Source organism: Pyrus communis, chromosome 11, assembly GCF_041283825.1.
Source record: "Pyrus communis isolate YQ-2024b chromosome 11, ASM4128382v1, whole genome shotgun sequence".
Classification (NCBI taxonomy): domain Eukaryota; kingdom Viridiplantae; phylum Streptophyta; class Magnoliopsida; order Rosales; family Rosaceae; genus Pyrus; species Pyrus communis.
Window position 1 is genome coordinate 9,322,896 of NC_142575.1, and position 72,089 is coordinate 9,394,984.

The 72,089-nt window shown below is 37.0% G+C and overlaps 2 protein-coding genes and 4 pseudogenes across 5 annotated transcripts in view; 4 read left to right on the forward strand and 2 right to left on the reverse strand.

Moving 5' to 3' along the window:
- The first annotated feature begins 4,720 nt into the window (after positions 1 to 4,720).
- Positions 4,721 to 6,896, forward strand: LOC137742103 (uncharacterized; annotated as a pseudogene).
- A 7,441-nt stretch (positions 6,897 to 14,337) lies between these two features.
- On the forward strand, positions 14,338 to 16,649 carry LOC137742102 (uncharacterized; annotated as a pseudogene).
- LOC148692866 (uncharacterized) lies at positions 15,602 to 16,649 on the forward strand (annotated as a pseudogene).
- A 12,275-nt stretch (positions 16,650 to 28,924) lies between these two features.
- Positions 28,925 to 30,799, forward strand: LOC137743071 (uncharacterized; annotated as a pseudogene).
- Positions 30,800 to 32,086: 1,287 nt separating this feature from the next.
- On the reverse strand, positions 32,087 to 37,607 carry LOC137741793 (auxin response factor 4). Of its 2 annotated transcripts, none has more exons than XM_068481511.2 (12): positions 36,613 to 37,607; positions 36,440 to 36,496; positions 36,084 to 36,266; positions 35,912 to 35,996; positions 35,746 to 35,836; positions 35,082 to 35,246; positions 34,316 to 34,435; positions 34,151 to 34,226; positions 33,784 to 33,946; positions 32,963 to 33,708; positions 32,686 to 32,876; positions 32,087 to 32,515 (listed from the first exon to the last, which is right to left on the reverse strand). In XM_068481511.2, the coding sequence occupies exons 1-12, from the start codon at positions 36,949 to 36,951 to the stop codon at positions 32,332 to 32,334; spliced, it is 2,400 nt and encodes a 799-aa protein (XP_068337612.2). In that variant the 5' UTR covers positions 36,952 to 37,607; the 3' UTR covers positions 32,087 to 32,331. The 2 variants fall into 2 exon arrangements, with proteins under 2 accessions (XP_068337612.2, XP_068337613.2); XM_068481512.2 differs by having other exon boundaries at positions 35,912 to 35,984; positions 36,613 to 37,587.
- Positions 37,608 to 69,751: 32,144 nt separating this feature from the next.
- LOC137742666 (MLO-like protein 3) overlaps positions 69,752 to 72,089 on the reverse strand; it is a 6,033-nt gene continuing 3,695 nt past the window's right edge. For all 3 annotated transcript variants that reach the window (XM_088680178.1, XM_088680179.1, XM_088680177.1), the window contains exons 9-16: positions 71,867 to 71,958; positions 71,685 to 71,734; positions 71,543 to 71,583; positions 71,272 to 71,445; positions 71,131 to 71,166; positions 70,717 to 70,784; positions 70,505 to 70,565; positions 69,752 to 70,288 (exon numbers count right to left, since the gene is read on the reverse strand). In XM_088680178.1, coding sequence (XP_088536304.1) covers positions 69,959 to 70,288; positions 70,505 to 70,565; positions 70,717 to 70,784; positions 71,131 to 71,166; positions 71,272 to 71,445; positions 71,543 to 71,583; positions 71,685 to 71,734; positions 71,867 to 71,958 — 852 coding nt within the window. In that variant the 3' untranslated portion in view covers positions 69,752 to 69,958. The remainder of the gene's footprint in view (positions 70,289 to 70,504; positions 70,566 to 70,716; positions 70,785 to 71,130; positions 71,167 to 71,271; positions 71,446 to 71,542; positions 71,584 to 71,684; positions 71,735 to 71,866; positions 71,959 to 72,089) is intronic.

A 72,089-nucleotide genomic window follows, 5' to 3' on the forward strand; every position in this document is an offset into this window, starting at 1 on the left:
AGAGATGTTGTTGGTGTGTTGAATGGATTGGGGAGTTATGGAAATGGATGAGGAGTGGTGTTTGGATTATAAGGGAATGGTAGCTCAAGGCAATGAGGGAAGATTGGATGTGTTTGTGATGTGTTGTGTATGAAAATGAGATGTTATTTTTGTGTATGAATGCATGAGTTTTTATAGGGGGAATGGGATAATATGTGGGTGATTGTTTAAGAGTGAATGTGGTTGTTATGATTGAGAGTGCATGTGGATGAAATGATGAAGTAGGAAGGTGGAAATGCATGTGTTGAATTGGTGGTGCAATGATGAAAGAGTAAGTGCATGTGTGTGTGAATGGTGGTGCAATGATGAAAGAGTAAGTGCATGTGTGTGTGAATGGTGGTAGCTAGGGTGAATTATGATGAATGCATGTGGAATAAAGATGGAGAAGGTGGTGTAATGATGAAGGATTAAGTGCATGTGTGTGTGAATGGTGTTTCTTGATGGTTTTGGGGTTGTGATGCATGTGAATGCATGTGGCTAAGGGTTGTTGATTGGGCTAGAGGTTTTGCATGGCTCAAAGGATTGTTTGATTGGGCTAGGCCCTTTGTTTTATGTCCAAAGTGCATACAAGACTTTCAAATTCGTCCAACACTTTGGCTCCAAGCATATGTTATCCATTCCAAGCCCAATTTTGCTCCAAAATGCTCCAAAATGCATCTTTTTGCTTCCTTAGCCATATGAACCTAAAAACACACGAAAACGGCTTAAACTACTAAAACAATTATGAATTAACAACATAGATGCACGAAAACAAGTTAAGTAAGTCGCCTAAATATGCTCCTATCAGAGAGCGAAAAGATTCTTTGCATGGAAAACAGATTTCACTTCGTTTTCTTTACTCAAAGTGCTCTTATTTAATGTGGTTCTGTTTTGGTTGCGTAGTTCGTGGTTTGCAGCGACTAAGAATCGTTTCCTAAGAAATCTATTGAGCTAAGTTCTTTTTGGTAGGAAATTAGGGTTGTTGATGTTAGCAATGGATTGAGTCTTTCTGTTTGGTATGATTATATCTCTGAACAAGCATTAATAAATAGAACGATTTCGATCTATAATTTTATTCGGTCAAGATTCAAACTTCCATTGTAGATCAAACTATAATTCAAACTCCCATTGCAGATCAAACTATAAGTCAAACTCCCATTCCAGAGCAAACTATGAGTCAAACCCCCATTTCAGAGCAAACTGGGAACGAGGAGAAGCAATAGGGCATGGCTATTTCCGGGGCGTCGGTCATTTTGAGATTCTGGTGTAATAAGGTTTGAACATTATGCTCCTCTGCTTTTTGATTTGTACATATCTTGAATTTCTCTCAATTGCTAATGGATTTATTTTCTTTGGAGATTTCAGAAAGCCAGGTCGTGGAAGGAAGAAGTTGGTTTGTTGCCATTTTTAGGTATATAATCATGTGCCCTGATAGCATATTCAAAGCCTATTTAGTTAGGCAAGTGTTATTGGCACTCCAAAAATCTTATTTTACACTCCTCACAAGTGTATTTTTCTTTCCTAATATACGAAGTTTGGAGTGTAGAATGTGATTTTTGGAGTGCTAATAACAATTCCTTTTAGTTATATCGATTTTTTATTTATCTTTCTAAAGCTTTTGTGCCTAGATTTTAAATATGTGATTGGTAATTACTTAGCACGATAATTGTCGAGCTTATGATTGTTATTCATGAATAAAAAACCTTCATTCACAAATCACAAATATATGATGAGCTATTTAGAAATTCTGCATTTTCGTCATCCAATTCAATAGCATTTGGGATACTATGCTAGAATTCTATTACAGCTCCAGTTAAGAGATGTGAAGCATGAAGAATATCTCTTTAGGAAGTGTTAGCTAATCCGGTTAATTGGTCAACGAAATTAGCCATTTTTGTCATTTAGATTGGATAACCTAGGAAGAATGTTAGAATGATTGATCATATTCGTTAGCCCTATGTTTTTTTTATTGCATAATGATGAAATTGACGCGTCATTTAGTCGTAGTAATTGATGTAATAAGTACGTATCAACTGCCGCATTCACTCATATATCCCTCTCTTCATTCAGGTAAAATGTATCTTATTCATGCAGTTCAAGGTGATGCATTCAAGTCCCACAGCAACGCTCGGACATATTTTCTAATTTAACCTAATCTCACTCCATGAACTGTTCAAACTACATTTAACGTGAACACTATACTGCATAAAATCAGCATTAGGCAAATCTAATCAAGGGTTTGGAGCTAGAAGCTTAGCTAAAAAAATTTCATCATACAATCAACAACCAAGGGGGTTTTTTATTGTTTTATTTTTTATGGCTTGTTATTTTAATATTTCAGATATTGTTGAATACACCTTATATTTGTGTTTTAGGAAAACTAATGAAAATGGTTTAAAAAGTTTTAATTTTAATAAAAAAATCATGTTATAAGATTTGTTTAATGATTAGTTCAAGGTCCATATTAAAGTAGTCCAACTAAAAATGGTCCAACTATAATAAATTATGATTTGTAGATTTTATCCCTAACTTTTTTAGGTTGAGTTCTAAATTTTCGTTGTTAATGGAGTTCATTATTGTTTTGTAAACCTTCTTTTTCTTTAATACAAAAATATTGACCATCATGCTGTTTAATTTATATTTTGTATTATTTCGTTGAAATATGATCGTCGTTATTATTCATAGTGCATTTGAGGTATTGTTTTTCAAATTTTTTTCGTCAGTGGAGTTTATCGTTTGTTTCTCTAGAAAATAAATTTAAGATCTGCATGCTATTCAATAATAACGACGGGTCACTGTTTCTGGACTGTAAAAATAAACTGTTTCTGGAAACGAAGTCATTGTTTCTGGAATCTAAGTTAATGGTTATGGAATCTAAGCCACTGAGTCTAGATTCAAATGAAATAGACACACTATTTCTTAAATGTAAGCTAGAAAATAAATAGTGAAATTCACTGTATTTGGATTCAAAGCAAAATAAGCACCCTGTTTCTTAAATATAATCAACTGATGCAAGAAAGAAAAGAAATAGTCAAAGGTTAAAACATAGACTGTTTCTGGAATCTAAGTCACTATTTCTGAAATTTAAGTCACTGTTTCTGGAATTTAAGTCATTGTTTCTAGATTTTGGTTCTTTTCTTTCCTGATACAGTGTTTGTTTATGCACAGACAAAACAAACACTATATCTGATTTTTTTTTTCTTCTAAAAACAGTGTTATGTTTTGGATTCTCTAGAAACAGTTTTATGTTTTGGTTCTTTTTTTTTTCCAGACACTTTTTCGTCGGCTTCTGCCATTAACTTCTTTGAACTTGTTTTGATGGCTTTGTTCAGATGAATGTTTCCTTTTTCAACTCTAATTTAACTTTGATTTGGTTGTTTTTGAAATGGGGGAAGTCGATTTGATAGGAAGACAGGGAGTTATTATGGTCGTTTCGTGCTGGGTTGAGGTTGGTGAAGAGTCAGGACAATATCGAATCATTTAGGGGTATTTACAGAAGTGTAAATTTGTAACAGATTGGGCTTGTAAGTTTGACCCGTGGACAATAGTTTTGGATGGTTTTTTATTGAACTTTGAGCCTTTTGGTTAAATAATATTTTATGATGGTTTTTGGTTAAATATTTGTTGGCCCAAGCTCTTTTCATTAAAACTCCCTTATTTTTTTTATTAAAATTTATTTACACTCGTATATTTCCATATTACACTTTCATCCCACACTTGCAACATACATTGCACATTTTTTATATACACCATACATTTTCTACACTCTTCACGAATACATAATGTCAAGCAAAGATCTTACTTATTTCTTCGAATTATGAGGTGGTTTCCATGTTGTTTCTCTTCTCTTTCAAATAATGAAGATTTAGATTTGAGAATCCATCATTAAAGCAAAAACAATTTGAGAGCCCATCACGTTGTAGCAAAAAGAGATCTATAAATGCATTGCATAATTGGTTATGCATTAGCTTCATAAATACAATTTTTGGGTTGCTTCATACTAAGTTAGCCTACTCTTTGATAATAGTTTGAAAATTTAAACAAATTAATTTAATGGTATTTCTCTTCATTTGTAAATGACAAGTTTTAGACTCGATTATAGCTAAAGGTAAATTTGAATTATATTATTGGTAGCCCAAATGATGTTATCTACACTAAAGGGAGGAGGGAGTAAACTTAACCTCACAATAGAATAATTAACCTCACAATAGAATAACAATAATGTGATTCAAATTCGCCTTTGACGAAAATCGAACTTAAAATCTCTAATTTACAAGAGGAGATGAATATTATTAGGCTATGTATTAAGTGCCAAGAATTTTCCACTGTACTAAGTCCCAATTTCTTGAGATTAACAATGGGTAATTAGTTACCAAACAACATTTCAACAAAAACTTTCAGATTTTGAAAAAGTCAAAAAAAAAAAAAAAAAAAAAAAAAAACTCAAAACGAAATGGTTAATATACGGTTCCAGTATGAATTTTTTTTTAAAATTCAATTTAGAATATCAATCTTATACAAATAAAATAAAATGGGATGATAAATGATAATATTTGAAATCCCTATGTTCGTTGAAATTATATGCGAGTTTTGTCAATATATGTTCAAGGGTTCTAAATTTGGCTCTCTCCTTTTCATTTGTAATTGATTCCAATATGTTGGGATTTTGGAGCGAGCCAAGTTAATCCTGCTAACAGGTTGAAGCAGATTCATTCCTCAGTATATCTTCCTCAGCAAAAGTTTTCCGAAAAGTGGATTTACGCACGGCCTCGCTGACTCACTAAAGATGATGCGGGCAACAACAGCTGCTGCTGCTTCTTTTTGGAAGGTTGGTTATGGCAGCAGCCGCACCAGAGGTATGCCTCCATGTCTTCTTCAAGCTTCTTCTGTTGTTGTTTTCTTCAACAATTACTTGGCTTTGTTTCACTCTCGACCTTTTAAATCGACCGAATCTAGAAACACCCAACACCACCAGCTTGTGAAAATCACTAATGCTGAGGATGCTCTCAATGTGTTCGATGAAATGCTTCACAGGCGTCCTCTGCCTTCCGTTGTCCTTTTCACTCGAATGTTGGGTCAACTTGCCAAGTTGAAGCATTACTCGACAGTCATCTCCTTGAATAACCAAATGGTTGTGTCAGGAATTCGTCCGAATGTTTATACCTTAAACATTATCATTAATTGCTTTTGCCATATGCACCAAATGGGGTTTAGCTTGTCTATCTTGGGAAAATTCTTCAGATTTGGTTTTGAACCGGATGTCACAACCTTCAACACTCTAATCAACGGCTTTCTTCTTGAGGATAGAGAGGCCGAGGCTGTAGAACTTTTCAATAAAATGTTGGAGAGTGGTAATTGCAAGCCGGATGTGGTTTCTTTCGGCACGTTAGTTAAGGGTCTTTGCATGATAGGTAACAATAGTGCAGCAATCCAATTGCTTAAGAAGATGGAAGAAGGAGATTGCAAGCCTGACTTAGCTGCCTATAGCATGGTCATTGACAGTCTTTGCAAGGATACTCTAGTTGTTGATGCACTGAAGCTCTTCTCAGAAATGACGAGTAAGGGTATTGCCCCAGATGTCATGACCTATACCTCTTTGATTCATGGAGTTTGCAAATTACAGGATTGGAAAGAAGCTACAAGATTGTTGAATGAAATGGTGAGTAAACATATCTTTCCAAATGTGCACACCTTCAATGTCTTGGTTGACACATTCTGCAAAGAGGGGATGGTCCAGGAAGCAAGGAGCGTGGTCGAAATGATGACGCAAGGGGATATAGCACCCAATACAATTACATACAATTCGCTTATAGATGGTTACTGTTTGCGAGGAGAAATGGACGAGGCTAAAAAGGTTTTTGAAATAATGCTTAGCAAAGGCTGTATGGTTAATGCTTGTACTTACAACATATTGATAAATGGCTATTCTAAGCATAAAAGGATAGATGATGCTCGGATGATTTTTCTAGAAATGTCTCATAAGGGAGTTGTTCCAAATACGGTTACTTATAGCACTCTTATTGATGGGTTTTGCAAGATGGGGAGAACACAAGATGCACAAAACTTGTTCTCTCAAATGCAAGCTTGTGGCCAACTTCCAAACATTCAAACGTATAATTCTTTACTGGATGGCCTTTGTAAAAACCAACAATTTCCCAAAGCAGTTGAATTGTTGGAAGAGATGGAGGGAAAGAAGTTGGATTTTGATATTGTAACTTATAATATTCTCATTGCAGGTTTGTGTAGAGCTGAAAAGGTTGAATGTGCATGGGATCTCTTTCGTAGTTTGTCATCAAAAGGAATTCAACCTAATGTCTGGACATATAATATAATGATCAGTGGATTTTGTAATCGGGGACTTACATGTGAAGCAGCAAACTTGCTTAGAGAAATGGAAAAGAGAGAATGTCCTCCAGATGGTTGCACGTACAACACAATTATCCGTGGGTTATTCTATAACAACGAGACATCAAAGTCTGTGAGGCTTATTCAAGAAATGGTGGAGAGGGGTTTTTCTGCAGATGCATCAACTACGGAATTGGTCGTTAATTTATTGTCTAAAGATAAAGTAGATCCCACATTGTTGACATTTATAGAAAGACCATGTTGAAATTTATCTGCATCTTTGTAGTTTTGACAAGTTTCAGTGCATCCTTCCCTTGAATGCTGCATTGGATGGAGTTGTTCCTGTGCTGAGTCCAGTTCAAGGAGCCATTCATGCATCGCCTGGTGACGTATGGTATCTGTTATTAATTTTATCTGTCGAGTGATAGAGCAACATTTATGTTGCTATTTTAAGATTATGAAATTTGTTGGAGAAGCAAAGTTGCTGGACTGATATGAAATTCTTAGACATATTTATGGCTTGTTTTAACTTCTCCTTTATTTTTTTTTGGTAATAATTCTTTTAAGGACATTATTTATAAATAATTTTAATGGAATTCCATCACGAAAGGAACAGTCTAATCCGATCAAACGATGTCAGACGTGGTTAAATGAAAATTTTACGAATTCCATCTTTGTTTAAATATTTTTTCTATGTGCACTAGAAATATTGAAAGAAGAGAAGGCCATCTCTCAGTATACAGAAGCCAACTTACACATTTTCAAGCATTCAGGCAGAGAACGCCATCTCTCAGTATACAGAAGCCAACTTACACATTTTCAAGCATTCAGGCAGAGAAGGCCATCTCTCAGTATACAGAAGCCAACTTACACATTTTCAGACACATAATTCTGGAATCTCCAGTGCTAGATCATATCAGCTACCAGCTGCCTTGCCACACCATCGCAATTTTTCTTTCACTCCTTTCCAAACCAGCCGAACTCAATGGAAGAAATTGAACTTGCCTCATCTCAATGCTGCACGAGATTTGCAGAAAACTTCTCAGTTGCAAACAACGTCCGAAACCTTTATGCTTACCATACTCGGAGGACCAGCTCAAAATCGAAGCCAAAAAGGTATTATGTATATGAACTGAAATGGTTGGTTATTTGAATTTTGAAGGATCAGTCTCATTTCCAACCTTTCGGCTACCTAATTAAATTAGTGTTTATGTCAAATTCTTATCGAGTTCCTGTTATGTACTAAGCATAAGCATGTAACTTATAGACAGTAATCTACACTAAATTCATCCAAACTGCGGGAAGGGAGAGAGTTTGCACGCACAGTGACATAAATGAGGAATACCCTATCTACTATGAGAATCTACCCCTAGACAGTAATGTACACTAAATTCATCCAGACTGCTGGAAGGGATATAGTTTGCACGCACAGTGACGTAAAAGAGGAATACCCTATCTACTATGACAATCCACCCCTCGCGGCATTCATGTTGGCTTCACAGAAACGAAACACAAGAATGATCATAAACATGTCCTAATTTTGAAACACCTTCAACTGATATTCCATGGTATTTGAATCACCGTCAACTTCCAATCTTGAGAGTTTTAGTCCTAGTGCCAATTTGATTTCTTGACACAGAGCCAAAGCTGAAGCAAATCCAATAGAAAAAACTTTACCAAAAAACCAGTAGGTGAAGTATCCCAAACAAATTCATCTTCTGTATTAGGCAAGTCGGGATTGACGATAAAGAGTTAGCAAGATGACTAACAAAATGAGAGTTTTTGCGATGTTTTGGAGATGGGGGTTGGTTTATATGATTGGTCACTTGGGACCAAGTGGTATAACCACAAAATGTAATGTCCGAGGTTTGTTTTCAATATAGATCATCTAAGGGTAATGCTGAGAGATTAACAAGCAGTAGCTTAACATGTCAATTTTAAAGATGAATATTTGAACTTAGGTCCAAAAAAAAAGTGTAAATACGATATTTAAGCCCGTAAAAAAATGCACATTAATCCCGATTGATGTGAATAAGCAATCAGAAAAATGATTAACTGGGAAGGAAACAAAAAAAGGAAACGCCCATCGTGGGACCCACAACCATAAGGTTAAGAGCCTTGCGCTCTACCAACTAAGCAAGACGGGCTGCTTGTGAGGGTTGGGACCCACAAGTAATGAGGCTTTGGTCCAAGGGCTCTTCAATCTAGGCCTTACAATTTTTTTTCTCCTTGTCGGAATGATACCTAGGGTTCTTCTCGTCAGATTTCTGTGAAGCAAGACTAAGATCAACTCAAACCGAAAGGGTCAAATATAGTCTGGTTTAAAATTATAGCCATATAAGAAATTATTTTTAAAATGAATGAAGTGTTGGTTAACGTGCTTGTTTCTTATTGGTTTGCACATCTAATTTAAAATTTTAGTCTCCCTAACATTACCCTTCATACATCATCTTCAACTAAAAGATCTAAACATAACCTTCTCAATAATTTATCAATTTATTCATTAAATTTATTGATATAAACGCCCCTATATGCTAAACAATTGTCTAGCTCCTAGTTTATAATGTAACCAAGTGTTACTTAGATCACCTAGTGATACAAACGATGCCTCTCAACTATCAGTTGTCTTCTAATCTTTGAATTTGAATCAATTTATGCAATAGAAAGGTTAGGCCCCAGAAAACGGGCTGGAAGGGGGGCTCCACTTAGCCAGGGAAAAAAAAAAAAAAATCTGGCGGGCTCAATAAAATTATTGCCTAGCCATCTATTGGAGATGGATGTTTGATCAAATTTGGCCAATTTTGTTTGCTTTTGGACCTTTAGCCCTTTTTATTGGAGATAACCTAAACTCACGAGTTTTTTTTATCCTCAGTCGGAACATTTTCCTGGTTATAAACTTATAACAAAACAAATTGATGTTGGTTGGAATCTAAGTGCAAGTTTTTAAATTCGTGGAGATGTAGAAAAACATAAAAAGTTATCATGCTTGCACATCACCATTCGAGTCTCCAAAAATTATTTCAATAATTGCTAATGTGTGATTTTTCATTGAAACTCTACCTACAAATGATTTTAACATATATCTAATATTGAAAAATATAAAACAAAAAGCAAAAAGGTCTTCTTTTTGTTCCTTTTTTTTGGAACAAATGATATTATTTATGATGGAGTTTTGAGCTCCCCATTGTCCCACATCGGGAAACAACAATTTGTCAAAGGCCTTTATATAGGTCAAGCCCTTTTTATTAGTGATTAGGTGTTGGACCATTTGGAATGAGGATTGAGGTTTGGGTCACTAATTGTGTGGATTAGGCTTGATGATTATACTATAATATTAATATAAATTAATATTAATTAATCAAGACAAGGGCCAAGGAATTAAAATTAATTTGATCAATTAGTTTTAATTTCAAATTAAGTTTTTAATTAAATTAATTAAAAACATTTTGATTAATAGATACAACTCTTTGGAAAGAGTTTTATAGCTTCAGATACATCCAAAATGTGTTTGAAGAGGTATGAAAGAGCCTATATAACTGGAGTCTTCAGTTCCATCAAATATCATCTTTTCTTCCTCCTTGTCTTCCGTACAAAATTTCTAGAGAGTAAAAGAAAGCAATTCGTTAGAGTTCTATAATCCAGTGCGGGTTGTAGAATTAGGTAGTTGTATCCTGGTCGAGCAGACGTTGTAGAACCACAAGCATAAGAGTGAGACGAAAATATTGTTCGAAGGACATAGCTTTTGCGCTAGCCTTTACGTTCAATTTATTCAAGTTAGTATCATTTTAATTTTTTATAATTATTGTGTAATTGCATTCTGTATTGCAAGTATTGTTTTTTTTTTTTTGAATAATAAAGTATAAGTATTTTGGTTCTGTATTTATGTTATTTTGTTGTTTCTAAATTGTTTGCCAACAATTTACACTAAAGGGGTGGAGAGAGTGGGCTAGCACTAATATGGTTCAAATTCGTCTTTGGCGAGAATCGAACCTAAACCTTCTCACTTATTTGTGAAGCGAAATATCACTCTTCACACTTCCACTTTCACTCCCACGTTCTCTCTCCCTCTCTCATTCCCATTTCTAAAATAAAAATAAAAAATGTTCACATATACAAAATTTTGTACTGTAGGCATATGCTAGTTGATTTTTAGTAGAGATAACAGAATAGAGCAGTGGTGAATGTACCATGGAGGTTCAACAATAGGCATATGAAGGAGTTCATAGCAAAAAAAATAATTGGGAAGAAGAGAGTTTTATTCTAAATAATAACTCTTTGATTTGGGAGAGAGTCTCAACTCGTTGACTTGGAGCTGCTAAAGATGATGCGGGCTGCAATTACTTCTTCTTCTTTGAAGGTTGGTTATGGCATCAACATTAAGTGGTGCAAAGAACTTGCGTCCCGTCATTGAAGATGAGACGGATAACCCAGTTGGCGAAGTTGAGAAAGCCAATGCTATGATCTTCATTTGATGATGCCCTGCAAACTGAGTACCTTGCTGAGGAGGATCCACGTGCACTATGGGTCGCTTTGGCATTAGACAAATCTAATCAAGGGTAGGGGTGGGCAAACGGGTATAGGAACCGCGGGTTGGGGTGGGTAATGCGTGTACGGGGCGGGTACAAGTCGGTTCCTAATTTTTAAAAAGAGAAACTGGCTGGGCCGGGCCGAGCCTTTGAAACTTTAGGTTCGGGCCAGTTTCATAAGTGTAGAAAAACGGGTACCCGGACCGACCCGTTTCTAATTATAATGAATGGCCCATATTGGATGATAAGTTATCATCCAATCTCAACCATTAGTTTCAAGATCAACCCTAGCTTCCTCGAGGTTCCAGAATCACTCCCTCCACTTCATCGCATCTCCCTGGACTCCTTGGACTCCAACTCTCAATCGTCTTCCCCTCACCTCACAGTGCTCACACCAGCCTCACTATCTGGGTTTTAATTTCCTAGCTCCAAGGTGTGGGGGTTGTAGGTTTGATGGATGTGTGTTCTAGGTTTCCAAGCTCGCAGAGTGACGGATGTGTAGAGAAATAGGGGCCAAGTGTGACATCCCACATCGCCCAGGGGAGTGATCCTTAAATGTATATTCCCATCCCTACCTAACACGAGGCCTTTTGAGAGCTCACTGGCTTCGGGTTCCGTAGGAACTCCGAAGTTAAGCAAGAAGGGGGCGAGAGTAATCCCATGATGGGTGACCCACTGGGAAGTTGCTTGTGAGTTCCCAAAAAACAAAACGTGAGGGAATGGTAAGCCCAAAGCGGACAATATTGTGCTACGGTGGTGGAGCGGGCCCGGGAAGTGATCCGTCCCGGGCCGGGATGTGACAATTTGGTATCAGAGTCTAACCATGGCCGTGGTGTGCCGACGAGGACGTCCGGCCCCTAAGGGGGGTGGATTGTGACATCCCACATCGCCCAGGGGAGTGATCCTTATATGTATATTCTTATCCCTACCTAGCACGAGGCCTTTTGGGAGCTCATTGGCTTCGGGTTCCGTAAGAACTCCGAAGTTAAGCGAGAAAGGGACTAGATCAATCCCATGATGGGTGACCCACTGAGAAGTTGCTCGTGAGTTCCCAAAAACAAAACCGTGAGGGAATGGTAAGCCAAAGCGGACAATATCGTGCTACGGTGGTGAAACGGGCCCGGGAAGTGGTCCCCCCGGGCCGGGATGTGACAATTTGGTATTAGAGCCTAACCTTGGCCGCGTGTGTGCCGACGAGGACGTTGGGCCCTTAAGGGGGGTGGATGGTGACATCCCACATCGCCCAGGAGAGTGATCCTTAAATGTATATTCCCATCCTTACCTAGCACGAGGCCTTTTGGGAGCTCACTGGCTTCGGGTTCCGTAGGAACTCCGAAGTTAAGCGAGAAGGGGGCTAGAGTAATCCCATGATGGGTGACCCACTGGGAAGTTGCTTGTGAGTTCCCAAAAAACAAAACCGTGAGGGAATGGTAAGCCCAAAGCGGACAATATCGTGCTACGGTGGTGGAGTGGGCCCGGGAAGTGATCCGTCCCGAGCCGGGATGTGACAATTTGGTATCAGAGTCTAACCCTGGCCGTGGTGTGCCGACGAGGACGTCGGGCCCCTAAGGGGGGTGGATTGTGACATCCCACATCACCTAGGGGAATGATCCTTATATGTATATTCTTATCCCTACCTAGCACGAGACCTTTTGGGAGCTCACTGGCTTCGAGTTCCGTAGGAACTCCGAAGTTAAGCAAGAAGGGGGCTAGAGCAATCCCATGATGGGTGACCCACTGGGAAGTTGCTCGTGAGTTCCCAAAAACAAAACCGTGAGGGAATGGTAAGCCAAAGCGGACAATATTGTGTTACGGTGGTGAAGCGGGCTCGGGAAGTGATCCCCCCGGGCCGGGACGTGACAATTTGGTATCAGAGCCTAACCTTGGACGCGTGTGTGCCGACGAGGACGTCGGGCCCTTAAGGGGGGTGGATTGTGACATCCCACATCGCCCAGGGCGATGATCCTTAAATGTATATTCTCATCCTTACCTAGCACGAGGCCTTTTGGGAGCTCACTGGCTTCGGGTTCCGTAGGAACTCCGAAGTTAAGCGAGAAGGGGGCTTGAGCAATCCCATGATGGGTGATCCACTGAGAAGTTGCTCGTGAGTTTCCAAAAACAAAACCGTGAGGGAATGGTAAGCCCAAAGCGGACAATATCGTGCTACAGTGATGGAGCGGGTCCGGGAAGTGATCTGCCCCGGGTCGGGATGTGACACGTGCCCACCCCTAATCAAGGGTTTGGAGCTAGAAGCTTAGCTAAAAAATTTCATCATACAATCAACAAGAACCAAGGCTAATCAAGTTTTTCGGATTTAGACACAATTTTTTTTAAACCTGAAATTTGGCCTTTCAATTTAACTCTGCGCTGCTTGTGGAAAAACCGCAAAAGCCAAAGGTAAGATTTTGATCGAGAATCAAAGAACCCAGGAGGGAAGCTAACTCGGGAATACAATGTGGAGAGTTCCGACTTCCTACATGCATTGATTTGTGTTGGAACCGCTCTCATACTTTGTATGGTTTTATTTATTTATTATTATTATTTTATTTATTTTATTTCAATTTTTATGACTTGTTATATTAATATTTCAGATATTGCTGAAAATACCTTATATTTGCTTTTTTTAATTAAAATTTATTTTATTACACTCATATATTTTCATATTACCCTTTCATCCCATGCTTGCAACATACATTGCAGATTTTTTATATACCCCTATACATTTTCCACACTCTTCACGAATACATAATGTCGACCAAAAATCTTATTTGTTTCTTCGAATTATGAGGTGGTTTCCATGTTGTTTCTCTTCTCTTTCAAATAATAAAAATCTAGATTTGAGAATCCATCATTAAGGCAAAAAGAACACCCATCACATTGTAGCAAAAAGAGATCTATAAATGCATTGCATAATTGGTTCTGCATTAACTTCGTAAATACAATTTTTGGGTTGCTTCATACTTTCCCAGAAGTTAGCTTACTCTTTCATAATAATTTTATTGCTAAAAATTTAAACAAATATGATCTAGTGGTATTCTTTTTTACTTGTAAGTGAGAAGTCTTAGATTCGATTTTAGTCAAAAGCAAATTTGAACTATATTATTGGTAGCTCAAACAATCTTATTTACACTAAAGGAAGGGGTGGGCGTAGCTTCACAATAGAATAGCAATAATGTGGTTCAAATTCGTTTTTGACAAAAATCGAATTTAAAATCTCTCATTTACAAGTGAAGATGAATATCATTAAACCGTAATATTAAGTGACAAGAGGTTTCCACTGTACTTAAGTCCCACATTTCAAAAAAAGTTTTTAGATTTTGGAAAAGTTAAAAAAAAAAAAAAAAAAACACGAAATGGTTATCAAACAATTTAAGTATAATTTTTTTTTTAATTCAAATTAGAATACCAATTTTATGCAAATAAAATAAAAGGGGATGATAATATTTGAAATCCCTATGTTCCTTGAAATTATATTTGAGTTTTGTCAAATATTTGTTCTTCTCTTCATTTGTAAACTGATTCCAATAGATTGGGATTTTGGAGCGAGCCAAGTTAATCCCGCAAAAGTTTTCCGAAGAGTGGTAGAAGCAGATTCGTTCCTCCGTATATCATCCTCAGCAAAAGTTTTCCGAAAAGAGGATTTACGCACGGACTCGCTGACTCGCTAAAGATGATGCGGGCAACAACAGTTGCTGCTGCTTCTTTTTTGAAGGTTGGTTATGGCGGCAGCAGCAGCAGCACCAGCAAAAGTCTTCTTCAAGCTTCTTCTGTTGTTGTTTTCTTCAACAATTACTTGGCTTTGTTTCACTCTCGACCTTCTAAATCGACCGAATCTAGAAACACCCAACATCACCAGCTTGTGAAAATCACTAATATTGAGGATGCCCTCAATGTGTTCGACGAAATGCTTCAAAGGCGTCCTCTGCCTTCTGTTGTCCTATTCACTCAATTGTTGGGTCAACTTGCCAAGTTGAAGACTCGACAGTCATCTCCTTGAATAACCAAATGGTTGTGTCAGGAATTCGTCCTAATGTTTATACCTTAAACATTATCAGTAATTGCTTTTGCCATATGCACCAAATGGGGTTTAGCTTGTCTATCTTGGGAAAATTCTTCAGATTTGGTTTTGAACCGGCTGTCACAACCGTCAACACTCTAATCAACGGCATTCTTCTTGCGGATAGAGAGGCCTAGGCTGCAGCACTTTTCAATAAAATGTTGGAGAGTGGTAATTGCAAGCCGAATGTGGTTTCTTTTGGCACGTTAGTTAAGGGTCTTTGCATGAAAGGTAACAATAGTGCAGCAATCCAATTGGTTAAGAAAATGGAAGAAGGAGATTGCAAGCCTGACTTAGCTGCCTATAGCACGGCCATTGACAGTCTTTGCAAGGATACTCTTTTTGTTGATGCACTGAAGCTCTTCTCAGAAATGACGAGTAAGGGTATTGCCCTAGATGTCATGACCTATACCTCTTTGATTCATGGAGTTTGCAAATTACAGGATTGAAAGAAGCTACAAGATTGTTGAATGAAATGGTGAGTAAACATATCTTTCCAAATGTGTACACCTTTAGTGTTTTGGTTGATGCATTTTGTAAAGAGGGAATGGTACAAGAAGCAAGGAGCGTGGTCGAAATGATGATTCAAAGAGGTATCGAACCTAATACGATTACTTACAATTCGTTTATGGACGGGTATTATTTGTGAGGAGAAATGGACGAGGCGAAAAAGGTTTTTGACGTAATGCTTAGCAAAGGGTGCATGGTTGATGCTCATAGTTATAACATATTGATAAACGGCTATTGTAAGCTTAAAAGGATAGATGATGTGTGGATGGTTTTTCGAGAAATGTCTCATAGGGGAGTGGTTCCAAATATAGTGACTTACGACACTCTTATCGATGGGTTTTGCAAGATGGGAAGAATACAAGATGCATATAACTTGTTCTCTCAAATGCAAGCTTTAGGCCAACTTCCAGATATTCAAACTTATTCTATTTTACTGGATGGCCTTTCTAAAAACCAAAAATTTCCCAAGGTAGTTGAATTGTTGGAAGAGATGGAGGGAAAGAAGTTGGATTTTGATAGGATTTTGATATTGTAACTTACAATATTCTTATTGAAGGTTTGTGTGAGCTGAAAAAATTGAATGTGCATGGGATCTCTTTCGTAGTTTATCATCAAAAGGAATTCAACCTAATGTCAGAACATATACTATAATGATCAGTGGATTTTGTAATGGGGGACTAGCATGTGAAGCAGAAAACTTGCTTAGAGAAATGGAAGAGAGAGATTGTTCTCCAGATGGTTGCATGTACAACACAATTATCCATGGGTTATTCAATAACAACGAGACATCAGAGTCTGTGAGGCTTATTCAAGAAATGGTGGAGAAGGGTTTTTTTGCAGATGCATCGACTACGGAGTTGGTCATTATTTTATTGTCTAAAGATAAAGTAGATCCCACTTTGTTGACATTTATAGAAAGACCTTGTTGAAATTTATTTGCATCTTTGCGGCTTTGACAAGTTTCGGTGCATCCTTCCCTTGAATGCTGCATTGGAGGGAGTTGTTCCTGTGCTGAGTCCAGTTCAAGGAGCCATTCATGCATTGCCTGGTGACGTATGGTATCTGTTATTAATTTAATTTATCAAGTGATGGAGCAACTTTTATGTTGCTTTTTTAAGATTATGAAATTTGTTGGAGAAGCAAAGTTTCTGGACTGATATGAAATTCGTAGACATATTTATGGCTTGGTTTAACTTCTTTATTTTTTTGGTAATAATTCTGTTAAGGACATTATTTATAAATAAATTTAAAGGATATGAGTCTGATAGCTGCAGGTGGAGGACTCAATTAATTTCTTAAAATTCTGCACATCCTCTAACACCAGATACAATATACACTCATCTGATCAAATGATGCATCAGAATTCCATCACGAAAGGACCAGTCTAATCCGATCAAACGATGTCAGACGTGGTTAAACGAAGAATTTACGAATTCCATCTTTGCTTAAATATTTTTTCTATGTGCACTAGAAATATTGAAAGAAGAGAAGGCAGTCTCTCAGTATACAGAAGCCAACTTACACATTTTCAAGCACCAGGCAGGGAAGAGTATTCTGAAGCTTCTTTTTAGGCGCATGATTGTGCAATCTCCAGTGCTAGATCACATCAGCTACCAGATCCCTTGCCACACCATCGCAATTTTTCTTTCACTCCCTTCCAAACCAGCCGAACTCAACGGAAGAAATTGAACTTACCTCGTCTCAGTGCTGCACGAGATTTGCAGAAAACTTCTCAGTTGCAAACAATGTGCTAAACCTTTATGCGTACCACACTCAGAGGACCAGCTCAAAATTGAAGCGAAAAAGGTTGGTTATTTGAATGAAGGATCAGTCTCATTTCCAACCTTTCGGCTACTGAATTAAGTTAGTGTTTATGTCAAGTTCTTATCGAGTTCCTGTTATGTACTAGGCGTAAGCATGTGACTTGTAGACAGTAATCTGCACTAAATTCATCCAAACTACGAAAAGGGAGAGAGTTTGCACACACAGTGATGTAAAAGAGGAATACCTTATCTACTATGACAATCCACCTCTCGCGGCTTTCATGTTGGCTGCACAGAAATGAAACACACGAATGATCATAAACATGCCCTAAATTTGAATCACCTTCAACTGATATTCCATGGTATTTGAATCACCTTCAACTTCCAATCTTGAGAGTTTTAGTCCAAGTGCCAATTTGAGTTCTTGACGCAGAGTCGAAGCTTAAGCAAATCCAATAGAAAAACTTTACCAAAGCGTAGCCTTCACCAAAAAACCAGTTTGCGAAGTACCCCAAAAAAATTGGTCTTCTGTATTAGGCAAGTTGGGATTGGCGACAGAGAGTTAGCAAGACGACTAACAAAATGAGAGTTTTTGTGATGTTTTGGAGATGGGTTTTGTTTATATGTTTGGTCACTTAGGACCAAGTGGTATAACCACAAAATGTAACTTTGAAGGTCTGTTTTCAATTTACTGATTTACGATAATGAATCATCCAAAGATGTAACATTGAAAAAAGAGATACAAAAGCATACCAAGATGTAACATTAGTAGTCAAGCATGTCCATGTGGACGATCTCATAGGGACGATACCAACTCCAAAAAAAATAAAGTATTGTCCCAAACGACTTAAGAAAAATGTTTCGTCTATTTTAAGCTTTTATTTGTGATTTGCATCTTTTTTTTCTTCAGATATATTAACAATTATTACTATATAGATGCAAATTTTTTTTAGATATATAAACAATTATTAGCCCTAGGATTTGGAGGCTACTAAGAACTACGGCGGTTTGATCCTTGTGCATTGGCACAATGTACGTAGGAAATCTAGCCGGGCTAGATGCAACTAAATCATCTATTTTGTGACACTCTTGCTCGTGGTTTGTGCAGTTGTTCATAAGAACGAGACGGAGATTCGGAATTCGTTAATTCCGCTAGGTATGGTCCTAATCGAATTCTTTTATATTATTTGCATACATTCTCAACATTTATAATAAAGCGATGTCGACAATATTCGAACTTGGCTCCAAAAAAAGTGTATAAAAATGAGCACATTAATCCTGATCGATCTAATCCATACAGAAAAAGTTGTTTCGACCAATTAATCTAACCAACATAGATGGTTTAGAATTTCATCTGAATAAGTAATAAAAAAATGAATAATGGGAAGGAACAAAAAAAAAAAAAAAACAAATTATATTAGAACTTGGGTCCAAAAAAAGTGTATAAAAATGAACACATTATTCCTGATCAATCTAATCCATACAAAAAAAGTTGTTCTGACCAATTAATCTAACCAACATAGATGATTAAGAATTTCATCTGAATAAGTAATTAAAAAAATGAATAATGGGAAGGAACCAAAAAAAAAAAAGATGGTTTAGAATTTCATCTGAATAAGTAATAATAAAAAAAAAAAGAATAACGGGAAGAAACAAAAAATAATAATAATAATAATAATTCGAACTTGGGTCCAAAAAAAGTGTATAAAAATGAACACATTAATCTTGATCGATCTAATCCATACATAAAGAGTTGTTCCGACCAATTAATCTAACCAACATAGATGGTTTAGAATTTCATCTGAATAAGTAATTAAAAAAAATAATAATAATGGGAAGGAACAAAAAAAAAAAAAAAAAAAAAAGAAGAAGAAGAAGAAAAGGTCCATTATGGAGCTTGAACCCACGACCACAAGGTTAAGAGCCTTGCTGTAACAACCCGTCCTGGTTTTGGCGAATCGAAAGGGTAAATTAATAATTTCACTTGGGTTGTGGGATATTTGTTTGAAATATTGCTTTTTGGTCTTAAATGGTGTGCCCAAAAGGGCCCACCCCTGATTTTGTCCCCCTGGCCCAAACAAGACAGCTCTCTCTCTGTACACTCCCCTTATCAGCGACCCACACACCCACACCTGCAACAAACAACGGCAGCACCACCATCCACCCTCACTCCTTGCTTTATCTCTTTCCCCTTCTCTGTGAAGCACAGAGACACCCATCTGGAACCAAGCACACCTACCTCTCCGCGCGAGGTCCGACAGCTTCGAGCCAATTCCCAACCACGGCTGGAACTGAAAATGGTACGATCCTCATCCTTTCCCTTGCAGCTTCATTTCCATGGATTACTTGTCGAGTTTAGTGGAGAATCGAGGTTGATCGGAGCTCGGAAAGCTTCGGCTTTCTTCCTCGTCGAAACTAGGTCAACCCGACCCAAACCCGAAAACCCAGGTCTTCCAGCCCAATCCTTTGGGCCAGGCTACCAAACCCAAACCCAAAACCCTTTGACCCAGAACCCTAAGCCCAGTGCAATAACCAAGTAGCCCAAAACCCAACCCAGAACTGAACTGGCCCAACCCAGACTAAACCGGCCCAATCCTAGATCCCAGGCTGCGTGAGGGTCCACATGTGGGCATCTGCCTTGGTCGGTGTGTGGGGCACATGCACCTCCACCGGAGGTATTGTGGGCGGCGTCGACGACTTTTCCTATGACCCAAAATGGCTCATACGGTGGTGCGTGGGGGTACCCGAGGTCCCACTTTATGTTTTTCGACGTCTTGAATCTGTTTATGACGTCTATTTTCTGAAATTCAATTGTCGTCAATGGTGTAAGTGAGTGGACCCCTTTTAAAATGCATGCTTTTTCTATTAGAAATGCATACATGAAAAACATGATTTTATGTCTACATTTTATGAAACGTTTATGAGTAAATTGGATTTACACTTTATGATATATTATGCTTTATCGACTTTACGTTCTTTGTGGTATATATGATTGATGACTATATACCTACTTACGAACGTGGTTTTACTATATGACGTTTTAGTTACTAAGCTCCGATTTGAGATATATATATATATATTAGAAATATTATGTTAATATTCTTATGTATTTATTTAGTGGTTACTCAACGATCCTGCATACGGGCAAATGATACTACCTACGGGCGGAAGATATTTATATTAGCTTCGACCGAGCATGTGTAGGTGGCTTCGGCTAGAAGATATTTATATTGGCTTCGGTCCAGCATTTGGTTGGTGCCTACAGGCGGAAGATATTTATATTGGCTTCAGCCAGGCGTTTGGTTGGTGCCTATGGGCAGAAGATATTTATATTGGCTTCGGCCGAGCGTTTGGTTGGTGCCTATGGACGGAAGATATTTATATTGGCTTCGGTCGGGCATTTGTAGATGGCTTCGATCGGAAGATATTTATATTGGCTTTGGCCGGGAGATGTTGTGCCTTCGGGCGAATGAAGATATGTGTTTATATCTATATTTATATATATGCCTTGTGCTACTACTACTAAGCAACCTATATACGATATATGTTTTATGAAAGGTTTTATAGCATGCTAGGATTTTCGGAAAAACCTATTACTTATTCTGCTCTACGAGTTTTCTAAATCAGGGGTTAGTACATTAAAGTTTAACTGTTTTAGTATTACTTATATATCAACTTGGTCCACTCATGTTTTGCTTTGCGGCCCCTCAGGACTTAGAATTGAGGCGTACAATCCCGGCGTCAAGGCACTCCCGCATCGGCATCTTCGAGTCCTCTAGGTGTAGGACCCATGCTTTTGTTCATTCAATTTTATATTATTCCTTTTTAGTGTCTCATTTTCGTTGTATGCTCTGAACACGTTCCACAATTGCATATTCATTATAATTAAATTTAAAAGTTTTATTTATGTCGGTTAATTGTTCTTAGTTCTCATGCATCCTAATATGGCTTCGTCACCTTCGGGTGTTGGCCAGCACGTGCCTACCTTGGTGCTTGGTGAATATCAGGATCGGGTGTGTCACTTGCGCTATACCAACTGAGCTAGACGACCTACTTGTGAGGGTTGGGACCCACAATTAATAAGGCAGTCGTCCAAAGACTCTTCAATTTGGGCCTTATAATTTTTCACTTCTTGTTGGAATGATACCTTAGGTTGGAAAGGGATCCTCTCTGGATCCCTTCCACCTAATCCTCCTCATCAAACAATCCGGACCCTTGAAATTTGATCTAACGGCTAAAAACATGGGCCCACTTTTAAAGTTATAATAACTTTAGCCATTTGATCAAATTTCAAGGACCCGGATTGTTTGATAAGGAGGATTAGGTGGAAGAGATATGGAGATGATCCCTTTCCCCTTGGGTTTTGCTTGTGCCTCGTGGGATTTCAGTGAAGGAAGAGTAAGATTAATTCTAATTGAAAGGGCTAAATATAGTTTTGTCTAAAATTATAGTCATATAAGAAATTATTTTTAAAATAAAGCCATATTCATATATGGTTAATATTAGGTAGACTAAATTTTTTTAAACCAAATCTGCAAACCAAATTATGTGGTTGTAGATAATTGAATTATTAATTAAGTGTCGTTTAATGTACTTGTTTCTTATTGGTTACACATCATTTTATTTGCACATTTAATTTAAAATTTTGATCATCCTAACATTACTCTTCATATACCATCTTCAATTGAAAGTACAAAACATAATTTTTCCAATAGTTTATTAATTTTAAGTTTATTATTTTATTTTATTGATACAAACGCCCCTCTATGCTAAACAATTGTCTAGCTCCTAGTTTATAATGTAACCAAGTGTCCCAAATAAAGTAATGGCCTACAACAAACAATAATACCCCATATAAATTGTCATAAGTTTTCTTAGATTACCTGGTGAAACAAACGGGAAAGGTATCCTCTTTGTATCATTTCCACCAAATCCATCCAATCACCTAATTCGGACCCTTGAAATTTGATCCAACGGCTAAAGTTATTATAACTTTTAAAGAGTATCCTCTTTGTAGCCGTTAGATCAAATTTCAAGGGCCCAAATTAATTGATTGGGTGAATTTGGGGGAAGGGATCCGGAGAGGATCCGTTTCCACACAAACAATGCCTCTCAACTATCAATTTTTTTTTCTGGCCTTTGGATTTGAATTAATTTATGCAGCAGAAGAGTTAGGCCCTTAAAAACGGGCTGGAAGGGGGGCTTCACTTGGTCAACCCGATGCCATTTTGGCAAAAGAAAAAAAAAAATTTGGTGGACTCGATAAAATTATAGTCTAGCCAAACATTGAAGATGGATATTTGGGCAAATTTGACTTTTTATTTATTTATTTATTTATTTTTGGACCTTTAGTCATTTCTATTGGAGATGACTTAAGCTCACGAGTTTATTATCCTAGGTCAAAACATTTTCTTGGTTATAAACTTGTAACTAAACAAATTGCCATTAGTTGGAATATAAGTGCAAGTTTTTATATTCGTGGAGATGTTGAACAACATAAAAAGTTATCATGCTTGCACATCACCATTCGAGTCTCCAACAATTATTCCACTAATTGCAAATGTGTGAATTTTTATTGAAGCCTCACCTACATGATTTTAACTAGATATATAATAAAAAACAAAAACCTATCTTCACTCCTCCACTTCCACTCCCACGTTCTCTCTCTCCCTCCCTCTTCTTTCTATTTTTAAAGTAAGAATGAAAAATGTTCACATATTACAAAAGTGTGGGGGGCATCTGCTAGTTGATTTTGAGTAGAGATAACAAAGTAGTGCAGTGGTGCCTTGAACCTGATGGTTCAACAATAGGCATACGAGGGAGTTCATAGTAAAAAAATAATTGGGAGGAAGAGAGAGTTTTAGTCTAAAGATAACTAAGTCTTCTGAACATCAATTTAGTTATATTTATAAGAAATTGAAAAAAACAAGGTTATATTTTAATAAGTGCCCCTTAGATTGACTATTTTTCCAAATTTCTATTTGTAACATTGTTTAATAGTTATTAGTGTGCTACTTAGTACTACGGTCTAGTGGTATTCCTCTTTACTTGTAAGCAATGTTTAAAATATCAGTATATGTGGAAATATCTGTGGCGTCAAAAATAATCACAACGCGACACGTATATTTTTGGGTATAAGAGGACAAAAATACCCTTGGGGCATACCGAGATTCCTACGCGTGAGTAGCAGGCAATCATCACTCAACCAAGTCAAAAATGCCCAAAATAGGCAAACAATTCAAACCTATCTCATCCATCCTCATCCAATCCTCTCCACAAGGTAACTCCCCAAATCTTCCCTTTTTTTTTTTTTTTTTTATTATATTGATTAGCTAATCAATTAGGTAATTATTCTATTAATTAGCTAATTGATTAGGTAATTATTCCATGACTCCCAATTTAACACAAATCAAGAATCTAGCCCACAAAGGGAGCTAGGTGGCCGGTCCTCTCTCACCCAAGGAGACCGGCCACTCTCCTATTTAAACCCCATCATTCTCCTCAAAGTGCACTTTCAATTCTCTTGCGAAAATTCTCAAAAATTCTCAAACACTTTTCCCACCAAATTCTAACTTTGGCATCGGAGGTTCTTCGGCCAAAGCCACACCCCCCCCCCCCCAAAAAAAAATCATCGTGGGCGCGTGAGGTTCTTGGCCTTGATCTAAGGTGTTAATTGTTTTGTAGGTGCAATTTTTTCCAAGATCAAAGAGGAAGAAATTTGCATCCACAATATCAATATGCAATTTTGTGGAAATATCAACGGATATATCAAATATTGACATAGATATCGGTTGTTTTCAATGGAAATAATGAAAATTTAAAATGAAACTTTGAGTATTGTCAAACATTGGTTTGAACGAAATATAAGAGTTTCTCCGATATTTAAAACATGTGTCAAAAATATTGACAATATATGTCGATTTCATACTAAACGTTAAGAGCTTCTCCGATATGAGGTGAAGTTTAGACTTCACACCCATTTCCATACCTTTCTCTGATTTTTTGGATATTTCCATAGAATGACCATATCGAAGAAATTTTAAACGATGCTTGTAAGTGAGAGATCTTAAGTTTGATTCTTACCAAATGCGAGTTTGAACCAGATTATTGCTAACTCATTGTGAGGCTAAGCTCACCCCTTCCCCCTAATGTAGATAATATCATTTGTTCAAAAAAAAAAATAATAATGATTAGTGTGTCGTCTTGTGTAAATTACTTATACTGCCTTTCAGCTGTTGCATACATGTGGGAGTGTATATACTTTCTCTTCGAGTATATCTATACTACTATATAATGCTAGTAGCCCCATTTGGGGTCATGGGCTTCACAAAAAATAATGGGATAAACATGCCCCACAAACAAAAAAGTTCAATAGCAGCCCATAATAATGCATCAAATAATGCAATGGTATTTTTGTCTTATAAATAGTGTTTTTTATAATTAATTTTTTGTGCAATTTTTTATTTATAATTTGTAACTCACAATGGACTAACAATAATGTGATTCAATCAGTTGTTTATTAAATATATTTTCTCTATTTTTAAATATGTTCATAGCATCTTAAGAGGCGTAGTGCCGGTTATAAAAAAGGTTTTTCGCACATGCATAATAATGTGATTTAATTAGTTGTCAAATGATTTTTTTTTTTTGAACAACCTATATTATTTACACTAGGGTTATTATACAAAATGCTGCCTGAGATTGAAAATCAATGGAAATGGTCCCTGAGATTGTTCACCATGCATGATTTTGGTCATTCCGTTAAAAACTCTCTGGGCAATTTTCAAAGCTTCGTAACTCAATTAATTCTCAACCAAATTCGACCCATAATATATCAAAATGAAGATAAGAAAGTGTAAAACAAGATTATATTTATTTGGAAACCCAATGATTGCCGAAGATAGCCGGAAAATAGCCTGAAAAGTGACTGGTTCGCGAGAAAACTGGAAAACTCGCCGGAAACTAGGTAAATTTTAAACGTTCATAACTTCTTCAATACTCAACGAAATCGAGTGATTCAAAACGAAAATCATACTTCTAGATGAGATGAAGAGAATGGTATCTTTCTTTACTGCTAACTCACCGTAATTTGACCGGAAAACTGCTCGAAAGTGGCTAACTCGAAAATGGTTAACCACTTTTGAGCCATTGTCCAACCAATCCACGACGATTTAGCCTTCGAAAAATGTACCATTCTCTTCATCTCGTCAAGAAGTATTATTTTTGTTTTTGAATCACTCAATTTGGTTGAGTATTGAATATGTTATGAACGTTTAAAGTTTACCTAGTTTCGAGCGAGTTTTCCAGTTTTCCAGTTTTCCCGCGGACGAGTCAGTTTTCAGGCTATTTTCTGGCTATCTCCGGTAACCATTGGGCTTCCAAATATCTATAATCTTATTCTACACTTTCCTATCTTCATTTTGATAAATTATGGGTCGAATTTGGTTAAGAAACGATTGAGTTACAAAGCTTTGAAAATTGCCCAAAATCATGGATGGTGAACAATCTCAGGGACCATTTCTATTGACCATGCAAATCTCAGGGACCATTTTGTATAATAACCCTTTACATTAAGGGAGAGGGGATGAACTTAACCTTACATTGAGCTAGCAATAATGTGATTAAAAAAATGTATAGTCGCGTGTAGCAAGTCGTGATTCAAAAAATATCTTTTGCACGATATATATATATAGGGAGTTGATTTTCAGAAGTCTCTTTTTGTTTCACACACCTATCTTAAATTTTGATCATTCGGTTGAATAAGTCAAACGAAATCAACTATCTTGATTTTATTGGAATATATGTATGTGAGAAAGGGATTCTCTCCGGATTCCTTTCTCTTAATCCATAAGTTTGGGGATTCGAGCGTTCAAATTTGATTCAACAGTTAAAATTATTATAACTTTTAAAGTAACCATCTATTTATAACTGTTGAATCAAATTTCAATGATCTGAATCTCAGAACTTACTAATAAGGAGGAACCCTTTCCATGTATGTGGGTGATGCTGCTGCTTTTTCAGATGCATCCCATCAGTAGTACATTAATACAGGAGGGCTGGCCATACTGGCAAACGTGTACCGACCCAAAGGCCACAGAAAATGTATCAAAATCTCAAGGTGGATGGGTTGATAGGCATCCATCTCTTCATTTCAGATTATATTTCTAGATATACTTGACTATTCAAAGATAAGTAAGGGTTCTTACTTAAAAATTTTAGTATTTTGATTATAAAGTTTTGTACTTATTATCAGAACTGTTCATATTATGGACCACAATGTAAAGATTATATATGCAAAAATAAATTAAAACTAAGGACGTTTTGTCAATCTATTTCAACAAATACACAGACGGTTCGTAATGCTTTTACCAATACTATTCATTTGTTTTCAAACAATTTGATGACTAAACAATATTATTTTTAATTGATTTTTTGTAGAAGAGATCTTTATAGGATGATTTATAATTTGAACGTTCTGATTACGAAATTCTATAAATTGACAACGAACAATTTTGAGAAATTTTGAGTAGAAGTTCGTACTCATTTTTAAGTAGTTAAGTATTGTATATATTTCTAATTCAATGGACTTGCATCCGCGGCACCTATTTTATACTGTCATGTATATACTGGTAAAAGAGAAGATACAAGAGATCCTGTTAACTTCGAAAATGGGAAACATAGGGCAAAAACACAGTTCTACAACAACTCTTTGATTTGTGAGAGAGTCTCAACTCGCTGACTTGGAGCTGCTGAAGATTATACGGGCTGCGATTACTTCTTCTTTGAAGGTTGGTGTGGGGGATGCTCTCAATGTGTTCGACGAAATGCTTCAAAGGCGTCCTCTGCCTTCCGTTGACCCTTTCAACCAAGTCTTGACTCAAATGCTGAAAAAATTGAATGTGCATGGGATCTCTTTCTTAGTTTATCATCAAAAGGAATTCAACCTAATGTCGACATATACTATAATGATTAGTGGATTTTGTAAAGGGGGACTTACATGTGAAGCAGAAAACTTGCTTACAGAAATGGAAGAGAGGGATTGTTCTCCAAATGATTGCACATATAACACAATTATCCGAGGGTTTATCAATAACAACGAGACGTCAAGGGCTATGAGACTTATTCAAGAAATGGTGGAGATGGGTTTTTCTGCGGATGCATCAACTGCGGAGTTGGTCGTTAATTCACCCGCAATGTTGGCATTGATAGAAAAATCATGATGAATTTGATTTGCATCTTTGTATTGCCTAGTGACGTATGATATTTGTTATTAATTTAATATACCAAGTGATTGAGCAACTATGTTACTCTTCTTTTAAGATTATGAAATCTGTTGGAGAAGCAGAGTATTGACTGATATGAAATTTGTAGGATCCTTTCATAAGCTGATGAATTTGTAGTTAATAAGTCCTCTTCTATAAGTAATGTCCTCCCATTCGCTTGAGTTGAAACAACACGTTTATGTAGGAGAAATGGAATTAAAATTGACTCGTTCAATCTCATTATTTCAGTTTCGAAAATATTACGTTCCTTGCAATAATACTTAGTGAAATCCATATAAAATACATTGAATAGTTTTTCTTGTTAATCTAATCTATTCATTTTGTCATATCCAAATCATTTCTTAATTATCTCATCCAAACGGAATCCAAATTGTGACTATGGAGATGCCGGATTGCAGGTATCAAACTCAATCATCTGCCGACTGAAAGAGGTGGAATAATCTCCATAATCTCCGAACAGCGCAAGTCAATCATCTGCAGAATCGTCCAACATCGAACAACATTAAATAAGCTTCGAACAGTCCTCTCTGGCAAGTTCACCGTTGAAACAAATGCCTTGAGTTGTTGATGTGCAGGTTCGCGAGTCCTGTTGGTAATGTATGCAAGAAGAAGGCAATTGCAAGTAAAGTCTGGCTCCGTCAGTCTTCCATTTCTGAATCCATAACAGGGAGGATGCTCAGGGCTGAAGAACTAAGATGCATGCCCCGGACAATCCCCACATATTCAACCGTGATCCCGTGGCACAGAAGCAATATGGAATCCCACAGTGGCGTCCTTCACTGAAACAAAGATCAGTAAAACACTACAATTGTGCCTTCTCCCAACTGATGATGTTTAATTAAGCAAGCATATGCTAGTAAGTATTTGGATTTCTTATCCCAATACAAGGGAAAAACTGGCGGACTTTGCCTTCCAACTGCGAGTACACAAGCTCCCGGGTGAAGAGCAGAAGCGACACCATATACAACGGCTATGTACTTCTCAAGAAACATTTCTTTCAGAGGTAGGACTCCCAAGAATAACGGAATTTTGCTTGAACGAGCACCAGCATAAGATGTAGGATAGCATCCATTTCGGATGCTCCACGAAAGCACAGAACAGATACAAGAGCAAGTGAGAATCCGTTGGCAGCTCAAGAGTCCACTTCCAAGATAATTCTTAATTCTTCCAAGCATGTTCCTTCAGGTGAAGCTCCCCAGAAGAAACCGAGTTTAGATTATACAGGCAAGTGATATCCTTTAATCCTTGAAACTTTAGAAATATAACCGAGGCAGATTAATCAATCTCAAGCTTTGTTAATAGTTCTGATACAGGTCTGACATGGGATTTTATACAGATTACTACCATGATTGAAGACTGATTTGAGTTTGCAACCATTTTAACTCTAGTGAACCCTAGAAAGTATGGTACGTTTGATGGAAGTATTGGTACGTTTGCTCTATGATTGGTACATGTGTTCGAAGTTATTAGTACGTTTGTCTATGAATAATTACGTTTGTTGGAAGTATGCTCCCAATGTGTTCTAAATCGACCGAATCTAGAAGCACCCAACAATACCAACTTGTGAAAATCACTAATGTGGAGGATGCTCCCAATGGGTTCGACGAAATGCTTCAAAGGCGTCCTCTGCCTTCCGTTGTCCTTTTCACTCAAATGTTGGGTCAACTTGCCAAGTTGAAGCATTACTCGACAGTCATCTCCTTGAATAACCAAATGGTTGTGTCGGGAATTTGTCCTAATGTTTATACTCTAAACATTATCATTAATTGCTTTTGCCATATGCACCAAATGGGGTTTTAGCTTGTCTATCTTGGGAAAATTCTTCAAATTTGGTTTTGATCCATTTGTCACGACCTTCAACACTCTAATCAGTGGATTTATTTGTGAGGGTAGAGAGGCTGAGGCAGCAGCACTTTTCAACAAAATGATGGAGGGAGGTAATTGCAGGCCGAATGTGGTTACTTTCAACACACTTGTAGAGGGCCATTGCTTGAAAGGTAACAGCATTGAAGCTATCCAATTGCTTAATAAGATGGAAGAAAATGCTTGCATGCCTAACGTAATTGTCTACAACACGATCATCGACACTCTTTGCAAAGATGCTCTAGTTATTGATGCACTGAACCTCTTCTCAGAAATGACGAGTAAGGGTATTGCCCCAAATGTCATGACCTATACCTCTTTGATTCATGGAGTTTGCAAATTAGGGAAGTGGAAAGAAGCTACAAGATTGTTGAATGAAATGGTGGAGAAACATATCTTTCCAATTGTGCACACCTTCAATGTCTTGGTTGATAAATTCTGCAAAGAGGGGATGGTCCAGGAAGCAAGGAGCTTGGTCGAAATGATGACGCAAGGGGATATAGAACCCAATACAATTACGTACAATTCGCTTATAGATGGTTACCGTTAATGCTCGTACTTATAACATATTGATAAATGGCTATTGTAAGCGTAAAAGGATAGAAGATGCTCGGATGATTTTTCTGGAAATGTCTCATAAGGGAGTTGTTCCAAATACGGTTACTTATAACACTCTTGTTGATGGGTTTTGCAAGATGGGGAGAACACAAGATGCGCAAAACTTGTTCTCTCAAATGCAAGCTTGTGGCCAACTTCCAGGCATTCAAACGTATAATATTTTACTGGATGGCCTTTGTAAAAACCAAACAATTTCCCAAGGCAGTTGAATTGTTGGAAGAGATGGAGGGAAAGAAGTTGGATTTTAACATTGTAACTTACAATATTCTTATTGAAGGTTTGTGCAGAGCTGAAAAAGTTGAATATGCATGGGATCTCTTTCGTCGTTTATCGTCAAAAGGAATTCAACCTAATGTCAGGACATATACTATAGTGATCAGTGGATTTTGTAATGGGGGACTAACATGTGAAGCAGAAAACTTGCTTAGAGAAATGGAAGAGAGAGATTGTTCTCCAAATGATTGCACGTACAACACAATTATCCGAGGGTTTATCAATAACTACGAGACATCAAGGGCTATGAGACTTATTCAAGAAATGATGGTGAGGGGTTTTTCTGCAGATGCATCAACTATGGAGTTGATCGTTAATTCACCCGCTACGTTGGCATTAATAGAAAGATCGTGATGAAATTGATTTACATCTTTGCAGTTTGGACAACTTTCGGTGCCTCCTTCCCTTGAATGCTGCATTGGAGGGAGTTGTTCCACTGCTGAGTCCAGTTCATGTAGCCATTTGATTCACGCATCACTTAGTGACGAATGATATGTGCTATTTTAATTTAATCTATCAAGTGATTGGGCAACTTTTCCGTTACTCTTCTTTTAAGATGATGAAATCTGTTGGAGAAGTAGAGTATATGGACTGATATGAAATTCGTAGACATATTTATGGCTTGGTTTAACTTCTCGTTTGTTTTTTATGTGATAATTCTGTCAAGGATATAAGTCGGACAGAAGAAGAAATGGAGGAAATGATAGCTATAGGAGGAGGACTGAACCCATTTCTTAAAATTCTGCACTTCCTCTAACACCAGATACAATATACACATCTGATCAAATGAGGCATCCGAGTTCCATCACGAAAGAACAGTCTGTATCCGCTCAAACGATGTCCAATGTGATTTAACGAAGAATATACGAATTCCATCTTTGCTTAAACATTTTTCCATCTGCACTATAAAATATTGAAAGAAGAGAAGGCCATCTCTCAGTGTACGGTTGAAAGAGCCACGCAGGTTGCTTTGCAGGTAAAAGATTCTGCACTTACTTCTGCAGATGTGTAATTTTTCTACTCAAGCATAAACCTCGTTCGGGCCAATCAATTTAGTCTTATCTTGGCCAGACGACTAGTTTTCTACATATTGCTCGAATGCCCTTAATAAGGTTGGGAATTTTCGTTCACGTGATTTTTTTCCTAGAGGTTTTTCGTAACTAGAACTGGGATCTGTATATCCATATGCTTGTAACAAACAGATGAGAGCTTGTGCATGATAACTTTACAAGTGACGTGAACAAGTTTATTTGAACGTTGCAGGCTATACAATGTTTAGGTGGTAATGGTTATGTAAATGAGTACCCAACTGGCCTGTCTCCTTCGCGATGCCGAACTGTATGAGATCGGAGCTGGGATAGTGAGATCAGAATGCACATGTTCAATTGCTGAGCTGAAATGTTTGCAGCTCTCGCCTCTCGGGCACTGCATTCAAGATACACCGGGTGTTGCAGTCCGCCATTTGAGTTTCTTTCACCCGCACATTCCAGAATGCCGAATCATGAAGGATCGTAGCAACTGGTGCATCCATGATCAGAAAACGAGAATCACAGTGTTCTTCGGGTAATAAAAACACTAAAAGTTACGAAATTTGATTACTTTTTCACTTTTGCTGTCAAACCATGCTCGTATTTACCCGTGGTGGTAGCGAGGTTCAGCAGTCGTAGACTCCAGACTTCGTTTCATCTCTGTAATGTTCAGTTAGAGACGGCATAATCTTTAATGTTTGAACCAAAGTCATGAATAAATCATTGATGTGGAGGGAAGCATCCTAAAGAAACCCTACTAGAAATCCTTTCATCTTCTCCAATATGTTGGAAACCTACAGAATAATAGCACACATCAACAATTTATACTCATAAAAAGTTACAGTACTACATAATCAAACGTCAATCGGAAAGACGTCAATCTCCGGAAGGCCAAACATGTCTCGTTTTCAAGACTACGACAACCGCAACTACATAACTTAGGACTAGGAACTCCATAAAATACATAATTAGGTTCTGGTGTGCATTATTTGCATATGCAGATATAAGATTACAACAGCACAATGACCACCCTGAATTTCATTATTTTTAGACCCGGATAGCCGTCGGAGAAGAATCCGGCTGGCTAACGGATGAGGACTTTGACACTTCAAGCACGACCGGCGCCTGTTCCAAACAACTTTGAGTATCATCGCTGATCATTCCGATGGTCATCTTCTCCACTTCTTCCTGGGTATATATATGGATTTTGGAGACCACATTGCAAAACTCACTGCACCAAGAACACATCATTTCCGAAAGGTCATGTACAAAAAGCACTTGTATGATTTGTTCAGAAACAAAACTTACAGCTACATTTATGTTAATAAACTTAAAACAAAAGTTTATAAATGCAGAACTAGATATAAAATTCTACTTTCCGAGAGAGAGAGAGAGACGTACTGCCATGGGTCATCCCCAACAACCATCATATCGTTCTCACTATCAGTGTACAAGATCCGCCATCCTTTATCAGAATCTCGAAGAAGGCCTTCCATGCCAAACAGCCGCTCCAGTTCGGTCAGCAGGTCACCATAGCCATTCAGTTTTGCGAGATCAATGGCTCTTCCCACTAAGCTGCCTTGCTTGTGAACCTTCACTCAATATATGTAACATCAGTTGGCAAAGATGTCCTAGGCATGGCATTTTACAGTCCAACTTGAGGGCTACAATAGCTTACCTTTGTACAACTCCGCTTACTGGAACTCTGAGAGTTTGGAGAGGGATTGTCCCCAGTCAAGGAAAAACCAAAAAGTTTACACCCAGTAACAGTCCCGTTATAGTCTTTATCATTTGGATTTCTTGGAATTGGCACTAAAGCGGGAAGGGTAGAAGTACTCTCCTGTGTCTTATGCTCACTAGGTTTATTTGGCCTTCCAACTTCATTTCTCGCAACTCCCATCTGCATAGAATACGGGTTGATTTGCACTTTCTCTCTGGCTAAGTTAGTAGCATTAGAGCACATTGTGGGATCTTGGCCAGCTCTGTGAATGTCACCATAAGGAAAGTACATATTTGGAAGGGATCCAGAAGCTAGAGAGAAATAATTTGGTTTGGGCGGTTGATAAACGTTGAAAGGTGCGCAACCATTGTTGGATTCCCAATCACCCAGGGTGAAATTTGCTTTTCCTGTCAACGATCTCAATGGGCATATTTCTTGACCTTGCAAGACTTTTGGAAATCTATCTGATTCCGCAAATCCTGTGTAGGGGGTGCGGTGAGCCCTCATAAGCTCATCAATAGTAGCCTTCTGTGTTGCATTTGATGCAAGACTTAGATGTGCCGAAGCATGCATCTCAAAATCTTGCGGGCGGTTTACAGTATCACCCCCGTAGAGGGGTGATATGAAACCTATATTTTCTTGACCTTGCAAGACCTTAGAGGATTTAACTGATTCCTCAAAGTCCTTAAACCCAGCCCCTCCAGCTGCAAGAAAATTCACATATTGAGGACTAATGATGATGTAAAACATGCTTGCGATGCTATTGGGAAGTTTCGTACCAGTCATGGAGTGGACGGGTGGGGTTCCCTGCAGACTTGTCCGCAGTTTCTTCAGTCTTGGAGAAGACTGGATGCTCAAAGGTGGGAGAGAAACAGAAGGATCAACCTCCCACGGCGAGACTCTTTCTTGATGATCATTTCCTATATCTTCATCCCATCTGACCTGGTAACGTAACAAATAAAGGTGTAAATGCAACACCGCAATAATTGAACTACAGTTTGTGAACCTGTCATTTCTTTACACGAAGTGCATATGCAATGCATGCATAGATGCATTTCAATGATTCAGCTCTCTCTCTCTCTCAGAATAACACGGCATGCAGTTCATTATCGGTTTTAAAAAAGGAAGATAAAATACGAAGCATACCATCAAGCATCTCCATTTTGAGTTTGGCCATCGAAACGGATCCAAGTCGGTGATACCAGTCACTACACCGCTACACCTACAAGAAATCAGAATCTGTATTGTGTCAATAAAATGTCTAACAAGGAAAACATGCTGGCCATGCCATTGAATCAAACTTATAAATACCTTCTTTCAGATGAATCATCCCTATCAAATCTCATTTTGAATCTATTCCCCGTAGTCACCGGATTAGCGATGCTTCTGACATATTTTTGGTAGGGAATGACAAATTCTGCATGGCTTGCCCTGCATCACAGAAATTTAAAAAGATTCTGTAAATGCGTAACCCCGTCCATGCATGTTCACGAATCTTGGTGAAAAAAAAAAAAATCTGTTTTTGTTTTTGACAGATGATTTGAGCAATGGAAAGAGAGGTTACTTCCATTAAGCATACAATGGAATGAAAGTAACCATAATTAAGCCTCGTCAAAAGAGAATAAACCTTAAAAGAACGGTTTGCACAAAACACAGGACGAACAAGTTGGTAGATTCTGAAGTTAAAAGATTACTAGATTTATCGGTAGCTTTCCGTGTAACTCATGCCAACTGTTGTGAGATCCAAAAATGGAAATGCCCCAACTTACTAGCACTTGCCGTACTTGTTTATGGAACCGTATTAACAAAGTAGTGTACTAATTTATTAACGTCATCTCCCTATTTAAGTAATCACGTCAAGTTCTTGTTTTCTATAGTTTGTGCTTCTTTACCACGAGAACAGTACAAGCATATTTAGATCGTACACAAAAAATGTGCAATCGTACAGATACACCACATTTAGTGATCAAATGAAAAATGTTTAAGTATGAAAATGCACAGTATATTAAGGGTTCATAAAAACTCTGTCAAAACTAACATCACCAAAAAGTAAAGCGGAATAGTATTGTACTAGTACCTTGGACTGTAGAATACATGAAACATGCTCTTGGTGGATATCGCATTAGCCACGAGAGAAAGAACACTGGGGTACGAATTCTGGTTGCCTACAACAGAATCAGGAAGACCATTTCTAGGTCGAACAGCTCTTCTAATTCCCAACCTCAGCTCTCCATTTTCACCCCTACAAAGACCATTGTAAAGTATTTAAGTTACCGAGGTCACCAGACAATGAACAAAATCAAGGAAGCTTTTAGCTTCTCATAGAAGTTAAATTATTCTTGTTCCAAAGACATAATGTTCTTTCATAATAGTACGCAGTACACGTAACATAAGTCTACATCCTATCATGTGCGGAAATCTATTTTCACCTTTGGACATAAAAGTATTTGCATTCCAGCAGCAGAGATTCTTTTACAGAGAAAAATAAATATGTATACTCAACCAACTACAATATGGCAAATCAACACTTTTTATGATCCTTAGTAATTATTAATAGCTCTTCACAAGGAAATCTCCGAAAGAATCAAACATTAACGTCATTCAGGCAAAAGGTATACTTTTGGCTGCTTCTCACCTGTTAAAAGATCGACGATAGCCCTTGAATAGGTAGAGAAACAAATTTGAGTGATTCCTAAGCCATGATCAATTTGAAACTAAAATAGTCAATTAATTGCAGTTACCTCAAAAATAGCACAGCATCCCCCGCTACAAGATTCTTTTGGCTTATGAAAATACTCCATCCTGTAGTAAGCAGATGTCGCCTTGGCTGACCTGAGGAGTAATACGCTCAGAATCATACCAAATTAACCATCAATCAAACCGATAGAGGAATTCTAAATAATTTACCTCTATAAATATGTCGAAACCTCCACTCTACCCCGTGTAGGTCCTTTGCAACAAGTTCTTGAGATGGCCTCTGCTGTTTATAGTCCTACCGATAAAAGAACTCTATTAAAAGATATACAAATAGAAAAACCTTCGATGGAAAACAGAGAAATATAAATGCATTTATTCATACCAATGGAGGAAAGCAGTCTTCAGCAGCTCTCCGAGGAACGGAAAACCCTCCGTGTGTACTGGTATCAGAAGCTGTAAGCGTTTTGCAGAACATGTGAGGGGTTGATTTTGTAGGTGATCCTCCATCCCCCTCATCCACTCCCAACTCTTCAAGCCCTTTCCCTTCCAAATTTGTTCCTACCAACTACAGAATACCCAAAATCCACATCCCAATTATAACCGCTATAAACCGATAAAATTGAGCAGCCACTACGAAAAAATAGCATTCCAACAGAAACTTCAAGTCCACAACAATAAAAAGTACAGAATTAAATAGAACAACTCCACTCCAAATTTCATTGTTTATTAGAATCATACCTCAGGCTGAGGAAGCAAGGTGACATGTGTGTAGACCTCATCATTCTCCTTGTTAGCCTGTTAATTCAAGAAGTAACAAATTCAATAACCAAATTAAATACCCAGAAAATATTTGAGAAAATAATAACAAATTAAATACAATGTTGGGAGTTTCATATGGAAAGGTTACTCACAAGCAGCTGGACATTCACAACCTTGCAGAAGATCTGAGGGTGGAGATCAAAGGTGGGCATCTCCATGGGAGAGAAAGGAGAGGAGGAGGCAACTTGCTCCAAGTGGCCTTGTGGGAAGTAGACAACCACATTCCCCTTCTTGGGGAGTGAGATAAGAGGGCCAGCACAAGCATGCCAAAGCTCCAGATAAATTGAGGAAGCCACAGGAGCTGAGGATGAATTGGAAGAAGATGAAGAAGTTGAAGAGGACAAGCAATAAACACAAACACCGCCACAATCCCCATTGCAATAAGCATTCTTCTCCACCTCCCTCACTGCATGGTTCAGATCAATTTCCATGAATGTTCCCCAGAATTGCTCAAGAAAAAGTGCTTCCCAGATAAGCAGTCCCAAAAGAAAAATTGACAAGATAATAAAAAACAAGAAAATGAGAAACCAAATGGGAGAAGTGAGGAGAACCCAGAAAGCAGAAAGGGGAAATTTGAAATGGGGAGGCGAAATTCAAATCATTTCAAGGAGTTTTGATGTTTTGAAGGGAACCCAGAAACCAAAAAGAGGAGATGAACAGAAAAGAAGAAGAAAATCATGTTTGGCTTGGAGGAAAATTTCAGAGAGTGAAAGAGAGAGAAAAGCTGAGAGAGAAAGAGAGAGAGAGAGAGAGAGAAGAACAAGAAGAAGAAGTGGTTTATCAAATGATAACAAGGAATTCAAAGTATGATTCCATTTCCTCCTCCCCCATTTACAGGTAGTTAGAAGAGGGAGCAGAAGCAGCAGTAGACGTAGACAATTGCATACGAACACAGAAACAAAAGGCAAAAAAAAGCCAATGTGGTGATGGCTTTTCGACTTCGACTGTATAACAGAAGACAGAGAGAGAGGGGAGGAGAGAAAGAGAGAGAGAGAGAGGAGGGTGGAGAGTGTTGGTAATGTACTGTCTTAGCCTGTCCCCCCCACCCACACAGTCTCTCTCTCTTCTTTCTCTCTGCTTTTGCTCTGCCTTTGGCTTTATCTTTTTCGTTTTAATTAGTAATTTTCCTTTACTGTATGAAGGACGTAGGTGAGGCCCTCCACCAAGACAAAAGGAAGGTTTTAGCAAGAAAATATATTGAAAAGACGAAAAGGGGTTTTCATTCATTTTCTATTTTCTTTATTTAAAAATCTTCAAAATTTACCATTTAGTATTACAATCTAGTGGGTTTCTTTTTCATTTATAAGTAAGAGATCTTATATTTGATTCTCGTAAAGACGAATTTGAACCATATTATTGCTAGTCTATTGTGAGACTAAGCCTCAATCTCTCTTTAATGTAAATATGGATTGTTAAAAAAAAAAACTTCAAAATTCAATAAAAGTACAAAATGGTGATCCTATTAAACAAAGTTTTAACAACAAAAACGAAAATTTGGAGACCAAGAGTAGCCTCTTTTGGGGGAGAGATTTTTGTATGCTTCGTTTTGTTATGTAGTTTTATTTTTTTCTATCGTCTTTGGATTAAATAAATCAAAGAGAGAAATAAGAAGATATGCAGAAAGAGAAAACGGAAGTTTGAAAATTACGCTAATTTTGACAAAATGAGCGTTGTGTTTTGCAATGTTGGAGAATTTATTATTCTCCACTTTGAAGGTCATGCCCTTGTTCATGTTTTGCTTTCCTTTTGAATAAGTGATTTCAAGAAAGTGTTTTGTTAGAGAGGAAGAAGATCAATGGGGATCCAAGCCGCATCAGAATGCATAAACATAATTACTTTCTGTTACTGTTCCAAATCCAATGTTTTACGGTACTCTTCCTTTGACATTTTTGGAGAAGGATGCCCTCGTGCGTTTTTGTTGTAATTTATCTTTCTTATGAAGAAGACTAAACAAATATAACCTCCTCCTATCCAATCTATATGGATTATTTAAGAACTAAACAAGTACGTGGAGCAATGAAGACCAAAACTTTAGGTTCAAGTTGGCAACTTTAAAGTTTAAAGCCATGAAGTAAAGCCTTACTCCTTACAGCGAGTAAACTACCTTACTAGACAAAAAAGAAAGCTTCAAAGTTATCCTTCGCTCTTTAAAGTAAGCAAGTAAACGAATGTTTTTTTTTAAGAAAATAGTCGTGCTAAATCAAATAGAGTTAAAAATAGAGAATTATTATTGACACTTCAAAAATTTTATTGTACACTCTTCACGAGTGTGTTTTTTTTTCTAAATATAAAAAATTTAGAGTGTACAATGAGAATTTTGGAGATAATGCTAGGAAGACCACATTTATAAACCAAATTATGTGTCACCAACAAGAAACAAACATGTTAATTGACATTTACTCAATAATTCAATAATCTACAATCATATCATTTGGTTTGTAAATTTGGTTTAACAAATTTGGTCTCCAAGCATTATACTTTTACTAATGCAAGTGCTCAACACGGATAATTTAGCTTACCCATATGACAAATTGAACGAAAACAACAAATACATATTAAATAGGATAAATAAAGAGAAAAAGAGTGCATGGTTATTATTTCCCATACCCAAATGAAACTACTAGTAAACTAAAAACAAACAAAAAAAATCATTTGGATTTTTCTTTACAAAAGTTTTGTGCAAATTGTCTTAAGAAAATGACCAAATTAAGTAGTGATCTTTTTCGATTTTATGCTATATGATTTAGACTATTTAGTTGAAGATCAATCTCTTACGATTAAAGAGTCTTTTCTTAATATGATGAAGTGATATTATTTTATTGTCCAAAGATAATAATCCGAACCACTCATTCATCTTATCATCTTCTAAAGATCATATCAATAACAATTCTTTTGATTTGAATAAAATTTAGTTATTCACATGAATCAAACATGTAGACGATTAATCGTGAAGATTTTACTTTTTATTATAGTCGTGATTTGTTTGACATAAATAAATGATAATTAGATATTAATGATAAATAAAATAAATAATTCGAATTATAATATTTATATAGTAAAATTATGTCGACTAGTGATGTTCGAACGGGTGGAATCGGAATCTTGGGATTGACAAGAGGTCATGGACATATCATTTTATGTAAGTAGAGAGAGAGAGAGAGAGAGAGAGAGAGAGAGAGAGAAAGAGAGAGATGGCATTGACAAGAGGTCATAGAGAGAGAGAGAGAGAGAGAGAGAGAGAGAGAGAGAGAGAAAGAGAGATGGCATTGACAAGAGGTCATAGAGAGAGAGAGAGAGAGAAAGAGAAAGAGAAAGAGAGAGATGGCATTGACAAGAGGTTATAGAGAGAGAGAGAGATGGCATTGACAAGAGGTCATAGAGAGAGAGAGAGATGGCATTGACAAGAGGTTATAGAGAGAGAGAGAGAGAGAGAGAGAGATGGCATTGACAAGAGGTCATAGAGAGAGAGAGAGAGAGAGAGATGGCATTGACAAGAGGTCATGGACATATCATTTTATGGAAGTAGAGAGAGAGAGAGAGTTGTCGATGCAAAATGAGGAAGGAGAGGAGGGGCCCTTGGACCTTTTGGCAGCAAATATGGTGGGAGTGGTGTTGTTACTGTCGGGAGTACTGTTAGATTGATTTTTTAGATTAACTTTATAAATGATATAATGTTATTAATAGTAAATAAATACGTTAACTACGAGATGATAAATGACGGATTACGAGATTTCAAACTAAAAATTAGAGATTTTGGGTTCACTGCTTGTGTGGAAGTCAAACTTGTGGTCAAAGAAAGTTAAAATGCCTCTGTGAGTCTTCTTAGCTTGTCCCTAATTTAAATAAATAAATAAATAAATAAATAAATAAAAAAGAATCTCTAAATAATAATTCAACCATCAACAATCATGATATATAATTTAAAAAATTTAATTTAAATAATTGATTTCTCTAACATTATCCGATTTAGCCACTGACTTATGAGTGACCTACCCTTTCACAGTCCCACTCTTCTTTGTATCTTAAGTCTCATCAACCCTAAAAATCTCCGTCTTCCCCACCACCGCCCCTTCCGCGCTCCATTTCCTGCGCGTGAGATACACTTTTCCTGACAAAGTTTACCTAGAGGCATTGACACGAGCGAAGAGCGCGTGGAGGTGATTCTGGTGTCTTTCGCCTGCGCTTTTGGTGCTGCCTCATTTTATTTTTGCGATACGTAAATTACAAAGTTGTCACACATACATTCTCTCTCGCTCCTCGATTACCGATGTACCGAATTTACCCCTCGTGCGTTTTCGTATTCACTAGACTGCCATCCTATTTAGCTACGGAGAGACTTACATGGGCAACGCACGGAAATTTACAAAGTTGTCCCCCCATCTTGGGCAAAAAAATTTTCGGTGTGCCGTGTACATGATTCAGTACAATAAATATTATAACATAAATATTTGTAATTTTTTAAGTATGCAGTCACTTATAATTTTTCATTTTTTGCATTCCTAACCACTTAATTATAGAAGAGCAAAAAAAAACATCCACACTCATCACTTGTACCCAGAAATAGATTTCAACGAAACATTTTTTTCTCCACACCACACCTCACGCTCATCTTTTACTGCTAAATCGTATAAAGTAAATAAAATCATGTACAAAAACAATAACGTGTGCAAAGGAAGAAATAGTTTTTACAAAATTTTCCTTGTACTTTTACATTATTTAAACAGGAGGGAATATAAACTACATTTTCCAATACCCTATAGGATTGCATCAACCCTAACCCTAGCTGGGAGTGCTGCTACCACAAAACTACTATTTGTTGCCAATGGATGGCGAAGAACGCCAGTCACTGCCATATATCCATCGCTAAAGAAGAAAGAAAGATTGAGGTTAAGAAACCTGACGAGAAGAATATCGGTACACAATTCACAATTTCGGAATATGCCGAGAACAAGACAAAAGACAACAAATAACAAGGGGCGATAAGTCAAGTTAGACAACGGGTGTTTTAGCAAGCCTTCAAAGGATCTCTAGGAACTTTGAACAGTTGTTTGAACATTTACTTACCATAAGTACTAATATTGGTATGTTTGGAACGGTGTTTTTCCAAGGGGGCGTGAGATGAATACGTTGGTAGAAAACTTCATTTTAATCTTTAATTTAATTCTTAAAAAAGATGAGTTTTAGACTATAACCTTGTGTAAGATTACAATCCAATTTTAGTCCCTAGTTCATTTAATCATCTCATTTATTAGTTATATTTTGATGTTTTATTTATCTTTTTATTCCTATTTTAATGTATTAATTACATTTAAATTTAATTTTTATTTCATTTACCATAATATATTTTAATGTCTACATTTAGGCAACTAATTTTTTTTATAATATATAGTCTGATAACAATTTTGTATGTTTTTCATTTAGGTACATTAATACATTTGAATATTTCGGTATATCCATTGATACAAACATATAGGTACATTAATTCATCAATAGAAACATATACATGCATTTCGGTATATACATTTTGGTACACACATTTGAGTGTTTTTTTTAGTACAACGATATATTTTACACTAAGACGAGGAAAATTTGGTTAAGACATAATGGATAACTTAATTTGTTATCGAATTTGCCATCCACAAGGTTTGAACCTAATACCTCTCATTTGAGTATTGACTTTTAGGTACATTAATTCAATATACTATTTTCGGTACATGCATTTCGGTACGTACATTTTGGTACATACATTTTGGTATTGACATTTGGGTACATTAATTCAATATAATACGTATCGGTACATAGATTTAGGTTCATTATAATATATTTTGGAACAATCATGTGATACAAATATTTCGATAAAAAAAAGTCAATTTTATATATTTTGGCACAGTCATTTCTGTACACTTATATATTTATATATTTTTGTATCATAAATTTCTTTTTATGTTTTCTCATTTATGTTCATTTATAATTAAAGAACTAAATATGTGCATATTAATAAGATTAAAATTTACTGTGGAGAGATTAAATAAAAATACATATTAAATAAAAAAAATGAATATAAATTTTGATAAAATTACACTTCAAGGGATTAAATTGAATATGTAATCTAACACCAGGTTTTTTTAAAATTTTAATCTTTTGCAAGGACTAATGTTCAAAAACCCTTGACAATATATACGTATATCATAACTTTTGTTTTTTGTTTGTTTGTTTTGTTTTTTTTTTTGTTTTTTTGTTTTTTTTTGTTTTTCTTTTTTTCTGTAGAGATATGTTTTCTTATGTAAAATACACATTAATTTTTATTGTGAATATCATAAAAAACAGTCCTACAGTCTAGTGCTTCACTAGATCTTCTTCGTTTGTATGTTAAATGTCTTAGGTTTGACATCTAGGTGTAACGAGTTCGGTATCTTATTACGACTGGATATAATTTGACAAGATGAAGTGAAATTAAATAGAGGTAGCTACAATATATACCAACAGCACATAGCACCTTTTCTCATCTACAACTCCGTGCAAGCATTGTTTTTGAAAACTTGCTTTGCTACTTGCTAGTATATCTTCAGTCTTCATTTGAGTCCAAATGTGGAAGGAGAGTTCTATGCATGAGTAGCGAGTAATGGACAAACAATGGCAGCCACAGCTCCTTTTCCATTCCGGAGAATAGAAAAATTGCTACGTACCAAAACAATGGAAACCATTTAGGGCATCTTATACGGAGATTTGTATTTACTCCATTGTCTTCAACCAGAAGCATCGTATGAAAAACTCTCTATCCCTTAAAAACTAATTTATACATGATATGCAATCATATGTATGCGTTTAGTTACGGATTTGGATATGATAATTAGGGAAAAACTTAGTTGTAAAAAGTTTAATATTGCATTCCCTCTTCCTCTCTCGTATGTATTTGCAGTAGTGGATCTAGGAAATTTTTTTGGGGGGTCAATAAGATTAGTGTGCATAGAGTGTAAAATTTTTTGGATCAAATATCATGCAAATTGGCATTTCATCGAGCTTTGGTAGGCTTGAGATCATTTGTCAAGTCATATTGTATAAGCCTGTCGACAAATGCCAACAATTTTTGAGCGAGCATGTGGACTGATGTCAATAGCTTTTAAGCGAGCATGTAGACAGCTGCCAACATATGTTGAGTGAGCCTATTGAAAGACTCATAGCAATGCCCACGAAGACATGAGGCTAGCAGCTACACTGCTTAGTGCCCATAGAGACAAATTCGTCAAATTCGTCAAGTAGTTGGAGGACAACTTTCAAGGACATGTAGCACCCAACTCTTCTGTGGAGGATTTCTAAGCTTAGAGGGGTCAATTGACCCACCTTGCCCCAAAGTGAATCCGCCCCTTTGTAACTAATCACGTGATGAAAAGAAGAGAGGAGAGGAGAAAACCAATAATTACATGTTAAGTTCTTATCTTCAACTTGAGACTGAACCCTAATTTAGTTATAGGGCGTCAAAGTAAATGTGCTTTTTTTGCATTTGAGATGCTTCCCCTTCTTTTTTCTTTTAGGTCAGGAGATGCTCTCAAAGGGTTCACGTGTTCAAGAATTGGGATAAAAGACAACCTTGAAATGGACATGACATGCACTGTTTGTCTCTCTGTTTGGGTTTGGAATACGTAAATACCAGATTGGATCGGCTTGGTCCGCATCAGGATGTAGCTCAAGAACCTAAAACGGAAAAAAATAAAAGAAAATATATTTTACAGCCTCAGCTTACCTATTCTAATAACCATGATGCTGTGGTTTGATAGTCAAATTCGACTGTAGTTTTGCATGTATACTGTGTCCATATGGAACCCTGAGGATGGCTTTAATCATTTAAGAAGATCATAATCCACCTGACATAAGAAATTAGGATTAAAAAAGACAGTGTTTCAGCAATTTTTTTTGTGTGAAAAATATGCTTAAACTTTAGTTATGAAACAATTCTGCACTTCCATTTTGTCTTCTTCTTCTTCTTTTTTTTTTTTTTTTTTTCAGAGGTGATAAACCTTTTGTCAAAAAGTGTACGTAGTTAATTTAACAGAGAACCTCGCGGTTTAAGCGTTAATCCAAAAATGAAAAACCATTATGCAAAACATGGTCATTTTCACATAAGTAAAAAATCTAACCATGTACGTCCTTTATTCAGTTTGTTGCACGCATGGATGTAGAGTGAAGAGAAGGATATAATGGATTCTTTTAATGTATTCGAAATTTCGAACCCATGCAATTATATCACACTTATTAGTTAGTTATTTCGTTTACAATTTAGCGTTTGAAGTTAACAATAGTAACAATAATGTTGTTAAACAAATCAAAGGACGAGAAAAAAAGAAAAATGAATTACAAACTATGAATCTTATTCCATAGACAAAAATAAAGAACACTAGCTACAAAATTATTAAGAAAGTTACATAATCCGAAAAAATTACATCTTGCCATAATTAATTTTACTAAGTTACAATAAGTGTATTTAAATAAAGATCTAGTTTTGAAACAAACACAAAAATAATATAACATAAGAATAAACCAAATCGATAACTAGTTAATTTTTCCAACAAATATCTCACATGGAGTATCAAGTACATCGATAACACAACACACTCTCCGATTGTCATTCTGCATTCCAAACTCATATTTTTCATTACTTCTAAAGCTTTCACAAAGAAAGTTGAATGAGAAAAAGGGAAAGTGAATATCATTGTGTTGTGTAGTAGAGTGATAGTTTGGTGTGTGCGTGTGTGTTATATGTTGAGATAAGAAGAGAGAAAAGAAAAGATTCAAAGCTGGATAACACCATGATTCAGATATTGAGATGTCACACCAAAGTTTGTCGCTTAATATAATTAGAATGACTTTATTAAAGTCACAGCCCCAAGTGTCCAAACTTCAGTGAAAAATAAGGTGTGGTTTGTGCCTGCGGTAAGTCTTTGTGTGCATGCGGGTGATCAGCTTAGATCTCAGGGCAGTCAATGGCTTATTTATCTGCAGAAGTGAAAAAAGAATGAGAGGCAGTGATTAAAGAGAAACCCACGAGAGTTATGCCGGTCACTTTTTTTGCTGCTTCCACTCACTTCTTGACAAAAGGTTGAAATAAAAAATAAACACTAATTTAATTAATTGATCATCAGTCGATCTCTTGCTTTCCCAGCAGCAGTCAGTACTGTTTGTTTCGACTTTAATCAATTTGTGTTTGTCTGTTGATGTTGTAGGTTTTTTTTATCGACTTTAATTAGTTTTTTGGCTTTTTCATGATCATCATCTTTTATTTTGTTGCCCGCATTCATCGTACCCTTTTCTCATATGTCCATGTCTTCTTCTCTCTCTCTGTGCCCAAGGCTTTGTATAATATCACCAGGTGTGACCCTACTGTAATAGCAACTAGTAAGTAGAAAAATTTACCACCCACCCCCCTCCAAAAAAGAACTCAAAAGTAGATAAACAAGCAAGCATGCTGCATTGGTGGTTGATTCTCTCTCTCTCTCCCTCATGTTTTAAAACTGTTAGAACACACGGAATGAATACATGTAAAAAGTTCAATATTCATGAATCTAACTAGGTTATGAGTCAACACAATGATAACATGTAATTAAAACAACGAGAAGAATCAATATCTAGTTGAGAAACACGTATAAACAAGCCAGTGACACTATATATTTGTTTAAAGATGATTTTGTTTTCTTATTTGTTTGACAGGAAAAAAAGAAAGAAAGAGAGAAAATGGGTCAAATATGTAAATTAGATGCTTTAAGGGTTCAAGATCCGTCTATGTTAATGGTTTGTATCTCCAGCCAAGAAACAAAAACCAAAAGACGTGATAAGAACATGTTCCCAGCCCCCCATCCTCTGAACCAAAAACCCTAAAGTTGTTTATTTCTAAAGTTTGTGAACTTCTAATTAGAAAATTAAATAAATTGTTTTCAATTCAAGCAACAATCACATTGGGAAAGGAAATACATGGCAATTTTTAGCTATTTTCCTAAGATCAAATACGGGAAATTAAGGAAATTTTCATTCTTGAGTAGAAAACGATCAACATGGAGATTGATGTATGGGACAATTCAACAAAATACTTACACGCAATATGTTGTATATATGAATATCGTTCTATTTCTCTACTCACATGACAATCAACAAATTTATTTATAGGAACAATCCAATAAATAAAACCACATGAAATAAGAGAAAAAGACGTTAATGTTTTTTACAACATGGTGCACGAGAGTTCCTCACGACAGTCTAGGTCGCCTTTTTAAAAAGAAAAAAAAATATATTGAAAAAGGACATAATATATGTGCCTTTTCTAATCGTTGCCTTACATATTTTCTTGTAGTGTATGTTGCATGGCCACACACACCGACACACCAGCGGCAAGGAACCTTGGTTGATATTAAAAATGTTCTTGGCGGGGCCTATTTAGGGGGCAAATGGTATCCCCATGATTACCAGCTTGCGATCAGAGCATCACAGAGTCCAGCTGCGAGTGGTGACGGAAAGGTCACCACAGAGTCATCATGTTTTATGGATAATTTACAACTCTTAAAGCCGGATTATAGATGAGAAGATCTTGTTGTTTGGAGTTAAGATTATCTTAATTATGACAAAAGAAGGATATTAAACAAAAGCCAAGTGGGACCTAAACCCAATTACTTAATCAAATGTTAGATTAACATCTGATCCTGATGTGCATACAGCAACAAAAAAACTCAAAACAATGCGACAATCCTTTGTCTGTATCTTTATACATTCAAAGGAAACGTAACCATAATAATCACATTATCGGCTACAGACTACACATTTCACTATTATTCATGAACAAGTTCATGAGTAGTCCCTTTTGTTGGGGATTCATGAGTACATTTTGAGGTGGTTACGCATCCAATGTATATTTTTTAAACTCTTCGTAACCATTTGACAATTTGTAAACCATTAAGATATTTAATTGCAATGAAATAGTGTAGACGAACACGATATTCAAAAAAATAAAATAAATAAATAAAACCTTAAAATCACAACCCTTTAATCTAATGATTAAATGTTTTTAAATTTTGTCTTTGTTTTTGGGTATAATCTACAACGAAATACAGTGCAATTAGACTCTACTAAAAACACTTTGCACGACGAAATAAGTTTGTTGCGCAAAGTATAATTTCGTCGCATAAAACCTTGTGCAACGAAATTTTGGGCATGCATGGTTTGTCGTGCAAAGCTTATGAAGATAGGGTTTGCGCGACAAAAATTAATCTTCGTCGCACAAAGCTACTTTGCGCGATGAAATATTTTGTGGTGCAAAGATTTTTGGTTTTTAATTTTTAATTAAATTAAATTAATATTTCGCGCAAGGTTTTTGACTTTTTTGTTTTATTATTTCTCTTATATTAATTTAATTATGTTAATTATTTGCGTGACAAAATATTTGGTAGCCCTAGATTTTACGAATTTTTTACTTTTTTAATTTGATTTAATTTTTTTTAATTACTTTAATTTAAAATTACATATGAAAAATAGTGATCAAATTATCCAATATATATAATATATTCAAAATGTACACATAAATTAACAAAGTACAATAATAAAATCCTAATACAAGTCTATTGTGGTGGTATTGGCAGGGGATATTGTAATGCCCCGCCTCGAAATATTCACTTTATTTCGGGAAATCATAATATTAGTGATAGGCCCAAACTAAACTCACAACCAAATAAACATCACAAGTTCAAGCCAAACCACTAAAATCGACAAATCAACTAGCAAAAATTCCAACCAAAATCATTGGAATTTCAACCATCATTACTCGCCACTATATTAAAATAAAGATCCGCAATTTCCGTTACCATGGAATGAAATTAAAATCTCATTCCCTGATTTCCTTCATTTCCGCAATTTACTTAATTACTCATAGCAAAATCCAAACAATGCACATGCAGGCACAATCACATTGATTGGAGCTAATATTCTTCTTTCCACATTCAAGTTTAAATCTTCACTTCCATAATGTATATTTGATTAAAAAGTCAAATATCCTTCAAGTTGAGAAGAAAATAAAAAGGAGTAAAAGAGCATAAGGCTTGTGGGATTCCATGCACCCAAATTGATCATGACATCATGTAATGCACTCTGATATGTCAAGAGGCAACAATTTGTACAGAAAATGGAGCACCAATAAATCTTTTTAAACTAGTAGTGGTCCAATTATTTTCTCTCACATTGACAACATAAATATTATAAATTTCCAACCAAAACTTTATGATTGGCAAAACGAACATAAAAATTTCAACCAAATTCATGGAAATTTTCCAATCACACTCACTGGTTAACAAAAAGAAAATTAAAACTAAATTCGCAACACCACTAATATAAATTCTCATTTTATGGTTCCTAGTAACGAAACTTTCATATTTATCAAGGAAATTGCACCACAATCATAATACAATTTATATTTGTATTTTAGAGATAAAACATGAATGTCACTTTATTCCTAAAAATATGAATTAATGCAACCACAATGCATGTTATAACTCACACCAACAAGACTCAAGAATAGTGCATCTTGTAGAGTTGAAATCTCGGGGACGAGATTTATTTTAACGGGGGGTGAATGTAATACCCTAGAAATTTAAATATATGAATTATATATTCATAATTATGAATATGTGGAAAAAATCGAAAATAAATCGATTTATGGTTATGGAAATAGAATTGGGAAATTTTAAAGTTTAATTTCTGGAAATTTTTTTATAATTTACATTGGTTTTTCTTTGTCGATAAGTGAAATGACGAAAATGCCCTAGTTAGCTGAATGTAATTTACGAGGATGTATTTTATCCTCATATATTTTATCGGATTTCTTGGCATATTTGGAAAGAGAACGACCCTACGAGCTCGTAGGCAAAAACCGTTCATGAAACAGAGTTATAACGAATGAAATAGAAACGAACTAAGATAGGGGCAAAATAGTCATTTTGCCCTGAAATCTGGAATGCTCTAGATTTTGCTGGAGTTTTGTGTAGATAAGCCACGTAATGGCTGTGGTTTTTTGGTTGGGGGGGTGGTCGAAAAAGAGAGAGAAGAGAAAAGAAAGGAAACGAAAAAAAAAAAAAAAAAAAAAAAAGGAGCTCCCGAATGGAGAGAGAGGAAAAGAGAGAAAGGAGGGAAGAGAGAAAGGGGAAAGGGAAGGCCAGCGGGTCGGGTCACAGGCAGACCTGCGAACCAGACGGCAACCCAATGGAAATTATTGATCTCTGCCTCCAATTCCGGCCGTTTTCCGGGGCATTTCAACGGGAAAAGACTTATAAGCATATCCCAAATCCTTTCTCTTCATTTTCCCCAAAGATTTTAGGGGAAATAGCCTCGATTTCTTTTAAAACAAACCGGTGGGTTTAATGGGTGCACGACGGAAATTAGCCATTTTTGAAAGGTATTTCGTCGATTACAACTACCAATAAGCTCCCCTCAACCTTAGGAACAAACCCCAAGCATTGGTTGGGGCGTCGGAAATGTTTTGGAGGCGAATCAAGAACACTCAAATTCTAGGGTTTCGGCGGTTTGTAGCCTAATTCAGGTGTTTTCCGGCCGAATTAGACTTCGGCCCAGGTATAAAAGTTGTTCACCTTGATTTTCTCTACATTTCTGTAAAATTTGAGAATTTTTAGAAATAGTTGAATTTTCCAGTGAGTCAGGGCGCCCGACCACCATCCGCGACGACGCACGGCCAAGGAGCCAACATTGTGTTTTTATGCGAATTTCGTTATTCTAATTATGTTTTTGAGATCTAACTGCTGTGGCTTGAATAATAATACCATTGTGGTATATGTTGAATTTAAATGTATATATTCGGATTTGGTTTGAATTTTTGGAAATGTGAACTACGAATGGCTTGATCCTTGTTTAGAGTACGTAGGCAGTCTAACGAGACGTTAGATGCAACCATAAAATAAGTGAGATTAAATAATAAAAAATTACAGTTTAGTTGAGGATTGTTCTTAGATTAGAAAATTGATCAAAGAGAAGTAAGGTTATAGAACTTGTGGAATTAAGGAACTTAAATTAAGAGTCGTGAAAATTGTCGGCTAACTAAACAAGAGTTTAGTTTGGGCCTATCACTAATATTATGATTTCCCGAAATAAAGTGAATATTTCGGGGCGGGGCGTTACATATATGGTTTGATAGTGTCATAATCTTCAACTTTAGCCGTCAAAATCTCGACAATTCCCTACAAAAAAACAAACATGGTCAAATAACAAAAAAAAAAAAAAAAAACAAACAAACAACAACATAAAATAATACCAAAAAATTGGCATAATCTCCCCTAAAATTGGTATACCCCAAATCTGATCCCAAACTCCACCCCTCACCTTATACTCGACCCCAAATGTGACAACCTGTCCCTAATTTTACTGTTTTATTAATTTTAAATGAGGGAATTGATGAAAATGCCCCTTGAGGCAAGGATTTTGACTTTCCTTGACCATCGTTTAGAGAGACGTATGACTCATTCTTTTAGCGTATTTGCATAGTAGGCGACGATATGAACACGTGCGCACAAGCGGAATTAAATTTGGAGCTACGATGGAGATTTTTCTAAATTACGAACATGATGGGCATTTTAGTGATTTCTGTTGGGAGATATTCTCTATGTGTTGTTTTGTGAGCCAACGGGGCCTACACACCATTTCTCCCCCTCTCCCGTGTTTCCCAATTTCAGAACTATCATTTTTTTATTTTTCTCAACTCTTCCTCCACTCATGTTCTGCCAGCTCACCTTACCTCATTCGCTCTCAAACTTTCCCCTACCTCTTTTCCCTCTCATCTCTCGCCCTTATCCTCCTGAAGCACATATAGCAGCACCACCGAGCTGCTATCATTCGGCGAGCCATGACGCCAACCACTACCAGGTCTCGTCATGTCCTTCGCCATTAAACGAGAAAAGCAAGAACAAACCTTTGATCTCGAACCCATATGGTGGAAACCTGAGCTCAACTTTGGAAGGTTTATTTTTGTTTCGACAAATTTCTGGGTTTTCCAACTAAGGTAAACTCAGGGTACTTTTAATCCCTTTCTTTTGAAGTCCTGGTTCGATTTTTGGTTCTATATGGTTGATTTGGTGGTGATGGGTACATACATCAAGTTGGAGAAGCTATTTCTCAAATGTCCGGCGAATTCGAGAGACTTGCAGGTATTTTCCGGCCTACTCTGTCCACCAATGGCGTAGCCACACTAAGGGCTACAGTGGGCTGTAGCCCAGGGAGGATTTGTGACAATATGAATATATACTTTATGTCACATCCCGGCCCGGGGCGGATCATTTTCTGGGCTCGCTCCACCACTGTAGCACGATATTGTCCGCTTTGGGCCTCGACCACGCCCTCACGGTTTTGTTTCTAGGAACTCATACTAGAACTTCCCGATGGGTCACCCATCCTGGGAGTGCTCTCGCGCGCTACTCGCTTAACTTTGAAGTTCCCATGGAACCCGAAGCCAGTGAGCTCCCAAAAGGCCTCGTGCTAGGTAGGGATGGGAATATACATTTAAGGATCACTCCCCTGGGCGATGTGGGATGTTACACTTTAGTATGTAGATATAATAGATTAAAAAATGTGTAAGAAGAATTATTTTTAATGAAACTAGCCCAGTGAATATTTAGCACAACTAAAAGTATAAAAATTACTATGAAAATTGTGATGTCATTTTGTTCAAGATTATTCTACTTTGATATAGTGGGGTTTATATTAGTTTCAACCAATTTTTTAATATTGTCTTTACTTCTACTTTAAGTGTTTTGCTTTGATCTAGTCGTGTGATTGTAATTGAGATATCAAGTTTTGTATCTTCTTCTTATGTTTAAATCTAAATATATGTGAAATTTGATGATTCATTGTAATTTTGTTAGTTTGCAATTGCGAAGCTTATTGAGTTCCTACTAGGCAAATTTTAAGTATATAAATACAAAAGTTAAACTTAAATTTTTTCATAGAATACGTATGTATCAAAAGCCAAAAACATAAATAAAAAATTTGATTTTAGGGTAATTTTTTTATCTAGCCCACCCATAAAATATTTTCTGGCTCCGCCCTTGGTGTCCACGGCCGGGAGTTGTAATGGTAGACTTCGATTCCTTGTCCTTTAAGCCTCAATTTGGTATATTAGGTTGCTAGTGTTGGTCGAGTGGTGGAGTCGATCGGAGCCAGTGAAATTCCGGCTTTCTTTTTCACAAAAACTAGTGGCCGGATCTGGAAAAAAAAAAAAGGTAAAGGAAGCCGAGATTCGTGACTCGGATTCGCCCCAATCCATTTCTGAAATGGGTTTGGAATATTCCTTAGACTATTCTTAGAATATTCCTTATGTTGACTTTTTCGAAATTTTCTCGAAAACCCTCATAGGCTAATTTCAACGTCCCAAGTCAGTTTTTGGCAACCATTTAGTGAAATTATAAAGTTTTAACGTAGTTGATTGCTAGGGCATCTCGGTTGACTTTTTAGGGTTGACTGTTAACTTTTCGTTGACTTTTTTAGGAAAATTGCCCAGGACCCTCCTTAGTGTATTTCAACACGCTGATTTCAAATCCGTTGTCTGTTTCTCCAAATTCAAACGTTTTAATTGAGTTTTACTAATGGGTCCCAATATTATGCTTAGGTGCGATTACTATTGGAGACTCTGGCTTCCTAACCTGAATGGATGTGACATCCCAAGTATCTGTGAGTGGGTTTTTGCTTTTAAATATTATATACTTATTTAGTTTCCATTTATACATTTGAAAAAGAACTTCCTACATATGCCTAGATTAGACTAATGCTTTTAAGAATTAGCGAAATAACGAAATTTTTACGAAATTATTCTGAATCCTGCGGGATGCACATGTATGTGTGGGATGTCTTAATTATATTTGCAGCCATGAATAATATATGTTGACTAGAATTATCGAATCACTGTGGCATGACTATATTTATTTTATCTGCTCATCGTTGCTACACTGGTGTTAGTACTCACTTGAGCCAAGGCCAATCTTTCATGTGTATGTGCACATCGCATCGTACACTCACTTTGGATCCATTGTTGGTGTCAGTCCTATCCTAGATTGCTATAGGCAATTAGGACTCATGTGATGCACATAACGCCAGTCTTTACGTTATTGTAGTACTAGAGCGTATATCATTGTTACACCTAGTCATGTTCATGCCAGAATGTCTCTGCATGAACTCGTGTGTTAGCATGTGTCGATGAGCACTCGATATGATATGTTTGCTTATGCGAGATTATGTGATTACGGACGTCATGTGTTTACTCACGAAATATTGTGTTGTATTGAATTCTTGAGATATTGCAGGCTACGGTAAGTATTTTCTTACTATACGTAGTATGTATATTTTGGAAACTATACTTGTTTTACGGTGAGAGGTTATTATGTTTTCAAAAATGTTTTTACAAAACTTTATTTTTAGGCCCACTCACCCTTTAGGGGGAATATACCTTTTGGCAAGATTGAAAGTGAGTGAGAATGAGAGGGAGGAGTGAGTATGAAAGAATTAGAGGAGATAGTGAGAGATATGAGAGAGTGAGTGAGAGTGAGAGATAGCAAAGGGAGAGAAGAGAGATTAAGTGAGATGAGTAAGTGTGAGAGAAAGGGTTGGATTTGGGGAGAAGGAAAGAGAGAAGAGAGGTAAGAGAATAGAGAAAGACATTGAGAAAATTGTGGAGGAGTTATGTTGGTAATTTTTAGAGTTTTGGTTGATGAAGCATTGGTCACACAAAGTTTTTATGCGACAAAGCATTGGTAGCGCAAAATTTATAAAAATAATTTTTATAAATAATAAAAAAGAAAATAATTTTATATTACAATTTAAAATATAAATAAATAAGGTTTAGGCGACCAAATGTGTATTCGTCGTACAAAGAAAATAATAAAAAAATAAAAAAATAATTTAGTTTAACAATATTGTGGAGCCTCAAATAATCCCAAAAATCCTAGAAGCGATACACTGACTTGCACTTTAGAAAGACAAGATTGCCCTCAATAAATGGGTAGGCTCCTCAGGTACTCCCACGCGCAGCTCACACATCTGGAGGTCTCATCAGCTGAATACGACTACCCACAGCTCACCTGCCCTTGGCAAGGAAAAGTCAAAGATAAGGATTAACTACCCAAATCCCATCTTTAATATATTTCCAATTGAAGATTGACTCCAATCAAGTAATCCCAATTTAAAACAATTAGGGATAATTACTTTATCCTATATTTTACCAAATTTTAGAAGCTTTTGCTACCTTAAAAAAGCCCTAAATACTTTACTCTCTCAGAGAAACTGACTTAGGCATCAGAGATCCATTGGCTTAACCCCTCCACCTCGTGGGCGCATGGGGCTTAGGTCTTTAATCAAAGGTGTTGAGTTTCTTGTAGGTGCATTTTCGTCAAAACTGAAAACAGCTGAAATTTGCATCGACAAATTGGTGCTTTCATTGAGAGTTGATTCAAATACTCAAAGAAGCCTTTTGCATTTGGTTTCTTGAATTTTCTGTTACATTGAATTTCTCATACATCGTATCAATTAATTTTTCCTAGAAAAGTTTCTTAGTCAATCCCTAGAGAAAGGAAACAATGGTACGAAATTCAGAAACCACGACGAACAAAACCTCGTATGTACAAGGATTTGGACTTGAGAGTGGAGACAAGGATATAGCCTCATGACGGTGATCCTCAAGACTCAACGTGACGACGAGAGGAGCCCTACCGCTGTGGAGCCACACTACCGATGTGGCCACCACTTTGCAACCCACGGCAAGGACCACCGCAACAGCAACAGCCCAAGCCGAGGCCCAGGCGAGAGCTGCAGCGATCCACCGCGTTGTTAGAGCACTAACAAGCTACGGGCAGGAGGCCTAACCCACATCAGCTACCACAGAAGGCATAGGGCAGAAGGCTCAACCCATTGTAGCAACATGCCTTGCTGCATAGTAAGCCCAAACCTGAGCCTAAACCATGCAGTTGTTGCCAGCCAGGCAGCCTAACGGGGCCCAAGCCCAAGCCACCCAGCCAGCAGGCCACGACATGGCAGCTTAACGGCCATGAGGACCCAATCCCGTGCAAGGCAGCGAAGAGTTAGCACCGACCCAACGTGCAGCGTAGGCCTAAGGCGAGCCGCCACACGCGCAAGCCCAACGCACCTATACGTATGGCCTGGCTACCCAGTTGGGCCAATCCAATCTGAGGCCACCTTCGGCAATCCAAAATCTAACCACCGGTCCCACGATCGATTCAGGGTTATTTTCACCCTACTTTTCTGCAGGAATGCCCGTTCTGGGCTCAAGTTTTGTACCTGCAATCCACTACACTTCAACTACATATGGAGACACCTATTATCCAAACTTTTCCAATCCAAATGGTGAGCACCACCTACCCCAGCAGGTTGTCAATTTGATGAGCGTCTTCTTGCAGTAGACCACCTTGGTGAACTAACTCCTCGAACGCATAGAGATGCAAAATGCCCCCAGACGAGGTGTCCTGAAGCAGGACAAGGGTGGAAGAATGTGACTCATTCTAGCGACGTCCCAGCAAAAAGTCCCTCAACCCGCCACAAAACTGTGCATTTAGGTAGTATGCACTCTCGTTTAGACCTTTGGAAAAACGTCTTCCCCTACGTTGATGAGTAGAAAAACATTCATTCCTAACTCGGCTCACGAGTCAATGTGCATTCGAGGTTAGGTCCATGCTTCGATGAGCACTCAAGACATTCCAGACGAAGTGTTCGTACGAGGCTAGGGCTACAAGGAGATCTTTCTACGAGGCACCGAAGTAGGCAACCATATGACAGGTAGAGGAGAGCACGAGAGCAGTTCAACTCAAGTTTTATTAGCAACCCCCGCCAAACGCGATGTCGAGTAGCATAAAACGAACCACGTGTACTACTACCACACCATAGACAAGCAGGACATGCCGAAGAGTAATATGGTCCAGCAAGTCAACACAGGGGGTAGCTGGAGGCTCCATTGCCCCCACCTGGTGTAAATCCAGGAGGAAGTACAAAGGCTTGTAGCAGAGCAGCTGTGCGGATTCTAGCGCATTAATACCACTGACGATACCTTTCATAGAGACGGGGCCAACCTAAGCAGGTGACAATTTACAGACGAGATTGAGCAGAGGGAGCCACTGTGAAAGTTCAGCCCGCCGTATTTCACCTTGTTCAAAGGAGATGAAGATCTGGACATACACTTGACGCATTCCGGAAACGCCATGACCCTCTATGCCAACAATGACGCTCTCATTTGCAAAATCTTTGCCACGACACTCCAAGGTAAGACACAATACTAGTTCCACACCCTGCCACCACGCTCAATTTGCAACTTTAATGAACTTTCCTTGGTTTTCATTAAGGAATATTCGTCCTATCGCTCGATCAAAAAGAAGTTTGACCACCTCTTCAACATGAAGAAGGACTCGAATGAATCCCTCTGCACATACATCAAGAGGTTCAAGGCGGAGAAGGTGAAGATAGTTGGATGCCATGATAGCATTACATGTTCAGCCTTTTGAAATGGGCTCCCAGCAGATAACTCATTTTTAAGATAATTGATCATGGGCGAGAATTTGACCTGGCAAACTTTTATGCTTTGGCAGAAAAACATTCCCTTTGGAATGAGGCCAAGCGCTCCCAGAAGTCGATTGAGCAGCCGTGTAAAGACACATAGCCAACTCAGAAGAAGGTTGGTGATAAACCATCCAATGACAAAAACAAGCCAAGAAGCAGACGTAGGGAACGATCCTTAGCAAAGGAAGGCTCAGCATCTAAGAAGTACTTCAAGTTCTCAGTCCTGATTAACCTGATCCTTTACGACCTCAAGGATAAGTCATGGTTCAAGATACCGCCACCCATGAGGGGAGACACCTCCAAGGTGGACTAGACAAAGTATTGTGCATTTCATAGAGGTTTGGGTAGTGTTCTAAAAATTGGCCTAGGCGGCCGCCTAGGTGCTGGGCGGTGGCTAACCGCCGGGATTAATGCAAAATCGGGAGAAAAATCGAGACAGGGATTAGGCGGGCACCGAGGCGGCCTGAGCGGCCTTTGGGTTGCCTAGGCGGGCGACTGTGTGGCCTAGGCAGTCTGCGAATTTCAATTTTTTCTGTGTTCGAACTTGAGAAATGATGAATGCTTTTGGTCTGTGTTCTTGTGAAGAGGAAGAAGAGAGAAAATTAGTTTCTCTCTCTTCTTTCCACACTCACGTGATCACTTTTTAACCTTTTTTTTTTTGGTTTTTGTCCATTCAAGTTTGGACAGCTAGCATCTTACTTTTCTTAAAGTAAAATGGTTGCCAGTTTATCCATCATCAAGTGTTATTAATAATTTTTTTCTCATTTAAAAAAGCATAGCTTGTTAACCTATCAATTCATAGCATCTAAGTGCTATTGATTTTTTGAACTTGTTAGATACACATTTTATTATTCTTTTACTATCTTATTTAGGGATTTCATACAAGTATAATTTTTTGTAAGTGTCAGTATATACTTATTTACAAGATATACAAAAAATTTACCTCAATCCGCCTAGACCCCGCCTAGCCACCTAGGCGTTAGGCGCCAGTCCTCCGCCCGACTAACGCCTAGTGTTTTTTAGAACCTTAGGTTTCGGGCACACAACCAACAATTGCACCACATGGATGAAGTACCTTAAGAAGCTCATGAAGGAAAGCAAGTGCGACCAGTATGTCAATAAACCAGCTACCTGGGCCAGGCGAGAAGCAAATGTCGATTCTAAACCCCCAGCCAAAATGATCCGAATCAACGACATATTTGCCGAGTTTGAGCATCTGGGGGCCACCAACAGTTCCAAGAAAAAGAAGATTCATCAGGTGAGATTGGTCTTTCAGGTTCAAGCTATAGATGCTGTACCTAGACCAATCGTCGGCTTCAGCGAGCAGGATGCAGAAAGGGTAGACTTTCCCCACGACGATGCCTTGGTGATTTCTGTTCAACTAGCACACGCCACTGTTGACAAAATTATGGTTGACAACTATTAGTCATCTAGAAGATGGGCCTGGAAAGCACGATCAAATGCAAAGCAGAGGTCTTGACCGAATTCAACGGATTTACTTTAACTGTCATTGGCACCATCACGCTCGACGTAACCAGCCTACCGATTATCTCATTGCAGACCTTCATGATCGTCAGCGACCCATCTTTCCACAATAGGATATTTGGCTAACCTTGGCTAATAAAGATTAAAGTTGTGACCTCGAGTAGGCAGGACGTTTCGCAAAAGAGTCTGAGCAGATTACAACTTTCCCAACACTGTCAACGAACTTGGCGTATGCATCAACATCCTCAAGCAGGTCAGCCTTGTAGCAGCACACAAACCTCGAGAAACTCTTCATCCTCAAACTTGTTGGATCTTTCACAACTGCCTGTACGAGCAGATTTCTTTTCTCAGTAGACTAATTAGTCACAATAGGAGGAGGAATAGGCCCATGCACCACCTTAGCAGCAGAATCCACCTTCTTGTTCTTCATAGCGGTGAACCTTTCAGAAGCTAAACCAGACTTAGCTCCTGACCCGCACTTCGACACAAACCCAGACATTGGGAACACCATCGAATTTTTCTGCTGGGTAATCCTATCAGCAATGGTTATGGCCATCTTCAAAGCAGTAAGTTTCATAGGCTTAGACTTAATGGACTTTTTCATCCCCTTTGGAGAAGTCAAATCGATCACAAGCTTCTCAGCAACAGACAAACCCCCACGAGCAACATAAGAAGTCTTTGGCTTCTTCTCGACCAAAGGCTCATAAGCAGGTGAAGAAGACCTCTTCCTTCCACATTCATTGGCAGTAGGCCCTACAACAGCAATCAGACAAGCAAGTGTCTCATCCTCTATCCGCTTTATCTTTTCCTTCGATGGCAGCTCGTATTTCTCTCGGCGAAGAAGATTGAGCAACCAGCGCCACTCACGGTACTTAATAGGAATGCCCAAAGCGATGTGTACTTTCTTCATATACGCTGAAGTTCTTGGAGTTGAGCCAAATTCTGAATCTACTTAAAGTAAAAATGACGATCATTAAACTGAAGTCATGGAGCAACTCAACAAAAATTCAATCAGGCCAGGAACGAAGTAGTTCACTTGCCACTAATAAAGATTGTTAGAACATGCAACTCAAGATAAAAGTCAAACTCCCACTCTCCACTAACCTCCAAAGTGTCTCTCGTCCACTCATGATCACCTTTGTAGGAAATATCAAGCAGTCTATGGCGAGACCTCAGCTGCCCCACGCCTTCCTTATGGCTAATTTCGAAGAAGTACCAAAACTCATTTATGGTCAAGCCAAGATCAAATAACTTGCTCAAGTTCGAGAACCCCACCATCGTACAAACTGCATTCGAGGAGCATTGGGTAGGCGTGCATTTCATGAAGCAGTTCACCTCTTGGAAAAGACGTGGCATGGGAAAAGTAAATCCTAACATGAAATAATACAAATGGAATTTGATAGCCTTTTTCCTAGCAGTGGAACTTTTGCCGCACGGTTCATGCCCGCTATCATCCTTCACTCACTTGATGCTAACCCCTGACGGAATCGCATGCTTGTATGTCTCAAGAAAGTCCCGAAACAACTTATCAGAATTGATCTTGACATGTGCAGCCTTGAAGTAGCCCACCTTACCAGAAGAACCACCTTGACGATGCAAATGTGAAGGATACTCATTTGTTTTGCGATTGGAGGAATACATCTCAAAGTATCCGCAAAAAGTACGAAGAAAAAAAAAAAAAATATATATATATATATATATATATATATATATATATATATATATATATATAAAGGACCATGAGCCTAGCGCTAGGCCTTACAGCCCAACCCTCTCACTCGCAACGCGACCCAATGCGGGGGGAGGCTCGCACTTCATCTCCCCCTCTTATTTGCGCGCCCATCGTTCTAAGCAAATAGGCCCAGGCCACCAAGACCCGAGAGCTGACCCACATCGGTCTCTCCTACTCTCTCACCTCTCCCTGCACGGGCTTATGCCCAACAACCTTAAAGGCCCGGCCCAAGCCAGCCTCCCCGCACCTAGCCACTTCAGCCCGAGTCGAGTTGATCACCTGGCCCATGCCAGCTAGTTCCTACGCCGCACCACCATATGCAACAGCTCCGTGGCACTGTTACCACTTGTTTCACATATCCTCGACCTCTGCAGAGCCAATTTTTCAAGATCCAAGACTCCTAAAAATTCAAGAAGAAGAAAAGTCAAATTTTTCTTACCTTGGTGCAACACGGAGAAGAAGAACAACAACGAGAGACGACTCTTTGCAAGGGCAAGAAAAGAAGAGAGCTAGGGGAGAGGGAAAAAAATTCCTCTGGCTTCTCTCTTCCTTGTTAGAATGATGATTGTTCTCCAAATTTATTTAATCCACTACTTAAGGTAGAATTAAATAAGTATTAGGGGCAATCGGTTTCCTTTTCCTAGAAGAAGTCTATCTTTAAATCAAGAAAGAAGATCAAGTTCAAATTGGGAAACAATCCTACAAACCTATGTAGCTTGGAATTTCTACACCTACTACCCTTTTTCTACATGCAACCCAGCAGGTGTGGGGGCATTTGTGGAACCTAAAATAATCCCAAAAATCCTAGAAGCAACACGTGGACTTTTACTTAAGAAATACAAGATTGCCCTCAATAAATGGGCAGGCTCGTCAAGTACTCCCACGCGAAGCTCACACCCTTGGAGGTCTCAGCAGCTGAATATGACTGCCCACAACTCACCTACCTTTAGCAAGGAAAAGTCAAAGCATTAAAGATAAGGATTAATTACCCAAATCCTATCTTTAATACATTCCCAATTGAAGATTGACTCCAATCAAGTAAGTAATCCCAATTTAAATCAATTAAGGATAATTAATCCATTATCTCAAGATATTATTTCCTATTTAATACCTTGAGAATATTTCTCCATAAAACATTTGGCCAATAGGATGCCGTCATGTGTAGGGTAAAACCCTAACACTATGGCCGGCCCTCTCCCCTATATATACCCTATATTCTACCAAATATCAAAAGTTTTTGCTACCCTAAAAAAGCCCTAAATACTTTACTCTCTTAGATAACTGACTTAGGGATCGGAGATCCATTGGCCTAACCCCCTCTATCTCGTGGGCGTGTGAGGCTTAGGTCTTTGATCAAAGGTGTTGATTGTTTTGCAAGCGCATTTTTGTCAAGACTGAAGACGACAAAAATTTTCATCAACAAATAAAAAATATAAAAATAAATAAAAAAATAAGTAAATAAGGTTTAGGTGACTAAATATTGATAATCGTCGCGCAAAGTTTTTAAAAAATAATAAAAAACTTATGAAAATAACTATATTTTAAAATTTGTAATATAAAATTAAATAAAAAATTAAAATAAATTGGTTTAGGCGACGAAATATTTGGATTATGTCGCGCAAAGATTTTTAAAAAATAATTTATTTTATTTTATTTATTTTTGAAAGACTTTGCATGACGAAGTTTAAAGTTTCGTCATGCAAAGTGACTTTGTGTGATAATGTGTGTTTCGTCGCGCAAAGTTTCACAGTGCAAGACTTTGCGCGACGAACTTTAAAATTTCGTCACACAAAGTTTCATAGCGCAAGACTTTGCACAACAATGTGTGTTTCGTCGCACAAGGATTTTTTTTTACTAGCGGTCTTAACGTTCGAACTTTTTATCACATCTCAATAGCTCTTAATTCTTCTCTGGGAACTACTATATTCGAAGCTATCTCTCTTAAACTTACTTTAACTTGAGAGTTTATAACGCACATTATGCATTCGATGTGGTAGTGGTGCACACTATGGTTAGAGGTGGATCTACGGTGGGTCAAAGTGGGTCAGTTGACCCCATGAACGCTGGATAATTGATTGGGAGAGCCTCGGTTGACTCCATGGTCGTTTAGGCAATAGGCATTTCATGCACACTATGTGTTCAAAAAAGACCCCTTGGTCTGGGATAGAGATATGTAGAGGACAGTTGGGCAACCTAGTTTTTCTCTATGAATGAAACCTGGAAGAAGAAGATGCAAAGTCGACGGTGTGAAGAACAAGATGATTTTGCCCTATTTTTATCTAGAATAAAGTGTTGTTTGATCTCCTGAACTATAACGTCAGTTGAAATTCAGCCCCTCAACTATTTTTTTGAAAATTAAGGACTTAAAGTTTTCAAATTGAAAAATTCACCACTCACCGTCATATTTGAAGAGAGATTCCAATTTTTTGTTAACTTTTCTTCAATCTAAACCCTAATAATAAAATAAAAAGTGATAACAACCACTCCTAAATCCACCTCCCCACCATCAGCCACAAGTCCCTGTTCAATTACCTGGGTGGTTTATTTATTTATTTTCTTCTTAATTTCTAAAATTCTTTTGGTACTCTCAAAAGTATTTTTCTTATTTGCATTAGAAAACTAATACATCCTTCAATTTGATATGAACGATCAAATCTGAAAATTTTGAATAAAGGGGTTTATTGGCCAATTTTTAAAAGTTTAGTGGGTTAATTTACTAAATAAATAGAAAGAAGTCAAGTTCAATTGATGTTATAATTCAGAGATCAAACAACAATTTACCTTTTTATCTTTTACTTAATCATTGTGTTTAAGGAGTTCCTTTTAAGACCCCACCTCTCCTGTCCCAGTCCCACCAATATAACAACCTAAGCATCTATCTCCATAAAATAAAAAGTAAAGCAAAATAATAAAACCAAAGCAACTCACATGTATTACAGTTAATTTCAGTTTACTATCTTGAAGTTTCGTGATTTTCAACATTTGGTACATGAAGTTTTTTTTTATTCCAAAGTCATACTTCAAGTCTTAATTTTAGGATAGTTTCATACATCCGTTAAGTTTTCCGTTAGAATTTTTGTTAACTGATGATGTGGCGCCCACGTGGACAATAAATGAGCACCACGTGTCAATATGGCCCCACTTCAATATTAAAAAAAAAAAAAAAATACAAAAACACAAAAAAAAAAAAGAAAAAAAAAACTCAACCCGTCTTCTACCTCTCCCAACCCCCTGCACCCCGCACCCAACCCCCTCCCTTCCGTCTTCTACGCCATCGTTTTGGTCGTTGGTGACCCCCGCAACAAGAAGCAAAACACCAAAACCCCCGTCGTGAAGCCCCATACCTTCCTTCACCACCCTTTCTCTGGGCAACCTGCAATATGAAGTGCAGGAACCCCTACCTTCCTTCCTTCACTCCTACAACATGCATCTACGCCTCCCCAACTTCGATCTTTGATTCCTTAACAACACCAATTCTTCTCGTCCCTTTGCCAATGGAAATTAGGGTTTTTTTTTTTTTTTTTTCCTGGAGCAGTGGAGAGAGAGAAATGGGTAGAAATTAGGGTTTTACGAATTATAATTTGAGTGTGTTAGAGGAGATGGCAAATTGCAGGTTGCAGAGAGGGATGTTAGAGAAAAAGGGGAATGGGGAAGAAATTGTGGTAGGAGGAGAAATACCCACATGGGTTAGGCTTGTAGGGATTTCAGAGAGATTATAGAGGGAAGAAGGAAGAAGGTAGGGGAAGGTTGGAGGAGACTGGTGGTGAAGGAAGGTTGGGGGAGAAGGTGCAGGTTGCAGAGGGAAGGAAGGGAGGGGGTTAGGGGAGAAGACGAGGGGTTTTCCAATTTTTTTTTTTTTTTTTTTTTGTATTTTTGTATTTTTTTTTAATATTGAAGTGGTTCATATTGACACGTGGTACTTAGTTATTGTCTACGTGGGCGCTACGTCATCAGTTAATAGAAGTTCTAACGGAAAACTTAACAGATATATGAAACTGTCCCAAAATTAAGACTTGAGGTATGACTCTGGGATGAAAAAAACTTCATGTACCAAATGTTGAAAACCATAAAACTTCAAAGTAGTAAACTGAGATTAATCCTATATTATATTACAAATCTTTTTTACCTTATAGTGAAACATAAAACTATTTAATGGTAAATAGCTACTTCTATTTCGTATAATTATTATTATTATTTTTTTATCTTTTTATATTACTAATCGACAAACGCGTAGCACTCGGGAGATGATGTTCAAACAAATGTATCATTAAACATTTTACGTGTTGTTTTTGTTCAAATGCACACTGTACACGCTATTTTCTCACTCACTCTTTAAAGAATTTTTCTTTAATCCGCCACTGACTATGGATATCTTTTTGTTCTTACCATTTTTTTTGTGAGTTACTGAAAGCATTGGAAAATTCAATATGCATATATAATGTATATACTCCTAGAAAGATTCTAAAAGTTCCAATTTATCCTCATTCCTTTGCAGTTGTTATTTTCTTATAATTTAGGCTTTTTAACTAAAATGATCCTTGATATTTGTATAACTTATCATTTTGATCCCTCATAATTGAAATCAACAGAAGTGGTCTTGAGTTTGTCCACCATCAATCATTTTGGTCATTCCTTGAAAAATTATGTTAAATAATGACTAAATGACAAAAATACCCTCAATTTAATAAACAATGGGCAAAAATGATTTGACAAAAATTGAGAGTATTTTGGTCATTTTATCCTTATTTAATGGAGATTTTTTAAGAAATGATCAAAATGATTGATGGTGGACAAACTCATGGACCACTTCTATTGATTTCAAATCTCATGGACCAAAGTGAGAAGTTATGCAAATTTCAGGAACCATTTTGACTAAAAAACCTATAATTTAAAACAATGGAACTGTCATTAACCTCAGCATGAAAACATAGTTTGATATTATATATATACTACAAAAAAGAAGTAACTCCGGATAATAATATGTTGCAAAGAGAACCACAACAGCTGTTGGCAGCTGATCCCTTTAAAGGACGATCGAGTTTATGGTTGAATATCAAAGGGCCATTTTGGCCTGGCTGGTCCGGTATGCTGCAACCAAAAGCTATACGCATGTTTATTTATTTATTTTTCTTTTGGAAAATACCAAAAGCTACATGTTGGTACGGTGTTCCATCATATAAACTACATTATTATGGTAAAGGTTTTGTTTTTATTCTCTTACATAGTACTTAACAAACCCTAAACAAAAAGAAAAATTATATTATGCTGATACATCAAATAACATCAAACGAATGCAATGGATAGATGCTCTGGTACTCAACAAACATGTAGGAACCATTGAGCCCTTTTAAAGCGACCGTGATTTGGGTGATGCGTCGTGGTGGTGGTGTGTGTGTGTGTGGAGAAGAGACCGAGTCATACATGCAGGGAAATTTATATTACGAGGCACAGTGCAAAAACTAATTAATATGGCCTTTTTAACTAGGGCTGTAAATTGATTTGAAATGACTTGAGTTTGTATTGGATTTGGCGCTTGTTTTGGCTTGTGAAAGAAACATACGTTCCCCTCGATAAGAATATACCAAGCTTGAATGACATTAGTGTGTTTGGTTCGTATAACTCGTGAACATCTTGTCTTTATTAGACAACTTGAACTAAATTATATGTAAGAAATTGCAATGAAAAGATCATATTTGAGATTTTGATTTTGATAAATTGCGTTTACCTTTTTTCAAAGTTTAGATTAGTTATCTTCAATTTGACTTTAGTTTTTTTTATTTTATTTTTTTTATTTATTTTTTTTATAACAGAGATTTGATATTATATCCTCATCTTCTTTTATTTCTAAACAAACTACAAGCATGACCTTGCCGCCCACTAGGTTCGATCATCATATTAATAAGAAAAGACGTTTACGTGACTCTCTTAGAGTTTTATTGCTACAAAAATAAGTCCATTTTTTAGACCTTCTTCTTAAGGGACTCATATGAAACAATCCCCATTATTTTCTCAATACCTACTGATCATTGGTTCAGTATGTGAAAACCATTAAACTACTGTAAACAGTAGTCACTATTGTATAGGTTAGCCAAATACCCAACTCTCTTGTATAAAGAAAAAGTAATGTGTGTTGATTTTTTGTTTGTGTTTTATATCATATATTGTATAATTAAAATGTGTCGCCAAGTTACTCATTTTTACTGTAAGACAAAATTGTCTAAATTTAATAAATAACTTGAGACACGTTGTTAGCCCATTGTGAGGCTAAGCCCACACCCTCTCTCTTAATATAAATAATACCGTTTGTTCAAAAAAAAAAAACTTAAGACACGTTGAGCTCGATTCGTATAAGAAGCAAACCAAACTTAACTTGAGCTCGTAAAAATTAAACAAGTCAACTATACTTCATCCTCAGTTTAAAATATAATCAATTTCATAACTAAAACTCATCACCAAAATTATAAAACATCAATTATAACTATTAAGTGTAAACTATCCTTAAGAGATCTGTTTTTTACTAATTTCATTAACTTTCAGTGAAAGCGATTGTGTGAAAATGATTTAAAATCTTAGGAGGGGTTAATATAATTTCTCAAATCTCAGAGAGTTTCATGAAAAACATGAAAATTTTCATGTGATGTAAGTGAAATTAATCTACAAATCATGACAATCAATTATCGAACTCATCATTCATATATAAGTCGAATACAAAACTTTATATTTATAGTGTAGAATATTATCTTAGACTGTAGTGCTAATAACTTATTATATTTAATATTGATCCTTAAATTGTAAATAACAAAAAACACAATTACTTAAAAGTTATCTCTTGCTACTTAGCACTACGGTCTAGTGATATTCCTCTTCATTTATAAGTAAGAGGTCTTAAGTTTGATTCTCGTCAAAAGCGAATTTGAACCACATTATTGTTAGCCTATTGTGAGACTTAGCTTACTCTTATACACCCTTAGTATATATATAATGTCATTTGTTAAAAAAAAAAAAAAGCCTATCTCTTGCATTTTTCTTGGACTAGTAATGCCTATTGTGAGGCTTAACTTACTCTTATACCCCCTTAGTGTATATAATATCATTTGTTAAAAAAAAAGAAAAAAAAAGGGGTTATCTCTTGCATTTTTCTTGGACTATGTTAGATGGAAATATTTTTTTTCTTACCGTCCTCAAATAATAGTGGGTTTAACACCTTATTTATTATTGTTGAATGAGTTTAAATTGTTTAATGATAATAAATATGGTGATGAATATTACCATAACTTTAGAGCCGTGAGCAAAAATGCACACATGTTTGTTGGGTCCAGTGGGCCAACGGGGTGTCCCAATAGGAACTATCCGAGTCAAATAAGGCTGAAAACTAAGCACCAACATGTTTTCTAATAATTTTCTTTAACAAGTGGGTCTCCAACTTTAACTATATGTTTTGTGTCGCACCAAGATTTGATTGATTGATTCCAATTTCCACACCAAAATGGTTGGTGTTTTCAGTATGCCTTTGGGCCTGTGGGCCTTAGTATTAATTGCAGAATTTTAAAAGATGATAGACACTAATTATGTAACACGTTCGGACTTTGAATTTAGGCACTTAAGTATGCTTAGGCAAACTAAGAGGATTTGAGTATATTTATTACATATCGTATAAGTTCATTAAATTTACTATATAACGTATAATATATAAACATTGAATAATATGTTTTTTTAAATATATAATATAATGTGAGAGTTTTTAAGTACATAAAATGGTGTGGTCTTTTTTTCTTTTCTTTTTTTTTTTAAAAAAGAAAAAGAAAAAGAAAATAAAACATGGACTAGGATCCTCTCCAGATTCCTTTCCTCAGGATCCTTGGGATTCTTCAATCATGAGCGTTCATAATGGATGAACGTTCAGGGATTGTTTTGAATTTTTTTCTTTTCTTTACAAAATGAAGTAGTCGCCTCAGTCTCTCTTATTCACTTTCTTCTTTACCCTCCCTCTCTTTGAATCCTCACCTTCTTCTCTTCACTATTTCTCACTCTCCCAATAATTAATTTCAATTTTTTGTCAAATTTCTAGTAGATCAACGTTGTTTACGTGATCACTTTCTCTCTCCCGTCCAATTTTTCTTCTCAACGTTTCACATTCCTCTCGCCTCCCAAATTTTAGATTTTCAACACAACCATCATTGTAAATTTCCCATCTAAACCCTTTCTCTCTCTCTCTCTCTCTCCTACCCTCTCTTTCTCTCTCTCTCTCTCTCTCTCTCTCTCTCTCTCTCTCTCTCCCACCTTCTCTCTCTCTCTCACTCACACTCTCCCTCCCACCTTCCTTCTCTCTCTCTCTCTCTCAGCAAATCTTGCATCATCTACAAGAGATGTAATTGCGACCAAAGACGAGAGAGCCAATATTAAAAAAAAAAAAAAAAAAAAATCATTGCCTAGATCGCCGCCTAAACCTCCTAGAGTGTGCCTAAGTGGCATCTCACTCCTACTTGATTTTGCTGAACGATTTGGCTTAATCTCAACGGCGCTCCATCGGCTAGCCCCTAGGCCGATTCGTTGAACAATGATTAATTGTCGTAAATTGGCAAAGGGCATTACTCGTCTCATATCTTGTACTACATGTTGATTCCTCTAACAATTGTTTTTTTGTTGCCCTAGGCGGTCACCTAAGCACTAGGCAGCAATGCTCTACTGCAATTTTGGTCAAGACATTTAAAAAGCTGGGAGGAAGTAGGTGGGAGGCCTAGGCGCTTTAGGCCGTCATATGTAGCTCTAGTCGGTAGTCCAGGCGGCTTCTGCAATTTTTGATTCACCATATGTAGGCATCTGCATCATTGACCGTTCACCATTTGCAACTCACCTCTGCAATTTTTGATAGCCTGGTTTTGTAGAAGGTGGGTTTTGGGTTCTTTAGAGAATGAAAGAGGAGATAAGGATGGTGATCAAGAAAAAAAAAAAAAAAAAAAAAAAAAAAACCAGCCACAAGAGGAAAAAAATATCAAAGAAAACCCACGACCACTGACCCCAATTTTGACCTTAGGTCAGCAACAATCCTTCTTGATCCCTTCCTTCTATTTCTTTTTTTTTTTTTTTTTTTTTTTTTTTCATGGTTTTCACTCTCTTGCTTTGTTGAGAAGAGTATTTGTGGTTGTGATTGTGGTCACTCTCTTTCTCCAGGAGGAGAGCTTTTGTGCCTATTTTTTTGTTTGGTTTCGTTAAGCCTATGAGGACATTGCCATGGTGTCTCATAGCATGGCTTCTTTGCCAAATGACCGTCGTCTTTTACAAGTTCATCAAAAATTGATGCAAGGTTGTGCCCTCGTAAGTGTTGTTCCATTTGGTTAAATGTAGTTATGTGGGGATTTTTGTATTGTCTTTCTATTGCATTTGTAATCATGGAATTGTATTGTTGATGGATGATGTTCTTGGTTTCATTTGATTAATAAAATACTTATTACCTTAAAAACAAGATATATAGGATAATGGGTTAACAAAGCATTCTAATTATAATGGGTGTATACAGGGTATGCCTAAATTGAATCGAGAAACTCCAATCCTCTAATTAATGGGCTAACCTATTTATCACACTCGTTTGGTTTTGCCAAAAAGGATTAAGTTTGTGTTCTGATGACCTCAGGCATTCATATATGTACCTCAGTAGATGACGCATTGCTGGCTAATTCAATTTCATTTTGGCCAGCCCTTTCTTGATGATCCTCAACAATTTCTTGGTTATCATGAAAATTCTCAGTTTCTCTAGGATGACTCTGGTTCATTTCGGCGAAAGTTAATTGGGGACGATGTGAAGAGAAATCAGGGGAATTCATGATTCTAGACGAATTTTCGTCGTGACCAGATTGTGAACAGTGTGATTTATTTTTCCTCTTTCTCTTCACGTCAGCGTGCCACTGCTTTATAACATTTGTTGTTTGCTCTTCAAGCACTGCTGCACTCTTGAAATTTGATCCCATCTGCATTCATATATAACCTGAGTTTAGGTGTACAATATCGAGGGTTATATTCTTATCAAATGATATGTTACACTATCAAACTATTAGTTTTTAACAGTTGATCGATTCGATTGTATTCGACTGTGATTCACACTGATAGTTTGACGCATAGCAATACATAATATATGACAAGAGAAAACAACTATATGCTCATATGCAAGTCAAGGCATGCATTACCTGGGTCACTAGAGCATAGAGGGGAAGAGTAATGTAACTGCACATCACTTGAACCGTCACCCTACAGAAATTCGTCAACCATTTACTTTTAGTGGAACATTAATGCTAAGTAGCATCTGATTTGTACAATAACAGACGTGCAAAATTGAGTGTGCATATGTATACGATGAGAGAAAATAGAGGAAGATTCAAAGATGAGCGTTGGTACTTACGCTAAAACCACTCGTACGATTATAATATGTATGTGTTCGTGGTAGCAGGAGTGTATCCCAAATTGCATCTGAAAATAATTAAGAAAGGAGAGGTAAGTTGGTTTTTATCTTAATTTTCATTAGAACAAAGTAACTTTTATCTCGAGTACTATATCGATCGACTAAACTGGAGTAGTGTACTTTTATCAAACAATCTGACGTGTTATATTGTCATGTTGTCGATCTAATAAATAACATATATATATATATGTGTGTGTGTGTGTGTGTATATATATATATATATATTCAGGTAATGGTTAATCTAATTAATGGTTTATTAGTTTAGATAGAGAAGATGATAAAAATAACAAAATGTTTGTCAAGATAGCACATTTCTAACTAAATAACGAACAAGTGGAAATTAATAACACGTACCGTGACCCATATAAAGAAAGCAAGTTCAAAGGCATTCTGCAAAGACGAAATCATGTCAGTTAATTTGATCATAGTAATAACTGAGATGATTAATTATGCATTAGTACTCATATGGAGTTAAGAAAGAAGATGAGTATTTACCATAAACAAAGTGAGATGTAAAAGAGTCAAGACGAACTGTGGTTGACTGAACCAGAAGTGACTGTCTTTTGGTTGCACCAGAGGAGTTCCTTTAATCACATGATGCTGGTCATGAAGTTGATGAGCCATGTTTGCTACTACTACTTCAAGTTTGGTTCCAAGAACTAGAACTATCTACGAACACATAATTCTTAATTAGCCCTTAATTACTACAAGAATTAGTAAAGTAAAACCTTGATTAGAAAGAGCTAGTTTAAAATTTAGTACATACAATTAGTGGCACAAATGATACCAAGAGATACACCTGCCAACCTGTTTAAGTTCATATAGTTAATTAGTAACAACCAGAAACTAAAGAAATTATTTAGGTTGAATAAGCAAATTAAGGACTTAATTGGTTGCTTCTTAATTACCATGGACATCAAGGAGGATGAAGATGACGACAATAAACCACAGGAAAGGGCTGCCAAGTAATGGATTTCACAAACACATATTTAGCCAACATGAACAAACTAAATTAATTGTAGATATAATTAGCAACCTTAATGAACTCAGGTTTTCTAATTAAAATTTTATAAAAATAACAAGCGGCAACCTGATTCCGACCACAGCTCTAAAATCATTGTCCAGTGATCGTTGTATATACTTTTGGAAATCGAATGCATTGTAGTTTGTGGACAAATGAGTCTGCAAAATTTGGGCAAAACATACTTGAGATATAAACTACTGAGATATGAGAAATGAGAACCAATTAATTAACATTGAACAGAATGATATATTTTTTATATCTTATTTGTTTCTCTATTTATATATACTCA

What these genes read in the sequence shown, in the direction of transcription:
- LOC137741793 (XM_068481511.2), bottom strand. Translation starts at nt 36,951, where the DNA reads ATGGAAATTGATCTGAACCATGCAGTGAGGGAGGTGGAGAAGAATGCT. An exon ending in AAGACTGCTTTCCTCCATTG is followed by an intron (nt 35,997 to 36,083) that starts GTATGAATAAAT and finishes TTTTATCGGTAG; the next exon opens with GACTATAAACAGCAGAGGCC. An exon ending in CAAAATGGAGATGCTTGATG is followed by an intron (nt 33,947 to 34,150) that starts GTATGCTTCGTA and finishes TTACGTTACCAG; the next exon opens with GTCAGATGGGATGAAGATAT.